The following is a 63,419-nucleotide window of genomic DNA, read 5'->3' as shown; positions in this document are numbered from 1 at the left end:
AAGCCAGATATCTGCTGCTTACAAGAATCTCATCTTACCTTAAAAGACAAATATAGAGTCAAAGTGAAGGGATGGTCATCTATACGGCAGGCAAATGGAAAGCAGAAAAAAGCAGACGTTGCAATCCTATTCTCAGATACAATTAGGCTTTAAACCAACTAAAATAAGGAAAGATAAGGATGGACACTTCATATTTGTTAAAGGTAATACTCAATATGATGAAATTTCAATTATTAATATTTATGCACCCAACCACAACGCACCTCAATTTATAAGAAAAACTCTAACAGACATGAGCAACTTGATTTCCTCCAGTTCCATAGTAGTTGCAGATTTTAACACCCCTTTAGCAGTGCTGGATAGATCCTCCAAAAAGAAGCTAAGCAAAGAAATTTTAGATTTAAATGTAATCATTCAACATCTGGCTATAACAGACATCTACAAAACCTTTCATGCCAACAAAACTGAATACACATTCTTCTAATCAGTCCACCAAGCATATTCCAAATCAACCACATCATAGGCCACATATCTAACCTCAGCAAATTTCAAAAAATAGAAATTATTCCTTGCATCTTCTCAGACCATCATGAAATAAAAGTTAAACTCAATAACAATAGGAATCTGCATACCCATACAAAAACATGCAAGCTAAATAACCTTATACTGAAGGATAGATGGGTTATAGATGAGATTAAGGAAATCACCAAATTTTTGGAACAAAACAACAATCAAGACATGAACTATCAGAACCTCTGTGATACTGCAAAGGCAGTCCTAAGAGGGAAATTTATAGCACTGAAAGCCTTTCTCAAGAAAACAGAAAGAGAGGAAGTCAATAACTTAATGGGACATCTCAAGCAACTGGAGAAGGAAGAACATTCCAACCCCAAACACAGCAGAAGAAAAGAAATAACCAAAATCAGAGCAGAATTAAATGAAATTGAAAACAAAAGAATTATACAACAGATCAATAAATCCAAAAGTTGGTTTTATGAAAAGATCAATAAAATAGATAAACTTTTGGCCAACCTAACAAGGAAAAAAAGAGTAAAATCTCTAATTTCATCAATCAGAAATGGTAATGATGAAATAACAACAGACCCCTCAGAAATTCAAAAAATCCTTAATGAATATTATAAGAAACATTACTCTCAGAAATATGAAAATCTGAAGGAAATCGACCAATACTTGGAAGTACTCCATCTACCAAGACTTAGCCAGAACGAAGTGGAAATTTTGAACAGGCCTATATCAAGTTCTGAAATAGCATCAACTATACAAAATCTCCCTAAAAAGAAAAGCCCAGGACCAGATGGCTTTACTTCAGAATTCTACCATACCTTTAAAGAAGAACTAGTACCTATATTACTAAACCTCTTCCAAAACATAGAAAAAGAATGAATACTACCTAACACATTCTATGAAGCAAACATCACCTTGATCCCTAAACCAGGGAAAGACCCAACAAGAAAAGAAAATTATAGACCAATATCACTAATGAATACCAATGCAAAAATACTCAGCAAGATCCTAACAAATAGAATCCAACAACAAATCAAAAAAAATTATACACCATGACCAAGGGGGATTTATCCCAGGGTCTCAAGGCTAGTTCAATGTACATAAATCTATAAATGTAATTCAGCACATAAACAAACTAAAAAATAAAGACCATATGATTCTTTCAAATGATGCAGAAAAAGCTTTTGATAATATCCAGCATCCCTTCATAATCAGAACACTTAAGAAAATTGGTATAGAAAAGACATTTCTTAAACTAATAGAGACCATCTACAGCAAACCCACAGCCAGTATCGTATTGAATGGAGTTAAATTGAAATCATTTCCACTTAGATCAGGAACCAGGCAAGGTTGCCTATTGTCTCCATTGCTCTTTAACATTGTAAAGGAAGTTTTAGCCATTGCAATTAGGGAAGAAAAGGCGATCAAGGGTATCCACATAGGGTCAGAAGAGATCAAACTTTCACTCTTCGCAGATGATATGATTGTATATCTGGAAAACACTAGGAATTCTACTACAAAACTTTTAGAAGTGATCAAGGAATACAGCAATGTCTTAGGCTACAAAATCAAACACCTATAAATCAGTAGCCTTTATATATACCAGCAACAGCCAAGCAGAAAGAACAGTCAAGGACTCTATTCCTTTCACAGTAGTGCCAAAGAAGATGAAATATTTGGGAGTATACCTAACAAAGGATGTGAAAGATCTCTAGAAAGAAAACTATGAAACTTTAAGAAAAGAAGATGTTGTTAACAAATGGAAAAACATACCATGCTCATGGCTGGGAAGAATCAACATTATTAAAATGTCTATACTACCCAAAGCAACATATAATTTTAATGCAATTCCTATTAAAGCTTCATTGTCATATTTTAAAGATCTTGAAAAAATAATACTTCATTTTATATGGAATCAGAAAAAACCTTGAATAGCCAAAACGTTACTCAGAAATAAAAACAAAGCAGGAGGAATCACGCTACCAGACCTGAGAGTGTACCATAAATCGATAGTGATCAAAACAGCATGGTATTGGCACAAAAGCAGAGAAGTAGATGTCTGGAACACAATAGAGAACCAAGAGATGAATCCAGCTACTTACCATTATTTGATCCTTGACGAGCCAATTAAAAACATTCAGTGGGGAAAAGATTCCCTATTTAACAAATGGTGCTGGGTGAACTGGCTGGCAACCTGCAGAAGACTAAAACTGGACACACTTTTCACCATTAACTAAGATAGACTCTCGCTGGATAAAAGATTTAAACTTAAGACATGAAACTATAAAAATACTTGAAGAAAGTGCAGGGAAAACTCTTGAAGGAATCAGCCTGGGTGAATATTTTATGAGGAGGATTCCCCAGGCAATTGAAGCAGTATCAAAAATACATTACTGGGACCTGATCAAACTAAAAAGCTTCCGCACAGCCAAGAACATAGTAAGTAAAGCAAGCAGACAGCCCTCAGAATGGGAGAAAATATTTGCAGGGTATACCGCCGATAAAGGTTTAATAACCAGAATCCACAGAGAACTCAAATGTATTAGCAAGAAAAGAACAAGTGATCCCATCTCAGGCTGGGCAAAGGGCTTGAAGAGAAACTTATCTAAAGAAGACAGATGCACAATCTACAAACACATGAAAAAAAGCTCATCATCCATAATCATCAGAAATGCAAATCAAAACTACTCTGAGATATCACCTAACCCCAGTAAGAGTAGCCCACATAACAAAATCCCAAAACCAGAGATTTTGTTTTGGAGAAAAAGGCACACCTCTACACTGCTGGTGAGAATGCACACTAATATGTTCCTTCTGGAAGGATTTTTGGAGAATACTTAGAGATCTAAAAATAGACCTGCCATTTGATCCTATAATCCTTTACTAGGTATATACCCAGAAGACCAAAATCACAATATAATAAAGACATCTGTACCAGAATGTTTATTGTAGCCCAATTCATAATTGCTAAGTCATGGAAGAAGCCCAAGTGCCCATCGACCCATGAATGGACTAGCAAATTGTGGTACATATATACCATGGAATATTTTGCAGCCTTAAAGAAAGATGGAGACTTTGCCTCTTTCATGTTTACATGGATGGAGCTGGAACATATTCTTCTTAGCAAAGTATCTCAAGAATGGAAGAAAAAGTATCCAATGTACTCAGCTCTACTATGAGGCTAATTTATAGCTTTCATATGAAGGCTATAACCCAACTATAGCACAGAATATGGGGAAAGGGCCAAGGGAGGGGAAGGGAGGGGGGAGGTTGTGGTGGAGGTATGACAATGGGTGGGGCCACACCTACGGTTCATCTTAGAATGGGTACAGGTGAAACTTACTAAATGCAGAATACAAACGTCTACATACAATAACTAAGAAAATGCATAAATAAAAAAATAAAAAAAATAAAGAAAATGCCATGAAGGCTATGTTGAACATTTTGATGAGAATATTTCAGATTGTATATGAAACCAGCACATTGTACCCCTTTGATTGCACTAATGTACCCAGCTATGATTCAACAATAACAGAAAAAAAAATTCATTTTGGATCTTGTGTCTGATATTGCAGGGAACTTGACAATGCCAGGGAATTGCCCTTTCCACAGAAATAGTGTGATAATGAATGGCTATTTGATTTCCCAGATGATTTGGAACAATTTGTTTGAATTCTCCAAAGGGACTATTTATTCTTTGCCCATCCAAACCTGTGGAAATCCGTATAGCTTGAAATGCTGGAACCTTACAAACAGAAGAAACAAGTAATCACCAGTCACAGCTGGGGTAGAGAAATTCATTTTGCTTGAATCCTCAGTAATTGTGCTGGCCCGCAAACAGCTGCTAGAAAGTCTAGCATCTCCTGTATAATACTTTGTACAGCAGAGAAAAAAAGTGATGCCCTTCGAAGATGGCCTTGGACTACGGGCTTGGTTAAAGTATGTATTATATTTCACACTGGTTGGCAATTTTATTTCACTTGTCCTCACAAAAGCTTGTTATTTCATATGATCAAGGAGCATTTTAAGATCTGCATCGGCAACACCCCTACCCCAGGCAAGGGCAAGGAGAGTAAGAAGAGGGAAGAAATCTTGGTTTCTCAGAAGGGTACAGCCAACTGGAACCCTCCCAGATGGCTGCTAATTAACTGTTTCTCCTGTTCCCCACTTCACCTCAAGAAGATCAGTAAATATTTTTAAATATATTTTTTTTCCCTTCTTCCTCTGATCTTAAGTTGAAAATTTTGGAATGATTTCAGTTACCATCCTTTCACTCCAATCCTCAGTTTTTCTGAGACAATTTAATATTGTCATATTAAATTATAATAATTTATTATATTATCATATATTAATAATTATATAGTATTATATTAATATAATTATATTATATTATAATATAATATATACTAATATATAACTAATATATAATTAGTATATATAAAAATATATAATTATATATTATATATAATTATATTAATTATGTGTATAATTATATATTACATATAAATATATTATTATTATATTTACTTAATATTATCATATTAAATTATTCATGAAGAATGCTGTTTTATTTCTAGAGTCCATATTTGCAGTTATAGTAATAGATTTAATGACAATCTATCCTTATTCATTTAGGTGGATAGATAAGAAAAGGATATAGATGTAAAGATAGTAAGTTCCATTGTTCACCCTGTTTCTTCTCATCTTCTTACCCTATCTTAATGTCTGTTTGGGTTCATTTGTAGTTTGTTTGGAGTATTTCCTTGAGAAAATCCCTCATTTGGGAACACTTAGGTGCATAATTCCTAAATTTTTACATACCTCAAATTTCTTTCTTTACCATGTGAGATGGGGTACCTTGGCTGGGTATAAAATTGAGGCTTGCAGTTTTTACCTCTCAGAAGTCCACAGATTCAATTCTACTAGCTTCTATTGTTACATATAACAAGTCCACTGCTACTCAGACTCCTTTTCCTTGGGAAGTATTTTGGGCGGGTTTGACTAAAAATTTCATGATTTTTCTTTCTTTTTTGAACTCAGGAATTTTATTGAGATTTGCCTGGATAAGAGTCTTTTCTCATCAATGAAGTCTGGAAATCAGTATTCCCTTCCAGTCTACAGCCTCTAGTATCAATTCAACTTTTCTTTTATTATTATTTTAAAGTGTTGCCTCTCCTCCTTCTGAAGGAGAACTTTTTTCAGGCTTATTCCCCAAGGCTCTTATCCTCTCTATTTACATACCTTTCTTCCTCTGGTCATTGGGATGCTTTGGGAACTTGCTCTTCCAGGGAACCAGTAACCAGTTTGGATCTTCACAGTACATTTCTCTTCTATGTGTCTTTGGAATCACCTAATTTGTAAGTTATATTTTTTAATTTCAAAAATTATTTTCTGTATTGCCAATGACTCCCCTTATTTTATCTTCTTTTCTGTGCTAAATTGTCATTTATCTTCTCCAGCAGCCTCATTTCTGTGGGCATACATTCTATTCATTAAAACTTAAGATCCTGTCTTTGCTAAAGATGGTAGGTGGGATTTGTTTTCGTTGGATGTTTAGTGGGAGTACCCAGGTAAGACTGTCTAAATATCCTAAAGACAGCAGTTCTAGTCCAGGCACGTTTGTCAGGATAGATGGTGATTTTCCCCAGGGTCTCCTTTTAGCTCTAAAGTCTGCATGCTCCCAGTATCCACCACTGTCAATCTCAAGTTCCCTGAAACTAGTCTCCAGGCTATCATCAGCCTCTGGGAGAGAAAGTCCTATGCTGGTTCTCTCTGCTAAAATCCAGCTAACCCTAAGACATTGCTTCTATGCAGCTTCCTAGAGACCTCAGCAGCTATTTGTCTGCAGAGACCCACATGGGTTGGATTTGGAGTAAAAGAGAAAAGAGGGCTTCTTTCAGGTGGCTACATTCCCCAAATGCTTCTGCCTTCTAGGAGAGGAGTATTTTTCTATGCATTCTTTAATAAAATAAATTGTTTTGAGTTTTTCAAATACAGTAGAACCTCAGTGAATTGACCACCCAAGGGACTGTAACAAACTGGTCAACATACAGAGGTGATCAACATAAGGAACTAGGCCTACTGTACTGATATGTACATGGGGTGCATGTCTGGTCTATGAAAATTAGGCCGACTTAAGGACTTAAGGAGACTGTTGATGTAGGAAGGTGGTCAACTATGGAGGTTCTACTATAGTTCTTCAATATATATCCAAATACTCACGCTGCTTTTCTTTTCTGACCTATTAATGGAATTAATTAAGTCATCATCTTTGCCAATATAGAAAAATATCACAACCAAGTCATTTTATCAGTTAGGATGCTTTCACCTAAAAATAATAAAAAGCCCAAATCAAAGAAATTTGAACAATAAAGAAATGTATTGATGTATTTAACTAGAACACAAAGAGTTTTATGATTGACTGATCCAGGGCTCAACAGGCTCTTCTGCCCACAATATCGGCTTTTTTCTGAGGTAGATATCCCTGTGGTCACAATGTGGCTTTTGGTGGCAGCTGGTTCTATATCCTTCCTCACTATCTAGCAGAAGAAAGTCAACTCAGGAATCTCTCCAGTAAAAGCAAAAGGGAAATTTCCTAAGGGACTCTGAAAGTGTCTCTTTGCATTCCATATGACTGGACTGTGTCCATACCAGATCCTAAACCAGTCATTGTTGAGGAAGTGAGAGTTGTTCTTAGACCAGCTAATCTTCCTCTGGAGTTGGGGGTAGGATAAATTTCCCGAGGCAAGTTGGGAAGAGGTGCATACCTGAATGAAATTGAGTTCTGTTCAGAAAGGAGAAGGACAAATGGATATTGGGTGGCATGTAACAATGTAAACCACAGCCATGGGGTGTTATTACTTTAATATAATGCTAGATTTATTTTGCTGACATCTTACTTTGAATTTTGCATCACTGGTATATGGTTTTCCTCTTGATGGCCATTTATCATAAGAATGAAAATTAGAGACCCCCCCATCTTCCCTTCTCTCATTCCCTGCTCTCTGCTCTTTTCTCTCTCCTTCTCATCTCTTCTCCCCACTTTCTTCCCTTTCTCTAATATAAAATAAACTTATATTTCATTTCTAAAAAAAAAATGAAAATTAGAAGTTTTCTACCAGAGACTTAAAGGTATGCAGCCATGCTTCCTCCAAACTGCTGTATGTGGGTCTGATGGTCTCTTCACTGGTGCATTGCTCCTGCCAGCTATTAATCACCAAAGGATTTGAACAACTTGTCAACAACTTTGCTGAATTTGAGAAAGCTACACTGATAATCATCCGTTCAATTCTACCAATATCTAATTTTTTCATGCTTCTGGTCTTTGATCAGTTTATTTTTAATACGAAGTTATATCTTTATTCTTTCTTAAAATAAAATGCTCAATCAGGCAGTATAAGAAATAATAGAGATCTCATGTTCCCTTTACCCAGCTTCCCTTAGTGGCAACATCTTGCAAACTATAATACAATAACATAACCAGGATACTGACATCGACACTATCCTACTCAGGATATAGAGTATTTCCATCAGCACAAGGTTCACACGTATTGCCCTTTTAAATTTTTGTTTTATTTTTAACAGTTAAAACCGATATAAGATAAAATTTACCATCTCAGTAGTGTTAAGCATACAACTCAGTAGGGTTATGTATAATCATCTTGTTGTACAACCATCTTTACTTTCAAGTACCGCTTCCTGCTCCAATCCTTGGTAAGTACATAGCATCTATGCTTCAAGGTGGTGGGTGTGTGTGTCACAAACAATTTTTAAGATGGGGTGCAGAACACACATGCAGGGAAACAAAATTACAAATTTGATGGTGTATTTCCCAAAAAACAAGTTATGGAATGAGTAGACAATTCTGCCAGCTCATTCCTGCTTCCTTTTATCTCCTTTGATTCCTTTTTCTTCTATTTCTTGTTTGTTCTGTTTTTTTTCTGTCTTCCCTAAATCTTTTGGAAACCAAGATTTGCAAAATTTATTGCTCCTGATGAAATTCCAAGGTGAATTTTCTATAATAATTAATCACATTTCTCTATTATGTTTTTCCTCCACCTGCCACGAAAATTTACTAAAATCACGAGAACTTTCCTTGGTGGCTTCATCCTTCATAATTGTTGTTTTGCTTTGGTCTGTGTCCAGCAGGTGGCGCCAAAGGATAGTTAATAGAAATCAATACTTCCCTTGGTAGTGAATAGACCCAAATTGGTGGTGTTTTAAGGCATTTCAAGTCTTTCTACTTGATTGCACAATAGCCAAAATTTTGAATAGTCTATACATCAAATATTTTAGCTCCTGGCTCACTATTACATGCTCTAGCATTTATCTTGTATTAATTCTTGGTAATTTCAATATCCAGGTATGCTATTTTCCCCAAGTCCTTCCTTACCTCTCAGTTCCTTAACTTCTGTTCCTCTAAGGATCTTCTCTAAAGTGCCACACTGTGCTGATCTCACATTAAGTTCACGGTTACTAATATCAAGTGGTCTCTTAACGAGGCCCAGCAGGTTCCCTGATCTATACATTCAATTCTACCCCAGGTGACTCTGAAAAGACCAGGTTTTTCCTCTGTACAAACTAGAAGACCTCGCTCTGCTTAGACCAACCAGACCTCAAAATGATGATCTTGCTTCAAAGTTCACTGAGAAAATAGAAGCAATCCAAAGAGTATTTTCTCAACACACGCCACCACCACCACCATACTCAAGGCATCCACCCACTTACCTGCTATCATTCCCATAGTTGGAACTTTCCTTCCTGGATCCTCACCCAGACATATCCACACCCCTGACTAAAGCCCATTCCTTTTTAGCTACTCCAGGACATTAGTCCTGTGAGTCCCCCCATCCTCTACATCAACAATTTTCCTGATCTATTGGAAATAAGCTCTTACTCTTGAATGGCGGAGCTTCCCTGACTACTGGGTTTCCTTCTCATTCATACTTTCCCCTTTAGGTACCATCCCATCGCTTTCCTTCCTTTTACAGCCAAGTGTATTGAAAGAGTTGTCTCCTATGCCCACTATGCCAACTTCTCTCCTGCTTGTTCTCCCTTTAACCCACTCTAGTGGTGGCTTCACCCTCACTATTCCACTGAAACTATTCTTGTTGAGGTCGATGCTTGCTAAATCAACTAGACAATTCTCAATTCTTATCATCATCAATCAATAGCATTTGACATGGGTGATTGTTCCCTCTTCCTCAAAACACTCTCTTCACTTCACTCCTGTTGGCCATGCTCCCTGGGCTCCCTCCCATTCCAGTGGCTACTCCTTTGGAGTTTCATCCATGATGACTACACACTGGGGCACATAGAACATTTTACTGTGGATGTCAGATGTCTGCTCTTCTCTGTAATATGTACTCATCTTTGGTGACCACATCCAGTCTGATGGATAAAATACCATTTATATGCAGATGAATCCCCAAGTTTTATTTTCAACACAAACATCCTAAGTCCAGGCTCTACTCGGATGTCTCATCAGCATCCCAGCTTAGTATGCCCCAAATACAGCTCTCCCTGCTTCTCTAGAAGCCTTCCCATCTCGGCAAACAGCACCTACACCCTCTCCATAGACAAGCCAAAAGCTTAGAAGTTGTCCTTGACGTCTCTCTTGCTGTCATATTTTCTACCCAGTCTTTGAGTAGATCCCATCAGCAGCACGTTCTTTTCAAAATACAGTAGAACTTCTGTAAGTTGACCACCCCAGGGACTGTAACAAACTGGTCAACATACAGAGGCAGTCAAGATAAGGAACTAGGCCTACTGTACTGATACTTACATGTGGTACATGTCTGGTCTATGAAAATTAGATCAACTTAAACAGGTGGTCACTGTAGGGAGTTGGTCATCTATGGAGGTTCTCCTGTACATCAGAGTCTGGTGACTCCTTGCCACCTAAGCACTGTAATTCTCATCCAAGCCACAACTGTGTCTCACTGGATTATGGCATACCCTTCTAATTCATTTTCCTGCACCACTAGTATCTCCCTTCAGTCTATGCTGAAGACAGACAGTATCTGGGGCAATCCTTTTATGAAATCATGCCATTCCTATCACTTTTCTAATTAACATCACAAAGATTTTCTGTCTGACACCAAGTTAAAGCCAGAATCATTATACATGACCAGAATCCAAGTCCATACATGGACAGCCCCCCTCAAGTTTTCTTGGACTTCATCTTCAACTGCTCTCCCACACACTCACTCACTCCAGCACATCCTGGCTTGCTATTACATTCTTCAACACTTCTCTTGTGCTAATTCTCTGTGACTGTAGTACTAGTTCTAACACATGGCAGGTGTGGGTCTCACCCATAGCTTGTGTCCCTCTTGTTTGCTCTGCCCGGATAGCCGCTCTGGTCACTCTTCCACCTCCCGCAGACCAGTGATCTCTTTTCTGATTACCTGGTTAGAAACCATAGCCTTGTCATTCCCACCATTCTCTAGCCTTCTTCTTGCTTTATTTTTCTCCATAGTGATTTATATTGGGTTACTGACCCTCTCGCCCAACTGGAGTGAAGATCTGTGTGGGCAGCGGCTTGTGTTGTTTTGTTATCTGCTGTATCCTTAGGGCCCAGTAGAGTGCCTGGCACATGCCTGACCCTCAATACAAACTTACTGAGTAAATGAATAAATGAATTATTTCTCTGCATTGAATCAGCAGTTGACTCCCACAGTCTTTCACTCCTGACTTACAGTGCTTTGCCCTTTTGAACTATATATAGGCAGAGGTAGAGCTCCAAGTCCTGGGTCCATGTTTTATTGAAGGGAAGTTTAAAACTCTCAGAACAAACAGACTCACACACTTATGTAAATCATTCACCAAAATAAGCTCTGCCAACAATTTCCTCTTCTCGAGCCAGCTTTTATCTGAATGTACAAGACTTAATGGCATAAATTCTACAAGGTTGAACACGATGGTATGTTTTATAAAATACCAGCCAGGGACAGAAAACCACCCTTCCCCTCTGAATCATTTATAAATTTAGGGTTTCCCCAGCCTAGCCAATATCTTAGCAACGTAAGAGTAGATGGTTGTAATTTTTTTTAACCATGCAAAATTTCTCCTGTGACCATTTAAGCTTCTTTAAGCCCTAAGATATTTGTGTTTATCTTAGTAAACAAGAAGGAATTTGGGTCTCCATATTGCAAATTACAGCCTATCCTTTATTTCAACTGTGAAGAGTTTTATTGGGTCATTTACCTGGCTTTTTGTCAGGTAACATAATTTGTAGTTTATTTGCTCAGAAGAGTGGGACCACACTCAAACTCTCTTTTGTACTAATTGGATTTACAATGCTAAGCCCTTTGGGGAGAACACTGGGGAATGAGGGGGAAAATGGTAATAATTCTTATGCAAAGAGTACAGTAGTCTAAGAAAACTCTTTCTGTAAATCTTTATCTCTTCCATAGTGCCCAGCCTTGAAATCAGTTTCCGGGTCTTGCTAAAGTGATGTGCCCAACCACCATCTAAAGGATGATTCTGCCTTTTCACTCTAAGTGTACTTATGTTCTATAAAAAAAGTCAACCAATTTTTTGGTTATGAAGTTTGCTATGAACTGTCCACTCTTTCATGCAATAAATGTGTATTCTGCACGTGTCCTGAACCGGACACTGTGCTAGGTCTGAGGGATGCAGAGAACACAAGGACAAAATGAATAAAACTTAGCTTTATTCCTGGGGGCTCAGGGTATATCAAGGGAAGAGAGACAGATCCAAACAAGTCATCAGAATGCATCAAGACATGTTCTAAATTAGACTGCAGAGGAAAGAAGAGAGAAAGGTTCTGTGAAGGTTTCATGGAGAAAGTGACATTTAAGCAGGATCTTGACTGATGCGTGGGAGTCTGCCCAATATAGAAACAGGAGGAAAAGACTCTGGGGAGAAAATTGTACATGCAAAGGCTGAAGGTGTGAAAGAACACGGCTCGGCGGCAGAGCAGGGAGACGGCTGTGCGCTCGCAGGGATCCACGCGGTGGATGGCCATGCTGCTGGCGAGACTCAAGTGCCTGCTGCGCCCTGCTCAGCGGGGGGCGTCGTGCTATAAACATTAAAGGATTTCAGGCAAAGGACAAATGCACCGATCTGTCTGGGGATAATCTGTCTAGTACAGAGCTTCTCAAAATGTGGCTCCAGACCAGCGGCAGCAGCTGCACCTGGGAGCTCGATCAAAATCCAAATGCCGGGCCCCCCCCCACACACACACACTTCAGAATCCACATTCTAGGCATGGAGCCTGGAAATCTGTGCTATAACAAAGCACCCAGGTGATTGTGATACGCACTCGGGTTTGAGGAGTGCTGCCCTAGCCACAGACTAGATGAGGAAGTGGGCAAAGGCAGATGGAAGCGCTGTGGAGTGGCCCAGGCAGCTCAGCCCTGGAGTCGGGGGAAGCCAGGGCATGAGTCCGGGCAGGGCCGGATGGGTTCAGGTAACCTTTCTGAGACCTTGTGTTTGGCAAGAGACAAGCGAAGAACATCTGGAGTACTGGTTCTGAACTCTTATTGATTACCAAAATTAATTCAGTGGCTTTAAAAAATATAACTTCTGGGCCCCACTCTCAATTTAACAAACAGAATCAGCATATCTGTTTTGGTCTCCTCTTCCTCTGCTGTTGGTACATCTTCTTTGACTCTTGTGGGGTTTGTTCATAGAGTCTTCCCTCTTGTTAAAGTTGCTCACCTCGTGGCTGTTTGGGGGACGTCTGCCGACTCCCACTGCCTTCTTTCTAGAGAGGTGTAGCCTTATAGCCGTAAAGCTGGGACAGGCTGTCACCTACACAGGGGCCTGTGGCTCTTCATTCTGGCCACTCATCCGATCCTTTGGAGAGTTTTTTAAAAAATACTGATGTTCAGGCTGAATTACAATTCTTGGGAATGAGGTATTACTAAAATGCTCCCTTGGGGAGTCTAATGTGTAGCTAGCACTGAAGAGTGGACCCCGTTTACTCCCTTCATGTCAGTGAGAAGAAGAACTCAGAACAGAGATCCCAGGATCAAGGAGGAAGGCGTGTCATGTAACTTGGGTCCAATAAGATCACAGTCAACTGTTATTGAAATGGCTAAGAGTGGAGAGGGATGAGTCCCAAGAAAAAGTCATTAAATTCAGTAACAGGGGTGGTACTGTTGGACTGCCAGGCACAAATGGCAGAACAAAGCCAGCTCATAGATTCTCTCCCTGTTAGCTAACACAACCAGCACAATACTGTAAACAAACGCAAATGCCAAAAGGAAACAATAAAAATTTACCAGTTGCAATTAAACAAGAAAAAAGAGACAACTTCATGGTGTACACTTTGAAAAAGAGGCCCCAAGGGAAGAACAAAAAGATTCTGGAGAGGTGCAATATGGTCTGGCTTCTGCCCGCTTTCTCCCCCCAGAAATGTCACTGAGCAAAGCAGCCCAGTAACAAAATCTTGAGCCTTCCCATTAATAATGCCTTCTGATTTGCAGAGAAGCGGAGCCAGGGCCTGGATTGGCATCCTTGGGAAAAATTGTGGGAAAGCCTTCTAGATTAGAAGCCCTTCTCACCCCAGGGCCCTTGGAAGATGCTACCCTCCTAGTCATCTACCCTGCTGAGCCGGGGTCATGAGCCGAATCTCATGGGAGCTGCATGTACCCCTGGCTGAATGGAGTGGGCCCGTCATATGTGACACAATCTCAGGGAACTTTCAGAAGTCAGCCTGGCTCTGCCTCCACCCTATTCACATCAGCAATGTGCATATCATTGTGGACTAAAAGCAACACCTAGTCTTAAAACTGGAAAGGCACATTAAACTAACTGGTCCCAAAAATAAAACGCAGAGCATGTCAAGTAGCATGCATTACCCTATGTGAGAGCAATTAGACATCGGGGCAGAACCACCCATTTAGGAGTAATTTCTGTCCTCTCTACAGGGATTCTCTGGCTAAGAACAAAGCTAAGCTGAAAGAAAATTAAAGGTGAAAAGAAGAGGGCATGAAGGAAGTGGCCAAAGACCAAGTCTGGAAGAAAACGTGACCAAGAAATAGATTTCCTAGGAGTGCTTCATGCGATAGAAAAACTTTATGTTTAAAAATAACTTGTTTTTAATTCCAGAAGATTCTAATACTCTTAGAGAAAATAGTTTTAGAAGCGTGGTGAGGCAGAAACCAGATCACAATGAGTAAACATGGGGCTTTATTAGGATAATGAGAACTAAGGAAAAACAGTAGTTTGAGGGTTTATCTGAGAAAAGAGGGATTGTTATTATTTTTGTTATTTTTTATTATGAGATGGAATCATTCAGCATGTTTATAGGCCCAAGAAAACAAGTAATGAAAAATAGAGTCTTACTTCTATTGTTCTTTAAAAAGAAGGAAATTCAGTCACATGCTACCACCTGGATAAAGCTTGAAGACGTGCTGAGTGACATCCACCCATATGAGGTGCCTACAGTAGTCGGAATGCCATTAAACAGACAGCAGAATGGTGTTTCCCAGGGGGTGATGGGAGGAGGAAACGGGGAGTTGTTCAGGGGGTACAAAGTTTCAGTTTTGCAAGACAGAAAAAGTCCTAGAGATCTACATGAATGTACTGAACACTATTGTACAATTACGGTCAAGTGCAATATCAGAAGCAAAGTATAAGACAACATGAAAAAAGTTAAAAAAAAATACAGCCATTATATCCTCTGGATGGAATATTACACAGCAATTATGAAAACTGATAGAAACGAAGATTGTGTTACCCACAGAAATGTTTATGCTCTGATGCTAAATAAATTAAGAGGCGATGCTGTTTGTATATGATGATATCCAGGGTGCCCATAAAGTTCATGTGCCATTTAAAATAGTAGTCAATTTTAAATGGCACATGAACTTTATAGCCACCATATTGGGTTTATTAAAAGACCACCTGGGATATTCAATTCCAGAAAATTCTTCACCTGGAAGGATTAAATGTTTAAGATGGTTTTATGTTGTATGTTTTGGTTTTTTTTTAACCACAGTTTAAATAAATAATGGAAAGTATTAAGGTCTGAATGGTAACCTTTTATCTCTTCACTCTCTTCACTCAATTTCCATCCTCTCTGATGGAAAGGAACACCACTGGAGCCAGGCTGACTTTACTGTACCCTTCAGGCCACAACATAGAAAATAACTTGGACTAAATCATTTTTTAAAATAATAGTTTAATAATTTTGAATAATAAGTTATTAATAGACAACAAGTTCCCTATGACAACTTAATGCATGTACTTATCTCCATCAGTATTAATTAACTGGGTGTGGACTGCAGTGGCCTAGCTTAGGGCACTATCTGAAGGTCCCAGCTGGGATGCTTAGCCACAGAATGAACCACGACCTCTGTATTGAATAAAAGCTTTGCTTTCTCAAATATAACCTCCTGCTGAATTATAATAAAAATTCTTTATTTTTATTATATTAATTCTTTACTGCCCTAAAGTCCCAGTATCTGTACAAGTTCTGGAATGCTCACACATGAATTTTCAAGATAATTCCTATTCACTTGGTAGCAATTCCCTTTCTGTACATCCACTTTCCTGTTTGGTCATTGGTAGCCTTGCTCAAGCTGGAGATTCTGGTCTGTCTGTAATGAGCTTTACCCTCAACCTGCTATTTGAGGTGGTTGGCAAAGCTCTTTTAAGAACATCCAGCAAGCTCAAGTTGAAGGGATGGGACCCCAGGAATAGATCACCTGGAAGATGTATTGAATGGCTTCCTCATTTCTCCCCTGTGCAATATACAGAGAGAACTGTCATTGGATTTAATGGCCTCTTCCTCTCATTGATATCTGGCTCTTATAAAGGAGTGTAAGATAGGTAGTTAAATAATTAAAAAGCATTCGTACCCATAGCAACCTCTGATTGAAAAAGACCAACAGCTATTTCCAGAGATAGACAGATTAGATGAAAGAGCTGAAGCTCTTATAGGACAACCAGCATAGAAAGCAAATGTGTGTGTGTATCAGAGCAGTAATTCTTCCAGGAGAAGGATATATATATACCATATATATTATTGATACCATACCATTTTATATACATAATAGTTTACAAACAGCACTATGTCTTAATTTGCTTAGTACTAGAGCATAAACATTTCTATGGATAATTCAATCTTCATTTCTATCAGTTTTCATAATCACTTCACAACATTCCTCCCAGTGGATATAATTTGTATTTTTTAACTTTTCTCACATTGTGTAATACTTTGCTTCTGATATTGCACCATGAGAGATAACTATGATGAATATCTTTCCAACATTGTGAATTGTTTCCTTAGAACAGACTCTCGGAAAGAGATTTACAGAGTTGAAGAATAACACCACTCTGTAGTCTTTGATACAGGTTGCCCAGTGGATTCAGGCAATTGAAGATCAGTTTCACTCTATCACTATTAACCCTCAATATTATTAAAAGAATTTTTATTATAATTCAGCAGGAGGAAATGTTAATTTGCACTGATACAATTATTACTAAAATCAAACATTTTAGTAAATTTTAGTAAATGTTTGATTTTAGTGATCAAACTGGGTGAGAACTGGACATCAGTATTTCTGACAGCTTGTTGGAAGATTCCAGTGTGCAGCCTCAGTGGAGACCACTGCTTTAAACCCTTATTCCCAAGGAGCATGGTGCTAGGTACTCAGGGCTCATAGCCTCACAATGGTGAGAATGAAAGGTTTGGATAGAAAAGGACACTCCGAGATTTTTTAAAAGGAGTCCTTGTAAGCATACACATGTGTACTTTCATTAACTGTAACTTGACCAACCAGGGCGATCAACTTAATGGAATTTTTCTTTACTCAGTTTTTGTCATTAGGAGGTAACTTGTGTAAAAACAGAGACTTGTTTAAAAAAAAACACAGGTAACAAAGACTAGCATATGTGAAGATCTCAAAACTTTCAGCCACTACCTTACTACCACTAACCTACAGGGTTGATTCTCCACATAGGGAGCTGAATTTTTTTTTTTTTGAAGGATGACCTTGAAACACTTTCTTCAGATTCTGACTTGCCTAAGAAATGATTACTATGTTCACTCCGCTATGTCTACTAAGGCAAAAAAATATATATATGCATATGTACATTAGAAAAACCATTTAGAAACTAGACATAAAAAAGTTTCCACTTCTCTTAACAAGGAGTCAAGCTCATGGCACTGTCTACTCACGAGGCTTCTGTAGCAATATTTACCTATTCACTAGGTGGTGCTCTGGACAAATTCATAAATTTTTGGTTTTGCCACAATAAATGGCCTTACAATATCTCTTTAGACACACTCAAGTCCCATTCTGTGACAGACATGACTATTCATTCAAGAGCTCAATCAAAAGCAGCCAGAAACAGTTTTCTCACCTCTCAACTAATGAGAAATAAACTTAGTCCTTCTCAAACAGTATTGATAGCTATAGATCCAAATATTTGTATCTGAAATTAAAAAAAAAAAACCTACCTTTGTATTTTGTTGAAATCTACTGCATTTTCCTCCAATTATCAAGACAATTATAGGCTTTAAAATGCCTTCGCAGGCTTTGTCTTACAGACATTTAGTCCTTGCATTTTCTATTAAAGCCAATTATGAAATATAGCTCCAATTGTCTATATATAAACATCCAGACACACATTAGGCCTCAAAGAATTGGATTTATTTTTATGGGTTAAAGCATCTGAATGTTATCTGAGACAGGATTAAATGGAAAGTGTTCCTGACTCTTCTCAACAGAAGTAGGGTCATCACTGGCCCTGGGCCTGGTGGCTGAGTTCTCAGCTAGAGTAATATACAGTATTCAGCAAAAGACAGGTTGAGTTCAGAGGAGTCATTCAGGGTGGAGCTGCTGCCCATAGCGGGTTATGCAAATTCTCAGGAAGCTAGGTCAGAATTTCCACAGGCAGCTGGTCACGGCCGTGCCTTCGACGTCCCTGGAAAGGGCAGGATTCGTGACCATCCATGAGGCCTAAATGCCAAATCATGCTCAGTGTTCATCCTCACCTAATTGTGGGCCCTGACTCAAGGATTTACTCAAGGATTTTTCTTTCTGGAATTTACATGGACATAGGCTATTAGAATAATTTTGAGTTCTTCTGTTGTAAAAAACAAGCTCGATAGCCAAGAACCAGAAGAGGGCAAAGACACATTTGTTTCCATCTAGCACTAGGGAAAATGTCACCTCCGAAAAACTGGATATTAATGAGCAGGAAAAACGACAGTAACACTTCATCCTTTCATTGGCACTGCCTAGAGTTTGGCTGGCCTCTGGTCCTGCCTCAGCAAACAGAATGCACTTGACCTTCAGAGTCGTTTCTTGGGTGAGGCAGTTGGTGCTGGAGTGTTTACGTGGCACTATTTCTGATTGCAGTCAATTCTCTTTTCTGTCACCCACTAAGGGCCACGCCAGCCATGGACAGGGCTAGCCAGCTTCCTAACTCCAAAGAGCTGTGCCCTCCACCTATGCTGGTGTTTTTACGCACGCACATTTTCCTCTCTCTAGGATAGTTTCTTCAAAGAAAATATGATGCTTAGAACACACACACACACATATGTATAGAAGATAAGAGAAGGGAGCAAACTTCTCACCTTAATCTGGGGACAGAAGACAGGTGGACCCTTTCTGTGTGACGAGTGCACTCCCCACATGAAGCCGCCAACCGAAAAGGAGCCCCCATTCCTGTAACAGCAATGGAGAGAAGGGAAGCTGTGGAGTAAATGGCTTTAACTTTACTGCTTCTGTGTGGGTGTGGCTCTTCCTTATCCTAGGGGATTGAAAGGGGCTAAGAGAGTGTGGTTGGGCCCCAAGTAATCATGTGCCAAGCACGTTATATAGACAATCTCCTTTAATACTCCAAACAACTCTTGTGTGATACTACGTAGTGCCATCTCAATTTTACAAAGGAGAAAATTAAAACTCTAAAACATCCAGAGTTGTGTTGAGCATCACGCAGTAAGTAGCCAAGACTCCATGTGAATCTAGGCCTGTCTGCCTCCCAGTCTCACGCACTGCCTTGGGTCCCAGGGAGAGAGCTAGGTTTATCTGCTCCATCTTCCTGCCTTGTCTTCGTCTTTTAAGAGGGGCAAATAAATAGTCTCGAATGAAGTTTTGGTGACCCCAGGGAATGGGGAAGGAGAAGGGAAGGGAAGGATGTTGCTCTGTTAAAGGATGATTGACAGCTCAACAAAGCTGGGCCTGATGGTACAAATGTTGGTAGCTTTTCCATTGCAACCAACATTTGTTTTCTCAAAGGCAGATGACACATAATACCAATGCTCACTCTTATTTTTTAAAATATGAGAACATAGTTCAGGGCTACTTTTACCAACTCCTCCCCTCCCCAAAACCTTAGCTGTAATTCCTCCATGAGTGAAAAGTACAACAGAACAGAGTTTTTCATGCTTGATACAGTATTACAGCATTTATTAGATGTATATGGATTGCCCATAGCACTAAATATCCTTTACACAATAGCACTGAACAAAATATATAACCCGTTTTAATAGACATGCAACAGAAGACTTTTTTGCTGAGGTCAGTATTTCCATTCATTCCAGAAGGGCTTCGAAGGAAGGAAACACCACATTCATTGATTTTCTCTGAAAGAGACATGCACACAGTAAAATCATCGAAATTTGCCTTACACAAAAGAGAAGACAACTTCATCAGATTCAAAGATCTCAACATAATTTGATGAACTGTTCGAAGGAAACAACTTCTCCAGATGTGTGAGGGCATCAGATCCACAAGGGAGTGGTTGGTTGAGGTAAGGCAGTCACAGCACTTCCTGGCATTTTATTTTCCCTTAGGACCTCAGGACTAGAGCGAGTCAATCCAGTTCTAGTTATGGAAAGATGTAAAATTTCGGCCAGTCTATAGTGATCCTGGGAGAGAAATGCAGAAACAGAGATTTGCCTTCTGACAGTCAGGTCTATGATGACAGTTTTTCCTTGAATGGAGTTGCATTCCTGCATTCCTGCCTTGCTTGCTGTTTGGTTGTTTGTTCAGCCCTTTTTTTAATTATATAAGAAACTCTAGTATCCTATTAAATCCCTTCATGTGCTTAAGCTAATTTGAGTTGATCTTTTATCACATTCAGAGAAAGAAAAAAACAACTCATGATTAATGCACCATCAGACTGAAAATATATGAACTATTTGTCTCAAGGAATTTCAGGGCTATGTCAGAATTTTTAGTTCTTGATATAAGGAGGCCAACTTCTTTGATAGAGCTGCCAAATGATCCCTACCTTAAAAGAGCTCTGCCAGATCTGAGGGAGATGAAAGCAGTCAGAGGAGAGCCCTGTTGTGCATCAGACATTTACATAAAAGGAAAGCACCCCGCACATCTGCATAGGAGCAGGCTGCCTGGCTGGTGGGAAATGCTAATAAGAACCCCATTCTCTGCTCCTCAGCTTGCTGGGCTGCCCATAAAGGAGCTGCCTTGATGTGCCTGTGTGATTCAAGCCTTTGAATATAGGGATGGAATCTTCAAAATAGGACTCAGTAGAGAGGTTGGATGTCATCCAATTGCATACAAGTCACATCAGTGATTAACAATAACTCCTAGACAAGTTGAGAATGTCATTCATTTGAGTGAACACCACTAGTAATTTCCTTCCTGGGCAGAAACTTCAAACACGAGGCTACCACATTGAAAACACTCTACAGCATAATCCTGAGGAAGCCTTCCTGGACTCCTCAGAATCAGGTTCCTCTGATCCCTGGAGCCCAGGATTTCAAGGTTCCGGGCAGCTGGGACAGCACCACTGCACTCCAGCCTGGGCAAGAAAGCAAGATCCTGTCTGTAAAAAAAAAAAAGTAAAACTAAACAACAACAATGATAATAATAATAAATGAATGAGGTCCTTCCCTAGGCAGATGTGAAGGGGCAGGGGCAGGGGAGGAGCAAAGAGGGGTACATGTTCCTCAGTTACAGACGGTTTGAGAATGGGCCAGAGCTTGTCTCCCTGGGCCAATACCTGCAGCTGTCATCCCTGACTCCTTGGGCCTGAAATTTTACAAGAAGAAGCCACGTCCCCCCGGCAAGAGAGGAGGAGAAAGGACCCATTCCAGAGAAAACAATGAACTTTGCAGCTTGTTCATCTCCTGCTCAGCACCACTTTTGCTATGCTTATGGAGTAGGTTGAGTGGTGTCCAAGCTCACGTCCAACTAGAACCTCAGAAGTGGCCTTGTTTGGAAATAGGGTCTTTGCAGATGTCAATGTCAAGAATCGTGACATTAAATCATCCTAGTTTTAGGGTGGGCCTTAAATCTAATGACTGGGGTGTCCTTATAACAAGAGGAAGGGACACAGAGAGACACAGGCAGGGAAGAAGGTCACGAGAAGAGGGCGGTAGAGATAAGAGTGATGCTGTCACTGGGCGTGGAATGCTAGGAGCCATCAGGAGCTAGGAAAAGCCAGGAAGGGGTCTTCCCTCAGCATTTAGAGGAAGCACGGGCCTGCCAACATCTTACTTTCAGACTTTTGGTCTCAAGAACTGTGTGAGAATAAATGCCTATTGTTTTGAGCCCTCAAGTTTGTGGTCGTGTGTTACAGCAGACTGTTTCGAATGAAACACTTCCAGTTTCCCTGTCAACTGAGCTGGTAGCTACTGTTCTCAGCAGCCACAAGAAAGCCAGACCAAAGAGTCTGCTTGTACCAGGCCTTTAGGGAGGCCTTGCTGTCCGGGGTCCCTTGATGGGTACAGCTTCAATGACACAACCACAGGGTGAACACTTAAGAGTGGTTAGTAATTACGGACACTAGGGTGGTCTCTCTTCCTCTGGATCCTTTAGCCCTTCCCAGCCTATGTTCTACCCCATGTGCTGGTTGCCCATGTTGGGAGGGGTCGCAGTGACATCCTTGGTGCTCCTGTGCTCTGAACGTCAGTGCTGTGCATCCTAGGAAAGCTGTGTGAGGCCTTCAGCAGATTCACTGAGGGGCTCTTACAGGGGAAACTCCCCCTGCCAATGGGACTGCTGTTCATGGCATTCAGTACTGTTACCATCTGAACATAGCCTTGGCCTTTGGCCTGTCTTCCTATGGACTCATTCATCACCTAGACAGGGAGAGGAAAGAAGGAAGAGGCAGAGCAACAGAAAACCCCATCCTGTCACAGGCAGGTGTGATCACCCAGCCTGTGTCATACATGAGGCATCTGAAGTTGAGTGAGGTTAGCCAAGGGACCAGCTTCAAACCCAAATCCATTTTTATCCATTGTGACTCTCCAAAGAGCTTGGCCCTAGGCGTCTGCTTCCTTAGCTATCTCCTAGTGTCCAGGGAAGTATCACAGCCTCAGTGGTGCCTTTGTTAGGACCCCTCAAAGAATCAGAGTTAATTTTGGAAGTGGGGTGAGCTCCAAGGAGCTGGGAACTCATCAGGGCTGCTGTCTCCCACAGAGCTTTGTGCTCCCACCCACATCACTCAGTCTCGATCATTTATAACTCAGACTGCATAGGTTTGTAGCCTACATTTCCCAGTTCACACTGGCCTAGAGGGAAAAAGAGGCCACGTTAACAGGAATAAAGAATGTTTCCCACCTCTGTAGTCCCTTCCATCCCGGGCCTCCTCCTCCCTCCTCCCACCTCCAGCCTCCATCCCAGGGTGTTTCCCCAGTGCTTACACCTCTCTACTGGCCCCGCTTGCAAGAAAGATGAAGCGACTGAGCTTCTTACTGCTGCCGCTGCGCCTGCTGAAGCTGGCATTGGCCCTGCTCTGTAGTCCCTGCCTCTGGTCAATACCCCCAAAGCCATCGCACTGTGGGCACCTCTGATGGGGGAGAATCTCCTTCCAGCATTACACAGGGACCTTCAGATACACCAGTTATTTGGTTTGATACCTGAAGATGTTTATTTCTTGAGCACATGGACATAAGCCATATGTCTATGTTCCTTCTTCCCCTTCGTTTCTTTCTGATGGATGAAAAAGGAATCAGTGGCCAGAACTGGAGCAACCACCTTAGATGATAAGGTGGCCTTGGGAAAGAAGGCCATAGGCTGCTGATTAACAAGCTAGAATGACCATTTGCTGACTATACCAACTGGTCTGCTTGCCTCCAGACTTCTACATGAGTCAGAAACAAACTTCTATCTCCTTTGACCTACTGTTGTTTTGGGGTTTCTGTACCTCGTAATTGAATGTAATCCTACTAATATCCTCTAGCTTTTTCTATGCTTAATCTCTCAGTTAAGTGTGCATAGTTGCAAGAAAGAAACACGGGCTAGTGGGCATTTGAGTGATAAGACATTTAATTGCCCCCCTTGATAAGAAGTCTTGAGGTAGAGAGTGTCAGAATTGGTTCCATGGTATGACAACCATAGTAGGTGCAAGGTACCAGGTCCCCATCTCTGGAGTTTTCCCGAACTACCTCTTCTGGTCACAATCTGGCTGCAGCAGCACACTCTCATATAACAGCACCCAGAGCAGGAAGGAACTCTGTATAGTACCTGTAAGAAAATCTTCCTTAGAGGCCCTCACACAGGTTTGCCTTACACCTCACTGCCCACCCCGACTGTGGTCACTGCCAGTAGGGTGCAGGATTGCTAAGACTGGTCTTGCCTATGGAAATGTATTCTCTCAGCTGGGAAGAACAATTGTCATTTAAATAAAAGCATTTTTCTCAGCAAACTAGAAGGGAGAACGGCTGGGGGTGCAGGGAAGGGCGGGCAACCAGCCATGTTTGCTCCACTGATCCAAGAGCTCTCCCTGCAGGGATGAAGGTATTTTGGTCCTTGATTTGATTTCATTCTACAGTTGGGTTGGCATTGTTCTGAAACTCTAAAACTAATTTCATGCCCTCAGGGATTGTAGCTTTTCTACATAGAACAGACTGATTATTTAGGACTAAAGGAGAACCAAGTGGAAACACTATTTAGCCAACCTAACAATTAGAAAACATTATGATTTTATCTTTCATGCTTTCAGCTCACATCAGCCTCAGAGGGAAGAAAGCGGTATTTATTTTAAGAAGCACCAACCTAAGTGGCTTCTAAGCCATTCTCTACCGTTCTGCTTCCCTGGACTGTTGGTTCTATTCCTGAATCCTGTGTCTGTTGCTCCATGGAGCTCCTTCCTCGGGCGGTTCCTTCCCTCTCCTCCAGTGTGGCCCTGCCCCTTCTCGTCCGTTATTGTTCTTTTTCTCCTTATTTCTTTGGTATCTCTTGCCCCTTCCCTCTCCCCACTGCCTTTCCACTGCTCCTAATATTTGAAGTACCCTTGGTAGAATCTAGTTATTTCACTAGATTTGTTCTCATGTTTACTATTCTTACCTTTAAAAGTAGGTGAGTTAATGTTTTGTGCACTGTCTTCATAGACAAAGCTTCTACAAAATTAAATGAAACTAAATAAATGACACACATGCAAACGACCTTCCCCCCCCCCGTCACGTGACTGATTAATTACTTCCAGTGTTTTGTCATATGATGGGAAGGACTAGCAAAAAGCAATATCCTTTCAGGCTCTCCTCTTTGATTTGATCTAATTAATTCAGCCAAGCTCTGGCAGACAGTGCAAAGCCATATGGGCTGTCATGAAGCCCAGCAAATATTCATGTAGCTGGAACCTTTCAGGTACTTGGCTATCAATGCAGAGATCTGGCTTGGACCCAGCACTGAGTAGGAGAAATTGGCATGGGAGTGGGGGTAGGGTGCTGTAGACTGAATTCCCTTCCTCCAAAATCCATACATTGAAGCTTTAACCCTCAAAGTGACTATATTTAGAAATGAGGCTTTAAGGGGGTAATTTAGGTTAAAGGAGGTCATAAAGATGAGGCTGTAATTCAGTAAGACTACCGGTACCAGTCCATGGCCTGTTAAGAACCTAGGAACCAGGCCATAAAAGGTGTAAAGGTGGTGCCTGGTGACAAGGCCACCTGGTGATAAGACCACTCAGTGACGAGGCTGCAGAAGAGATGTTCAGGCCAGGTTTATTTATGTATTCATTTATTTATTGAGACAGAGTCTCACTTTGTCACCTTCAATAGAGTGCTATGGTATCATAGTTCACAGTAACCTCAAACTCTTGAGCTCAAGTGATCCTCTTGCTTCAGCCTCCCAAGGAGCTGGGTCTACAGGCACCCGCCACAAAACCTGTCTATTTTTGGAGATGGAGTCTCACTGTTGCTCAGGCTGGTCTTGAACTCCTAAACTCAGGTGATCCACCCACAGGCCAGGTTTATTGAAAGGGGAGGGTGACCAACATGGACAGTGCAAAGATGGCACCTGCTTTGGGGGGAGGGATGAGAATGTTGGGCAGGGCTTGGGGTGGGAGGAAGCAGTGAAAAGTCCCAGATTGATGGGGTGGGGGAGAGTGGAGGGGCTTGAGATTGCAGGGGGGGATTAAGAGGTGGAGGTGCAGTAGGAACTTGAGAAATCCCTAGAGGAGGGAAGATGGAGAGAAAGACCAGAGAAGATATAGGGAAAGGTATTGGAGCAATGATCTGTATAGGGAGAGATAAAAATAGAGGGAGGGATAAGAACAGAGGCAGAGAAAGGCCTGAAGATAGAGGATTTGGGTATATCTGCCATTTTTTTTTTTTTTTTGGAGGAAAGTATTTAAGTTCTTTAAGATATTGAAATTAAAGTTCCCATTTTCTAATTTGTATTGAGGTTGAAGGAGACGCCTCTAGGGTGTCACTGTTGAGGGGTGTGAAAGGGCCAGCTCCCATGCTCAGATGTCCTACCTGGCCCTCTCTTTATGAGAATCTGATGATCTGAGGTGGAGCTGAGGTGGTGATGCTAGCTGGGGAGCTGCTGCAAATACAGATATCATCAGCAGAGAGGTTTGACTGCACAGAGACCACAATAAATCAATTGCTTGCGTCTTTGATTGAGTCTTCATATCAAAATTCTATCAGCAAGTGGCAAGTGACAATTGAGCTGGATCTGATGGCAGGCTTTATAGCAGCAACACACTTTGATGTCAATGTACCCATCACCCCCAGATGGGTCCGTCTAGTTGCAGGAGAACAAGCTTAGGGTTCCCACTGATTCTGCTTTATGGCAAGTTGTATAATTATTTCGTTACATATTTCAATGTAAGAATAACTGCAATAAAGTACACTAATGCAGTGTACTTGAATTATCTAGGAGCTTGGTCTGTGGAAAAGTTGTCTTCCATGAAACCAGTTCCCTGGTGCCAAAAAAGGTTGGGGACAACTGGTTTAAGCCACCCAGTGTGTGGAAACTTGTATGGCAGCTCAAACAGGCTGATACAGCTGGCATAGTGTCAGAGCCACATGATCAGGAGACAAGACTAAAACAACTGAAACAATTTCCACCCAGCCTGCTCTCAGCTCCTATTGAAGTTCCACCTGCTAAGTGACTCAGTTTGTTCATCCACGAATTGATAAACTCTGGCTTCTAGGGGGTAGAGATGGTGAAAGAAGGAAACTTAGCTGAAATGAATGACATCTCTTTCACATCTGTGGTGATTTCTCTACCAGAGTGGGAAGTCATAGGACAAGGTGCCCCAGACTCTGTGTCTGACAAGGGCCTGATTCCTAATTCATAAATGGCCTTCACCTCAGTGAGTCCTCACATGGCAGAGGGCAAGGGAGCTCTCTGGATCCTCTTTTATAAGGACACTAATCCCATTCATGAGGGCCCCACCCTCAAGACCAAATCACCTACCAAAGGCCATTATATTAGGGAATTAGGATTTCAACATATGAATTTTATGGGGATGGCAGGGATACAAACATTCAGTCTATAGCATTCTCCTCAACTACCATTTAGTTACCCAGTGGTATAGGTCATATGGAAACATCAGGATAAATGCTTAATTATTTCCCTTTGTTTACTAGTTTTTACATTAATGAGTTGGTTCACCAGCATTCTCCACAGGTAACCAATTGTCAATAATTTGAGTCACTTCTTTTTTCCTTTGTATTACAATGAATTTGTGAATTATAACATACTTTATGTGTTTCAATCCAACTTATTAAGAATAAGTTGTTATCCTTAATAATGTTAAAATTGTTCAACTTTAGCCAGAGCAGCCTATTCAGGTTGACTCATGAATCCTTTTGACATGGCTGAGTTATCTTTAATCTCTTCCTTTCATCTTTGCTCTCTGATTCAGAAAGGTATTTCAGGCTCTTCCTATACATTTCCTAACCCAGGCCTGGAATCAGTCATTTCTTCAAGTAACTATTTCTTTTTAGTGGGAAATGGTATTACATAATCACAGTCTGGCTGCTGGGGATATACATTGCTATGAGCTTAATCATTATTGTCTCAGTATTTTCACAGAACTAAAAGACTGAGTTTTTTAAAAGATAAAATAGAGGTAGAGCTTGGTGGCTCAAACCTATAATCCTCATACTCTGGGAGGCTGAGGTAAGAGGATTGCTTAGGAAGGAGGATCACTTGATCTCAGGGGTTCAAGACCAACCTGAGCAAGAGCGAGACCCCGTATCTAAAAATAGCCGGGTATAGTGGCAGGTGCCTGTGTCCCAGCTACTCCGGAGCTTGAGGCAGGAGGACCACTTGAACCCAGGAGTTTGAGCTTGCTGTGAGCTAGACTGATGCCATGGCACTCTAGCCTGAGCAACAAGAGTGAAACCATCTCAAAAAAAAAAAAAAAAGTGAATAGTTTACAAGGAGAGGAGAAAATTGGTAAACCAAAGTCCTTAGTAAGACAGGGATGGGATCTAGTGCACAAGTGGAGGAATTAAATAGCAAGCAGCATGGATAAATTTATTGTGGTTTTTTAAATTTATTTATTTTTGAGACAGAATCTCACTCTGTCACCCTGGTAGAGTGCCATGGCATCATCTTAGGTCATAGCAATTTCAAACTCTTGGGCTCAAGCCATCTTCTTGCTTCAGCCTCCCAAGTAGCTTTGGACTACAGGTGCCTATCACAATGCCTGGCTAGTTTTTCTATTTTTATTTAATTTTTTTGAATTTATTTTTATTTTTATTAATTAATTAATTTATTTATTTATTGAGACAGGGTCTTGCTTTTTTGCCCTTGGTAGAGTGCTGTTGCATCATAGCTCACAGCAACCTCAAACTCTTGGGCTCAAGCGATTCTCTTGCCTCAGCCTCCCAAGTAGCTGGGACCACAGGCACCTGCCACAACGCCTGGCTAACATGTATTATGTTAACAGGCAGGAGGATATGGTGGCAAAAGAGGGTTCTTATATGGGAGCAGGTTGTGTTGTAGTTCTGATTGTTTCAAGTTTCTTGGCAAAGAAATAAGGGCATCAACTTCAGATCTAGACTTGCCGGGGTGTCCAGCCTTTTCTCTTTTCTGCTATATTTTGGAAATATAAGAGTTGTCCTAGGCCATTGTTTATTGCAGCTCAATTTACAATCACTAAAATGTGGAAACAGCCTAAATGCCCACCAACCCAGGAATGGATTAACAAGCTGTGGTATATGTATACCATGGAATACTATTCAGCCATTAAAAAAAATGGAGACTTTACATCCTTCGTATTAACCTGGATGGAGTGGAAGACATTATTCTTAGTAAAGCATCACAAGAATGGAGAAGCATGAATCCTATGTACTCAATTTTGATATAAGGACAATTAATGACAATTAAGGTTATGGGGGGGGGAGCAGAAAGAGGGATGGAGGGAGGGGGGTGGGGCCTTGGTGTGTGTCACACTTTATGGGGGCAAACATGATTGCAAGAGGGACTTTATCTAACAATTGCAATCAGTGTAACTGGCTTATTGTACCCTCAATGAATCCCCAACAATAAAAAAAAATAATAATAATAAAAAAAAGAAGAGTTGTCCTAGGCCACACGGTAAATACACAAACAGTAATGAAAGCTGATTAGCATACACACTTTTCACGATATCCAACACCACAGATAAGCAAAACAATCCTCAAATAATCTGCAAGCAGTCACAGGTTGCACACCCCTCATAAAGTTTCAAACATTTTAGAATAAAGTAGTTTATGTTGTCCTCTTTTTTATTCATAAAATAACTATGCCATGTGGAAACTCATTTTCATTTCTGTGATTGGTGATTTTTACTTTATTTTTCTGTTCTTTTTCGTTCATGCGTTGCACTTTATTTCCTGTCTTTTTAGGGAGCTTATTTCGCTGCTTTCTAACTTCTTGTGACTGATGCTTAGCTCATTAATTTGTACCCACTCTTCTTATCTAATTTTAATTTTTTTTATTTGAAAATTAATCCCAGCAATTATGCTCTTGGGCATTCATCCCAAACAAATTCAGACTGTGTTCATGTAAAAACCTGTACATGGATGTTTATAGCAATTTTCTTTGTAATACAGGGAGTTCCCAGGTTACAAACAAGATAGATTTGGGAGGTTCGATCCTAAGTTGAATTTGTATGTAAATAACCTGTAATAGCCTCCACTGATAAGTGCAAGTCACATATCAGTTGGATGTTTGCAACCCGGGGACTTGCTGTAATAGCCTCTGTTTGTATGTGTGAATTGTATCTAATTTTTTTTTTTTTTTTTGTAGAGACAGAGTCTCACTTTATCGCCTCGGTAGAGTGCCATGGCATCACAGCTCACAGCAACCTCCAGCTCCTGGGCTTAGGTGATTCTCTTGCCTCAGCCTCCTGAGTGGTGCCCGCCACAAAACGCCCGGCTATTTTTTTGTTGCAGTTCGGCCAGGGCCGGTTTTGAACCTGCCACCCTCGGTATATGGGGCCGGTGGCCTACTCACTGAGCCACAGGTGTGGCCCCTGTATCTAATATATTTTTAAGGTTTAAATTTTTCTTTGTGAATTGTGTTAGCTGTGTTCCAGTAGCAACAAAATATGTGTTAGTTTTCCGTTCAAAATATTATCTAATTTCTAATCCGGTTTCTTCTTTGACCCATGTGCTGTGTTGAGGTATTTTTTAATTTCTAAAAATATGGGCTTTCCTATTTATGTTTATTATTGATTTTTATCTTACTTACTTTGCAACTGAACCAAACTCTGTAAAATCTCATTCTTCAAAATATGTTAGGGCTACCATATGACTTTGCATCTGGTCCTTTGCCATAAATGTTCTGTGTGTGTGCTAGGAAAAAATGTTACTGGGTGCAGTTTTTATCTACGTTAAATGCTTATTAATTAATTTTTTTTTTTGAGACAGAGTCTCATTTGTCACCCTTGGTAGAGAGAGTGCCGTGGTGTCATAGCTCACAACAACCTCAAACTCTTGGGCTCAAGCTATTCTCTTGCCTCAGCCTCCCAAGTAGCTGGGACTACAGGTGCCCACCACAATGCCCTGCTATTTTTAGAGATGGGCTCTCACTCTTGCTCAGACTGGTCTTGAACTTGTGAGCTCAGGGCAATTCACCTGCCTCGGCCTCCCGGAGTGCTAGGATTACAGGCGTGAGCCACTGCACCCAGCCTAATTGCTTATTAATCGTGTTTTTAAAAGCTTCTATAGTCTGTTGAATTCTGATATGCTGAATTTATCAGTTCCTCAGAGCTCTGTTAAAACCTTCTGCAATGGCTGTTATCTGTCTGTTTTGTCTCCGTACATTTCAAACTGGTGATCTCTGCTTTCTGTATTTTGAGATTAGATGATTAAGTTATATCTTTTAAAATTATTGCCTTTTAATTTGAACATTCGGTTCAGTTATATTTGACGTAATTAGTTGTACATTTTGATTTATATCAACCATATATTATAATTTTATGCTTTATATTTGCTCAATCCATTCTATATTTCTTTTTTTTAAATCCTGACAGACCTACTTAACAAAGGCTAAAGTTGATCCTTCTGAGCAAAAAACAAAACAAAAACCTCAGGAAACTTCGACCACCTTTAGCTCCATTTATCTTGTTTCCAACTTACATGTTATTGTGAGCGTATATTAAATCTACTTTCTTTTTCAATCCCTTAAGATACTGCTTTCTTGTTTTATGTGTTCTTTGTTTCATGTCACAGCTCAGATTTTCCTTCTGATATTACTTTCCATCTACAGGAAGTCCACCCTCTATAATTTCCATTAGTGGGCAACTGCTTGTGGCAAATTTTCCCAGTTTTACTCATCTAAAAATATATTTACGGCGGGGTACAGTAGCTCATGCCTGTAATCCTAGCACTCTGGGAGGCTGAGGCAGGTGGATTGCTTGAGCTCAGGGGTTTGAGACCAGCCTGAGCAAGAGTGAGACCCCATCTCTACTAAAAATAGAAAAAAACTAGCCAGGCATTGTGGCAGATGCCTGTAGTCCCAGCTACTTAGGAGGCTGAGGCAAGAGGATCTCTCAAGCCGAAGAGTTTAAGGTTGCTGTGAGCTATGATGCCACGACACTCTACCCAGGGAGACAGAGTGAGACTCTATCTAAAAATAATAATAATAATAAATATATATATATATATTCATGTTGTCCTCATTCTTAACAGATATTTTCATCAGGTATAGAATTCTAGGCTGAGGGGTTTTTTTTTGTTTGATTTAATGCATTGAAGATATCATTTTACTAACCTCTGGCTCTGACTTCTCCTTTACTATTGAAAAGCCTATTGTCAGGAATGCTGGTCCTTAAGGTGGATGGATGGAACATTAATAGCTCCATGGAATCCACACAGCTCCTGGTATTTCCCCACATGAAGAGAGATTGTCCCAGGCATCAGGGTTGAGCCCATCTCCCAGTCAACTAATTTAAATAGTCAAATAACTGAGCCCAAGTAAAACCAGCAAAAGAATCTTTCAGCCAATCTATAGAATTATAAAAAATAATAACGATGAATTATTGTTGTGTTAAGCCACTAAGTTTGGGGGTGTCTAGTTATGCACCCCCAAACTTAGTGGCTTATCATATGCAGCAGGAAGCCAACTGATACTTTCAGCATGCTGTGTCACGATCTTAGTAACAGATCACTTAAACAGAAACTGGTACCTAGAAATAGAGTATTGCCTTAATAAAAACCTCAATGTAAAAACAAACAAAAAACCCAAACTCCGTCTAAGTGTACAGCATTGGCTTTGGAGCAGGTGGAGGTTAAAAACCTGAAGCCTAGAGGTATGACAAACAAACCTTGAGCGGAGCCTAGAAAGGCAGAGAGGACTTTTTTACTTTAGCTATTAAGTAGACATTGTTTTGTGTAGTGAAACAATTGCACATTAGTACAACCACTCTGCTATAACAAAATACCCTAACCATGTGTCTTACGAAAAGAACATAAATGTTTTCTTAATAGTTCTGGAGGCTGGGGAGTCCAAGATCCAAGTGCCAGCAGATTCAGAGTCTGGTGAGGGCCTGCTTTGTGGTTCATAGGTGTTCATCTTCTCGCTGAGTCTCCACATGGCCAAGAGGTTAGGGGGCTCTCTGTAGCTTTTTTTATGCGGGTGCTAATGACCTCATGACCTAATCACCTCCCCAAATCTTCTACCTCTACTACCATCATTTTGGGAGTTGGAATTCTAACATCTATTTGGGGGAACATGAACATTCAACGTATCAAATTGGCAATACTGTAGTCTGCAATAACTGAAGAGGAAAAATGTACCTCACTTAGATGCACTTACAGCTGTGGCTAAGATGTCAACACAACATGCTGGAAGTATCAGTTGGCTTCCTGCAGCTGCATATGATGAGACATCTGGTATACATCAGCCATCCCCAATCTTTTTGGCACCAGGTACCAGTTTCATAGAAGACAATTTTTCCATGGACCCTGGGTGGGGGTTTAGGGATGATTCAAGGGTGTTACTTTTATTGTGCACCTCATTGCTATTATTATTACATTGTAATACATAAAATAATTATACAATTCACCATAGTGCAGAATCAGTCGGAGCCCTGAGTTTGTTTTCCTGCAACTAGATGGTGCCATCTGTATTTGCAGCTCTCCCCAGAGCTAGCATCACCACCTCAGCTCCCCCTCAGATCAGCAGGCCTTAGATTCTCATATGGAGCATGTAACCTAGATCCCTCCCAGGCACAGTTTACAGTAGGATTTGTGCTCCTATGAGGATCTAACACCACCTCCGATCTGACAGGAGGCAAAGTTCAGGCAGTGATCTGAGCAATGGATAAATGTAGATGAAGCTTCACTCACTGGCCTACTGCTCACCTCCTACTATGCGTCCCAGTTCCTAAGTACTACGCACCGGTCTGTGGCTCATGGGCTGGGGACTGCAGGTATGTATGAAAAGAGAAATTAACTTGAAGGAACTCTCCAGTTTGCAAGCAGAATTTAGAGCAAGGGCCCAGAGGGTGATACTGGGTGAACTGAAGAGAGTAATGCTGTGATAGTGTGATATAAGAAGAAATATACATTTGGTCTCTGCCTGTGGTTCCTTGCACACAACTCCTAAAATTCTTGTAATCTCCAAAGTAATGAAAGTGTCTTTTGCATGCTAATGAGACGGCTGGTGGCTCCCGTAGGTAGCCTTAGAACAGGAGCTGGTCACCAGAAAGACTAAGATAGGATGAGAGGGTTGGGAATTTCAGCATCCCAACCTCCTGGGAGAGGAGAGGGGCTGAAGGCTGTGTTAATCACCAATGGCTAATGATTCATCAGTCATGCCTTTGTAATGAAGCCTTCGCAAAACCCCAAAAGGGCAGGGTTCATATGTACTTCCAGATAGCTGAACATTTAGAGGTTCCCTGAGGGTTTCATGCCCGGAGAGGGCATGGAAGCTTCTCACATTTTCCCACATGCCCTGCCCTATAATCACTTCCATCTGGCTATTCATATGCATCCTTTAAAATAAATAGGCAGATGCAAGTAAAGTGTTTCTTTGAATTCTGTGAGCCATTCTAGCAAATTAACTGAAGCTGAGAAAGGGGTCATGGGCGCCCTGATTTGTAGCTGCTCCATTAGAGGCACAGGTGTGATTGCCATCTTAACTGAGGGCAGTCTTGGGGAGTGAGCCCTTACCCCAGGCGTCCTCAAACTGCGGCCCGCGGGCCACATGAAATGGTGTGAATTGTATTTGTTCACGTTTTGTTTTTTACTTCAAAATAAGATATGTGCAGTGTGCATAGGAATTTGTTCATAGTTTTGTTTTTTTTTTTAAGTCCGGCCCTCCAGCAGTCTGAAGAACAGTGAATTGGCCCCCTGTTTAAAAAGTTTGAGGACGCCTGCCTTCACCTGTGGGAGCTGATGCTACCACTAGGTAGACAGTGTCAGAATATTAAATGATAAGACACCCTGTTGGTGTCCACCAGAGAGTTTCTTAGAATGTAGGGAAAAAGCCTCACACACCTGATATCAGAAGTGCTGTGTTACATATCATGGAGCCCAAAATGAATGAAATAATGCCTTTTGCAGCAACTTGAATGGAACTGGAGAACATTATTCTAAATAAAGTATCTTAGGAAGGGAAAAACAAATACAACATGTTCTCACTAATAAGTGGGAGGTAATGAGTTGTATACATGGTCACATATAGTGGTGGAAAAGACATTGGAAACAAGAAGGGTGGAGGTTGGCAGGGGCTGAGGAAGAAAAACCTACCTATCAGGAGGTTGGCAGGGGCTGAGGAAGAAAACCTGTACACTACTCTGATGACAGGCACACCAAATTCCCTGAGTTCAGCATTATTCAAGTCCTCCATGTAACAAAAATGCTTGTACCTCTTTAATTTTTGAAAACATAAACAAATAAAAAAGAAAATGATCCTAATAAAATCTGATATAGTCCTATGTTTTATGTGCATCTGCATAGGAAATATTGAAAAGATCATCTATACTGATCATCCCGTTGCTTCAAATCTCTAAATGCAAATAAAGAAGAATAGGAGGCAATCATGTAAATAGTATTTTATTTAAAAGAAAATGTCCAGGGGCGGCGCCTGTGGCTCAAAGGAGTAGGGCGCAGGCCCCAAATACCGGAGATGGTGGGTTCAAACCCAGTCCCGGCCAAAAACTGCAAATAAATAAATCAATAAATAAAAATAAAATAAAATAAAATGTCCAGTGATAGTTATAAGTACAGCTGCCTACTTAATCATATTCACTATACCTGCAGTTGAGAATAATTCTGCCTTATAGTAGTTACCTTAGGTTTTATGTCATAACAAATTACAAATGTAATAAAATGTGGTGTATGCATACGATGGCATTCACTCACCTATAGAAGGAAAATGGTGATCTAGTGTCTTTTGTGACAACCTGGATGTATCTGGAGACCATTTTTCTAAGTGAAACTTCACAGGACTGGAGAACCAAACACATGTACTCAATACCCGGCTGAATCTGATTGATCAAGGCTTAAGTGCACATACGGAAGTAAATCTCAGTGAAAATCAAGCCGGGAGGGGGGCAGGAGGGAGTGGGTAAACTCACAGCCAATTGGATCTGATGCACACTGTCGGGGTGGGGCACACTGATGACCTTAACTCAATTTCTGAAGAAAAAAATTATATAAACAAAATACCTGTACCCCTTAATATTCTGAAATTTTAAAAAAGACAAAAAATGGGGTTTCTTCACAAGGCAACAACTGCCTTCCAGGACATAGATGCCTGTATAGCCTGTCCTTACATCATACTTGTTGGTGCCCCACTGGCCAACCCCAGAGTCAACATGGGAGAGGACTAACTAAGGCATTAATATCAGGAAACATGACTGATCAGGAGCCACTGATGTAGCAATCAACCAGTCTGCCCTTGGTCACCATAATTCAATTCCTACCCCTCCATGGAAAATAGTCTCATCCAATAACTGTGGCAGACTCACTGTTAGGATGCATATGAGAGGCTTTGAGTACCTCTCAGGTGTTAACTCCTCTTGATTTTGAAACCTGTGAACTAAAAAGTTATCTTCCCCTTACACACCAAGCATACAATGATGAGTGAAAATTTATTCTCACTAAAAAATTTCTCACTACCGGTCACTGGTCCATAGCAACATTATGTTTCCCTCCCGCAAAAGCAGGGAGTATTTCTCGAACAGGACTTGGTTTTGCTTTCTAGGAGGTGATCCCTAGAGTATTTTCAAACTATAGGAAAAAATGAAACTGTTTTTCCTAGTCTCACACAACTCATCTTATGAACAGAGAAATCAAGCCCTTTCAGGCATCCCAGTTAAACCCAGTCCCTAGATTACCCATTAGGGGATGCAAAATACAGTTGAATGAGTTAGTCCACAAAGGATCAGCAGTGTTAAGAGGGACTTTACCTAACAAATGCCATCAGTGTTAAAAAAAAAAAAAAAAAAGGTGGCGCCTGTGGGTCAAAGGAGTAGAGCGCCAGCCCCATATGCCGGAGGTGGTGGGTTCAAACTGAGCCCTGGCCAAAAACTGCAAAAAAAAGGGGATCAGCAGTGTTTTATATGAATTGGCGTATACTAGGTACTTCATATAAATGGAATCATATAATATTTGTCCCTCTGTGACTGGGTTTTCTTTCTTTCTTTCCTTCCTTCCTTCCTTCCTTCCTTCCTTATTTCTTTTTCAGATTAATGGGAGGGTACAAACATCTAGGTCACAGTATTAGCATTTGTTAGGTAGACTTCCTCTTGTAGTTGTGTCCCATACCCCAAAGATGTGCCAATACCCTTACATTGTTCCCAGTAAGTGGCAGCACACCAATCTCCTCTCCTTTACCCCTCTCCCTCCCTTTTTGTCCACCCGCCCAGCAACTTGAATTGAGTCTTTCTCCTATGTGGGCCTGCATTAGATTATCTACTGGCTTCATATTAATATCAAGTACTTGGACACTTGCTTCTCCATTCTTGCGATACCTTACTAGGGAGAATGTGTTTCAACTCTCTCCTTGGCTTACAGGTGCCCAGCCACCTGTTGCCTCTTCACAGGGGCATCATTCATGCACCTGTGCCCAGGTGTCTCCTTATGCATCCTTCTCACCTCTTCTTATATGGACGCCAGTCAGATCAGATTAGAACAGGCCCTAATGGCCTCATTTTAATGTAATCACTTCTTTGAAAGTCTATTTCCAGGTTGAGTCACATTCTGAGGTACTAGGGGGTTAGAGCTTCAACCCCCTATGAATTTAGAGGGGACAATTCATTTCATAACAGAGGAAGAGGCTCCTATTAGACTCTCCACTTTAGGGGGAATCTGCTTTGGTACCTGTCCCCTAAGCATCAGGAAACTTTGAAAACCTAAGCCTACATTTACCTGGCTCAGCAAACACCTTCAGGGTACAAGAGGGTTTGGTGCTGAGCATTCCATTTAGCTCTTTTGGTTCCCATTTCCATTTGGATTTCAACCTATTAATTTGTTATTATCTTGTCATCTTTTCTGAATTTGGATAACCTAAGCTTGCATGCTACCCTGTTTCCCCGAAAATAAGACCTACTTGCAGGAAAGATAAGATGTCCCCTGAAAATAAGACCTAGCACATCTTTGGGAGCAGACCTTAAAATAAGACACTGTCTTATTTTCGGGGAAACAGGGTACCAGTCTCATAGATCATATCTACTGAACTTTATATGGTAAATATGTAAGCATTTTGTCAATTTCATAAAAAGTATTTTCTCATTATTTTTATGTTTTCATTCTATTTCACTGTTCAATATACAGAGATGATTAAAAATAGCAGGGCTTTTCACAATGAGTACAGAACTGGTCACAAAGTGGGAGTTAATTATTGATTTAATAAATAAATAACTGAATATTCTTCATTGGCATGTGATCAAACAGGCTACTCTTTTCCATTGCGAATGTTCCTATTTCCAGGCTCCAAAATTAAGAGGGTTATTCCTATCTTCCCCATAATTAAGTTTGTGAACTTGCCACCATGTGCTTATGTTGGCAGCACTGTACAAACAGCTCAGTCAGGTTTCATGACCTTGGTATATCAACATCTCACAGCTGTGTTCATGTCAATGGGCGCTGGTGTCTTGCTGTGTGGCACTCATTGTTGCTGTTGCACTTTTTTGTGTGCTGTCATGAGAATGTCAGAGCTTGAATTAGAGCAATGAACAAACATTCAATTTCTTGTTAAACCTGGCAAGAATGGAAATCAGGGACACGTTGGTTCAAGTTTATGGGGATAATGCCATGAAGAAAACAGCAGCATACAAATGGATTAAACATTTTTTGGAGGGAAGAGAAAGTATTACTGATGAAGAGACGTCGGGGCAGCCAATAACAAGCAGAACTGATGAAAATATTGCAAAAATTCATAAACATCAATACAGAAACAGGAAAATCTTAACTGAAAGTGTTGGTATGGGTAAAGTGGGTGCAAAAATGGTCCCAAAAGTGGCTCGGTGCCTGTAGCTCAGCAGCTAAGGCACCAGCCATGTACACTGGAGCTGGCAGGTTCGAATCCAGCCTGGGCCTGCCAAACAACAATGACAACTATAACCAAAAAAATATCTGGGCATTGTGGCAGGCGCCTGTAGTCTCAGCTACTTCGGAGGTTGAGGCAAGGGAATCGTGTAAGCCCAAGAGTTTGAGATTGCTGTGAGCTGTGACGCCCCGGCAGTCTACCCAGGGCGACAGCCTGAGATTGTCTCCAAACAAACAGACAAAAAAAAAAATCATCCCAAAAGCAGATGAACAAAAGCAGAGAGTTGAAGTTTTCCAAGATCTTTGAGAGGCAAATTGATGTTTGGGCCCCGTTATCTCTGGTGATGAAACATGACTGTTCCAACACAATCCTGAAAGAAAGCATCGACGTGCACAATGGCAGTCAGCCAATTCTCCACGACTCTAAAAGTTCCGTCAGTCCAAATCCAGAGTCAAAACAATGTTGCTAACCTTTTTTTATATCAGAGGGATTATTCATTATGAATTTGTACCAACTAGACAAACAGTTAACCAAGTTTACAATTTGGAAGTGTTGAAAGGCTTCATGAGGGTGCGCCTGTGGCTTAGTGAGTAGGGTGCCAGCCCCATATACCAAGGGTGGCAGGTTCAAACCCAGCCCTGGCCAAACTGCAACAAAAATAGCCAGGAATTGTAGCCTGTAGTCCCAGCTACTTTGGAGGCTGAGGCAAGAGAATCACCTAAGCCCAAGAGCTGGAGGTTGCTGTGAGCTGTAACGCCAAGGCACTCTACCGAGGGTAACAAAGTGAAACTTTCTCTTAAAAAAAAAAATGCTTCATAAAAAAGTTAGACAGAAATGACCTGAACTTTTCATTAATAATTCATAGCTCTTGCATCACCACAATGAACCACTCTCACAGACTGTCTGTGGGGTATTTTTTAGCCAATAAACAAATTACTGTATTGGAACACCCTCCCTACTCACTCATTGACTTTTTTCTTTACCCAAAGATATGGCAAATAAAGGATAAAGGAAATATTGAAGGGAAGACATTTTGATGACATTCAGGACATCAAGGGTAATACCATGACCATTGTGAAGGCCATTCCAGAAAATGAATTCCAAATTGTTGGAAGGATGGACTAGGCACTGGCATCAGTGCATAGATTCCCAGGGGAGGACTTTGAAGGTGACCATAGTGATATTCAGCAATGAGGTATGTAGCACTTTTTCTAAGGATAAGTTTGTGAATTTAAATGTAAGATATACTCTGGAGAAAACAGTCAATGTTTCTAAAATACATGGTAGTACAAATACAGGTAAAATTAATATAGGCCCTGATTTTATTTAGCCAACCTAATTAATAACTATCCTCCAATGATACTCTATGGCTAAAGACCTCATTAAATATGATTAACACATTGGATTATGTTTTTCTGCACTCCTAAATTATGTTAACAGTATTGGGAGATATGCCTGTAAACCCACACACACATACTTGCTTATTAAGAATGTTTTTCTGAACCATTTCCAAGGATTTGGACCTTGGAAACATCAAACCAGTCTTAGGATATAACTTAACAAAGAAATTCATTTTTCAGAGCCCTCTCTCATCAGCCTTCCCCTCAATTTCCCTAAACCCTTTCACCCTTCCCCTTTGCAATGCCTAAGCACCCAGGGAACAGTAAATCTTCCTCTTCCTGACAGTCACTAGTACTCACAGGATGAGGTCTCTCACTTCCAAAAGTCCCAGGAGCAAGTTCCTGGTATGGTGAGGTATCCTATTTATACCAGTGACCTTCCCCGCTTGCAGAACTTGAACAGCTGCACAATATATATAACGGAATGGAAAGTAACATGATACATGTTTCAAAGAGAAAATCAGGAAAGGGATATGTATCCGACGACGTTCCTTCCAGTTCTAAAAGGTTCCGCTTCTTTGAGTCTATATCATAAAAATAACAAAGGGGCCCGTACGGAGCATGACAGAAGAAGCTGTTTTAGGGAACATAACTGCCACTTGAACCAAAGGCTGAAAGAAAAAAGGAAATATTTTAGGAAAAAAATGGTTATTGACAAGATTCTTAATGGGTGATAAAATTATGCTCCTTTTAATCTGAAACAGCCCATTTTAAGAGGCACCAGTCATTCCACTAAATATATTTTCAAGTCATGATACATTTGTTTACTGGGACCCTTGAGATCTAGAATCATGTTTTTACGACTTTGCGTCTCCAGGACCTATCTAATGCAGTACCTCACACATAATAGTCATTCAAATCACATGCTGTTGGTGAACCCCGACAATCTCAAGGCACCCAGGATATGTGTGCACACGCACACATGCGCATACACCACTAAGTACAAGGACTCATTAGCTTTCATGGAGTGTCCCACCCTGCCTGGGGGACTGAGATTTTTAAGGAGATATTATAGGTCATTCCTAGACGAGGTTTTGTGACGGGACACTGACATTTAAAGTATGAAATTATTTAAAACCATAATTTAAAAGTCAAATTAAGTCAGCTCCCTTCTTCAACAGATCTTCCCTGTCTGTCCATGGAGCTCCAGCTGAAAAACTAAGGTTAAAAAGCAGGGGCCCCATCAGCCAAGGACCCCCATCTTCCTACTCATCCCATCTTTTCCATTATGCACCTCCATTAAACTGGAAGCAAGAATTGTGCTGTTTGCTTAGATTGCTTCAATTATGTCGTGCTCGATGGGGCTCTGGGAGACGCAGGCCCACTCGTTCATTATCCTTGTCTCTGAAACACACTCCCTCTTTCTAACAGTATAGCGGGAAAACAGCAGTGTTGTTTTGCAGTTATTAAGCTGTCAAGGCTGCTCAGTAGACAGCACAAAGAGCATACAAACACAAGAATATGTTCACATAATTTGGAAATAGGCTTATTTTTCTTTTAATATAGGAAGAACATGAGGATTTATTCCTTTCTATCATACCCCACTCAATTTTACCCACTAACAATTTTCTGCAATATAAAGTCAGCTTTAGTTCTTAATTTTTTTTTTCTCAGAGAAAATGGATACTGAATGGGAAAATGGAAAAGTCACTTTATCAAGATGAAGTGAAATCCTGTTCCCAGGATTCAAAGGGATCCAGATGGCAATATGGGGAAGGAACAGAGATATGCTTGTCTCTAAACCACGAGGCTGCATTCTAGATGGTCTGAGGTCTCTTCCCGCTCTAGAATATAAGATCCTGAGATTTGACTGAAGAAAGGTTGTAAGGAGGAAAAACAAATGAGTGAAAAGTTTGGAGCTACCTCAGAGATGACTGGCCTATTCCATCTAACTCAGGGTATGAGGCTGCCAGGAGGAATTAGGACCTAAAGCTGGAGATAGTTCACCAGAGTGCTGCCTGGGAAAGGAACTGCAAGGATGAACTCTACTCTGGAAGCCAGGAAGAGGTGCAGAGTCAAGCAAAGACCGAGTGCCGACTCATCAGAAATTGCGAAGTAGATATGGAGGAACTCTACAAGAACAGACTGGCAATCCCAGAGCTGTCCATTTTTAGAGATCCAAACAAAACAGGGAAAGTTGAATCAGGGAAGTTGACCGGAACTTAGGTAGGTCCCTCCAAAATGAACTTTGCTTATAGAACTTAGTTCAAAGCAGACCTTCTGGCTTCAGGAATAGGAAAAGGCTATTGTTAAAAGTAGACATAAGGGGGCGGCACCTGTGGCTCAAAGGAATAGGGCTCCGGCCCATATATTGGAGGTGGTGAGTTCGAACCCAGCCCTGGCCAAAAACAAACAAACAAAAAAAAAAGTAGACATAAGGGGTGAGGAAAAAGTCACCCTGGTCAAGGTTGTGGCAGCAGCGACAACCATCACGGATGTGGTGGGGCCCCCAAAACAAGTGTGGGAGTGAGGCCAGCATTGCAATAGCAATAGAAAATATCAGAATAAGACCCAAGAAGTCCTATGTCCTCATCTTCCTGACTTGGAAGCTCTGTGCAGAATGATGGCTGTTTTAGTACTTCCAGTGGAATTTGTCCTTTTTAGCTTCCAAATTCAACACAGAAAATTTGTTGAACTAGAAAGCAGAATTCTGGGCGGCGCCTGTGGCTCAGTGAGTAGGGCGCCGGCTCCATATGCCAAGGGTGGCGAGTTCAAACCCAGCCCCGGCCAAACTGTAACTAAAAAATAGCTGGGTGTTGTGGCGGGCGCCTGTAGTCCCAGCTACTCGGGAGGCTGAGGCAAGAGAATTGCTTAAGCCCAAGAGTTAGAGGTTGCTGTGAGCCGTGCGACGCCATGGCCCTCTACCGAGGGCGGTACAGTAAGACTCTGTCTCTACAAAAAAAAAAGAAAGCAGAATTCATATGCACAGCAGAAAAGTTGAAAAAGCAGAGCAAAAATCCAACAACAATTGACCACAATGTGAAGAAACTTCAGCATCAGTTAAAAGATGTGAAGCCTATACCTGACTTTGTTGAGAAGCTCAGACAAAGGAAGAAACTGAAAATGTAATTAACACATTTAAAGAAGGGCAAAGGGCTGGCATGGTGGCTCATGACTGTAATCCTAGCACCCTGGGAGGCCGAAGCAGGTGGATTGCTTGAGCTCAGGAATTAGAGACCAGCCTGAGCAAGAATGAGACCTGTCTCTACTAAAAATAGAAAAACTAGCCAGGCATTGTAGCAGGCACCTGTAGTCCCAGCTACTGAGGAGGCTGAGGCAAGAGGTTCACTTAAACCCAAAAGATTGAGGTTGCTGGGCGGCACCTGTGGCTCAAAGGAGTAGGTCACCAGCCCCATATACCAGAGGTGGTGGGTTCAAACCCAGTCCCGGCCAAAAACTGCAAAAAAAAAAAAAAAAAAAAGATTGAGGTTGCTGTGAGCTCTGAGGATGCCAGGGCATTCTACCCTGGGTGACAGAGTGAGACTTGTCACAGCAACAACAGAAGAACAAAGGTTGATATATAAAGAGCTAATTAAAGCAGAAAAACAACTAATAATGAGCTGCGTGCCATATCAAGAAAAATTGACTTAAGGGCTTTGGGTAATTCAGAAACAGTAAAAGCTTTCAGAGCAATCCCAAGCAATGTTCTCGTAGACAAAGTAACACCAAGCACTCGCCCAGAAGAAATACTACATTTTCAAAAATTCCTTCAGCAAACAGGAGGGCGACAAGGGGACTAGGATGATTATGATCACCAGAACTTTGTAAAGTTGAGAAATAAACATAGAGAGAAGCCACCAGGTATGGAAGGAGTTCTAGAACACCCTTCTGGAAGAACACTGTATACCATATGAGATATGGTATCAAAAATTTCTAACTCTAGAAGAAAAAACAAGTCGATTCAGAATTGGAAAACAAAGGGCAGTGCCTGTAGCTCAATGAGTAGGGCACCGGCCTCATATACAGAGGTTGGAGGGTTCGAACCCAGCCCCGGCCAAACTACAACAGAATTGGAAAACTAAAAATCAGCAAAAAGGGAGAAAATTTTCAAGTTAAAGGAAAAGACAGACAATATACCTATGACTTTTCATAGTAAACAAGAAAATAATCAAAAGCAAAATGAGGAACAAAGAAAGAAACAGAAATTGGCAATTGAAACTTGGAAAAAAAACAGAAAAGTATAGAAATGTTGATGAAATAGGTTTCTCAGTTAAAAGAAGAGAAACAGAAAAAAAAATCAGAAAGAGCACTAATGCCAATTTAAACGAAAATTATTATTAGAAAGTTATACCCAGCAGAAGAAGGAACAGAATAAATTTCTGAGGCCTGAAAAGGAGCTAAGGGAAGAGGCAGAAAAATAGAAAACTGCTGCTGCTGAAATTTCCAGGTTTTGAGAAACAAATTTACATAAACTTGAATTGAAAATTTTATATAGACAGGCAAAGGAAGATGAAAAGGCAGAAAAACAAAGAAGACTGGCCAAATTAAAAGAAAAGCCTGAAAACAATGTTAGTAGAAACCCCTCTGGGCTTTACAAACCAACCAAAGGTTGGAAAGGACAAACCAGAAAAATAGGACCAACAGGCTCTGGGCTACTTCTACATATCCCATGTAGGGCTATTCCAACCTGGAGACAAGGAATGTAGAGAAGAATATGAGATAATGAAGTAGCTATTTAGTTGATGAAAATGTTAGCATGTTCAGTTATACCAGGAGAAAGTGACCAGCCATCTTCTTTAAATAGCACTAGCCAAGCCTGATTGATTACTGTGCTGTGATTGAATTGAGAGGTATTAAGTTTCCTGAGGCTTTGTCACTAGTATTTCCTGTTCCTACTAAGAGGGCACAGAATATATATGTCAGTTGACCTGTTTTTTTATGTAAAAGTTATTTAAACTGATTGTAATTTAAATTACAAACATTCCATTTAAATACTCAAAACATGTCTTTTCTTTTTTTTTTTCTTTGAGACAGAGCATCAAGCTATTGTCCTGGGTAGAATGCTGTAGCATCACAGCTCACAGCAACCTCTAACTCATGGACTTAAGCAATTCTCTTGCTTCAGCCTCCCAAGTAGCTGGGACTACAGGTCCCCACCACAATGGCTGGCTATTTTTTGGTTGTAATTGTCATTATTGTTTGGCGGGCCGGACTGGATTTGAACCCAACAAATCTGGTGTATGTGGCTGGTGCCTTAGCCACTTGAGCTACAAGCGCCAAGCCTAAATAATCAAAACATTTCCAAGATATTTTGGTTTTGTTGTGGCATAATGAAAAAACAATTGGGACAATCATAGAATGACATTTTTTAAATCAAAATTTCCTTACTTTTATAACTTGGAGGTAGGGTATCTTGACTAGCAAAAATGTAAACTGGTTTTTTTAGAGTTGTGAAGTGGTAGTAGTTTTTTTAAGTTTAACAAATTAGCGTTTTGTCAGTTATTATTGTATAATAAATATTTTGTATTTTTTTTTTTTTGGCCGGGGCTGGGTTTGAACCCGCCACCTCTGGCATATGGGACCGGCGCCCTACTCCTTGAGCCACAGGTGCCGCCCTATTTTGTATTTTTTTTAATTTTTTTTTTTTTTTTATTGTTGGGGATTCATTGAGGGTACAATAAGCCAGGTTACACTGATTGCAATTGTTAGGTAAAGTCCCTCTTGCAATCATGCCTTGCCCCCATAAAGTGTGACACACACCAAGGCCCCGCCCACCTCCCTCCTTCCCTCTTTCTGTTCCCCCCCCATAACAGTAATTGTCATTAATTGTCCTCATATCAAAATTGAGTACATAGGATTCATACTTCTCCATTCTTGTGATGCTTTACTAAGAATAATGTCTTCCACGTCCATCCAGGTTAATACGAAGGATGTAAAGTCTCCATTTTTTTTAATGGCTCAATAGTATTCCATGGTATACATATACCACAGCTTGTTAATCCGCTCCTGGGTTGGTGGGCATTTAGGCTGTTTCCACATTTTGGCGATTGTAAATTGAGCTGCAATAAACAGTCTAGTACAAGTGTCCTTATGATAAAAGGATTTCTTTCCTTCTGGGTAGATGCCCAGTAATGGGATTGCAGGATCAAATGGGAGGTCTAGCTTGAGTGCTTTGAGGTTTCTCCATACTTCCTTCCAGAAAGGTTGTACTAGTTTGCAGTCCCACCAGCAGTGTAAAAGTGTTCCCTTCTCTCCACATCCACACCAGCATCTGCAGTTTTGAGATTTTGTGAGGTGGGCCATTCTCACTGGGGTTAGATGATATCTCAGGGTTGTTTTGATTTGCATTTCTCTAATATATAGAGATGATGAACATTTTTTCATGTGTTTGTTAGCCATTCGTCTGTCGTCTTTAGAGAAAGTTCTATTCATGTCTCTTGCCCATTGATATAAGGGATTGTTGGCTTTTTTCATGTGGATTAATTTGAGTTCTCTATAGATCCTAGTTATCAAGCTTTTGTCTGATGGAAAATATGCAAATATCCTTTCCCATTGTGTAGGTTGTCTCTTTGCTTTGGTTATTGTCTCCTTAGCTGTACAGAAGCTTTTCAGTTTAATGAAGTCCCATTTGTTTATTTTTGTTGTTGTTGCAATTGCCATGGCAGTCTTCTTCATGAAGTCTTTCCCCAGGCCAATATCTTCCAGTGTTTTTTCTATGCTTTCTTGGAGGATTTTTATGGTTTCATGCCTTAAATTTAAGTCCTTTATCCATCTTGAATCAATTTTTGTGAGTGGGGAAAGGTGTGGGTCCAGTTTCAGTCTTTTACATGTAGACATCCAGTTCTCCCAACACCATTTATTGAATAGGGAGTCTTTCCCCTAAGGTATGTTCTTGTTTGGTTTATCAAAGATTAGGTGGTTGTAAAACGTTAGTTTCATTTCTTGGTTTTCAATTCGATTCCAAGTGTCTATGTCTCTGTTTTTGTGCCAGTACCATGCTGTCTTGACCACTATGGCTTTGCAGTACAGACTAAAATCTGGTATGCTGATGCCCCCAGCTTTATTTTTGCTACAGAGAACTGCCTTAGCTATACGGGTTTTTTTCCGGTTCCATACAAAACGCAGAATCATTTTTTCCAAATCTTGAAAGTACGATGTTGGTATTTTGATAGGAATGGCATTGAATAGGTAGATTGCTTTGGGAAGTATAGACATTTTAACAATGTTGATTCTTCCCATCCATGAGCATGGTATGTTCTTCCATTTGTTAATATCCTCTGCTATTTCCTTTCTGAGGATTTCATAGTTTTCTTTATAGATGTCCTTCACCTCCTTCGTTAGGTATATTCCTAGGTATTTCATTTTCTTTGAGACTATGGTGAAGGGAGTTTTGTCCTTAATTAGCTTCTCATCTTGACTGTTATTGGTGTACACAAAGGCTACTGACTTGTGGACACTGATTTTATATCCTGAAACATTACTGTATTTTTTGATGACTTCTAGGAGTCTTGTGGTTGAGTCTTTGGGGTTCTCTAAGTATAAGATCATGTTGTCAGCAAAGAGGGAGAGTTTGACCTCCTCTGCTCCCATTTGGATTCCCTTTATTTCCTTGTCTTGCCTAATTGTATTGGCTAGAACTTCCAGCACTATGTTGAATAGTAAAGGTGACAGAGGACAACCTTGTCTGGTTCCAGTTCTAAGAGGAAAAGCTTTCAGTTTTACTCCATTCAGTAAAATATTGACTGTGGGTTTGTCATAGATAGCTTCAATCAGTTTTAGAAATGTGCCACCTATGCCTATACTCTTCAGTGTTCTAATTTGAAAAGGATGCTGGATTTTATCAAATGCTTTTTCTGCATCTATTGAGAGGATCATGTGATCTTTATTTTTGCCTCTGTTAATATGGTGGATAACGTTTATAGACTTGCGTATGTTAAACCAGCCTTGCATCCCTGGGATGAAGCCTACTTGATCATGATGAATGACTTTTTTGATGATAAGCTGTAATCTATTGGCTAGGATTTTGTTGAGAATTTTTGCGTCTATGTTCATGAGTGAGATTGGTCTGAAATTCTCCTTTTTGTTTGGGTCTTTTCCTGGTTTTGGTATCAGGGTGATGTTTGCTTCATAGAATGTGTTGGGGGAAGATTCCTTCTTCCTCAATTTTTTGGAATAATTTCTGCAGTACAGGAATAAGCTCTTCCCTGAAGGTTTGATAGAATTCTGGAGTGAAGCCATCTGGACCAGGGCATTTTTTGGTTGGAAGCTTTTTTATTGTTTCTTTGATCTCAGTGCTTGAAATTGGTCTGTTCAGGAGCTCTATTTCTTCCTGGCTGAGTCTAGGGAGAGGGTGTGATTGCAAATATTGATCCATTTCTTTCACATTGTCAAATTTCTGGGCATAGAGTTTCTGGTAGTATTCAGAGATGATCTCTTGTATCTCTGTGGGATCAGTTGTTATTTCCCCTTTATCATTTCTGATTGAGGTTACAAGAGATTTTACTTTTCTATTCCTCGTTAGTCTGCCCAATGGTTTATCTATTTTATTTATTTTTTCAAAAAACCAACTCCTTGTTTCATTAATTTTCTGAATGATTCTTTTGTTTTCAATTTCATTGATCTCTGATTTGATTTTGGATATTTCTTTTCTTCTACTGAGTTTAGGGTTAGATTGTTCTTCTTTATTCAATTCCATAAGATATCTTGTGAGATTGTTGATGTGCTCTCTTTCTGTTTTTTGAATGTAGGCATCTAAAGCAATGAATTTTCCTCTCAAAACTGCTTTTGCAGTATCCCACAGGTTTTGGTAGCTTGTGTCTTCATTGTTGTTATGCCCAAGGAAGTTCATGATTTCCTCTTTTATTTCTTCCTTCACCCATCTGTTATTCAACAGAAGATTGTTTAGTTTCCATGCCTTTAGGTGGGGTCGAGCATTTTTGTTGGAGTTGAGTTCCACCTTTACTGCCTTATGGTCTGAGAAGATACAAGGTAAAATTTCAATTCTTTTGATTCTGTTGATATTTGTTTTGTGTCCCAGGATATGGTCAATTTTGGAGAATGTTCCATGGGGTGATGAGAAGAATGTATATTCTTTATCTTTGGGATGGAGTGTTCTATATGCGTCTATCAAGCACAGTTGTTCTAGGGTCTCATTTAAGTCTCTTATATCCTTGTTTAATTTCTGTTTAGATGATCTGTCCAGCTCTGTAAGAGGAGTGTTAAGGTCCTCTGTTATTATGGTATTATCAGATATCATATTGCTCAGGCTGAGTAAGGTCTGTTTCAAGAATCTGGGAGCATTTAAATTGGGTGCATAGATATTTAGAATTGAAATGTCTTCTTGTTGTATTTTTCCCTTGACCAATATAAAGTGACCATCTTTGTCTTTTTTGACTTTAGTTGCTTTAAATCCACATGTATCTGAAAATAAGATTGCAACTTCTCTTTTCTTCTGAATTCCATTTGCCTGAAAAATTGTCTTCCAACCCTTGACTCGGAGCTTTAGTTTGTCTTTTGAAGCCAGGTGTGTTTCTTGCAGACAGCAAATGGATGGCTTGTGTTTTTTAATCCAGCCAGCCAATCTATGTCTCTTCAGTGGGGAATTGAAGCCATTAACATTTATTGAGATAATTGATAAGTGTGGTAGTATTCTATTCATCTTATTTTGTGAGAGTCCATTGCTTAGTTTTATCTTTTGCATCAGTGTGGAGGTTAGGTTCTGTCCTTTAATTTCTGAGTTCTTACTTTGCTGCTGATCCATTGTGGTGGTCAGTGTGCAGAACAGGTTGAAGTATTTCCTGTAGAGTTGGTCTTGTTGTGGCGAATTTTCTCAATGTTTGTATATCCGTAAATGATTTGATTTCTCTGTCAATTTTGAAGCTTAGCTTAGCAGGGTACAGAATTCTGGGCTGGAAATTGTTCTGTTTAAGTAGATTAAAGGTAGATGACCATTGTCTTCCTGCTTGGAAAGTTTCATTAGAGAAGTCTGTGGTCACTCTGATGGATTTTCCCCTGTACGTCAACTGGCGCTTACTCCTGGCAGCTTGCAGAATCTTTTCTTTTGTCTTGACTTTGGACAGGTTCATCACAATGTGTCTTGGAGAAGCTCGGTTAGAGTTGAGGCAACCTGGGGTTCCATATCCCTCTGAAAGCAGTGTGTCAGAATCTTTGATGTTTGGGAAATTTTCTTTTATAATATTCTCTAGTATGGCTTCCATTCCTCTGGGGCATTCTTCTTCCCCTTCTGGAATTCCTATAACTCGTATGTTGGAACACTTTATAAAGTCCCATAATTCTGACAGTGACCGTTCTGCTTTCTCTCTCTTCTTTTCTGCCTCTTTTACTATCTGAGTTATCTCAGATAGAATACTTTGTATTCTACCTCCGAAATTCTTTCTTCTGCATGGTCTAACCTGTTGCTGATACTTTCCATTGCATCTTTAAGTTCCCTAATTGACTGTTTCAGTTCCTTCAGCTCTGCTATATCCTTTTTATATTCTTCATATCATTCATCTCTTATTTGATTCTGCTTTTGGATTTCCTTTTGGATATTTTCCACTTTGTTAGGAGTTTCCTTCATTGTTTCCATCATTTCTTTCATTGTTTTCATCATGTGTATTCTAAATTCCCTTTCTGTCATTCCTAACATTTCTTCATAGGTGCAATCCTCTGCAGTAGCTACCTCATGGTCCCTTGGCAGGGTTGTTCTGGACTGGTTCTTCATGTTGCCTGGAGTTTTCTGCTGATTCTTCCTCATGAGTGATTTCTTTTATCTGTTTCCTTGCCCTAATTTTCCTTTCACTTCCTCTTGCTCTTTAAGTTCTCGTGCCTGTGGAAGTTGCGGGTGGGTTTTGACTGATTGAACACATGCAACCATTTGTCAGTTTTCCACTGTTTTAGTCCTCCTCTTGGGGTCCAGAAGTCTCTCGCTGACTCTCTGTATCCTCACAGGGGTGATGATAGGCAGATCCCACCAGTCAGAGATTCCTGGAGTCCTATCTCCCCGGACTCACGGTGCCCAGATGCAAGGAAGCTGTTACTCGGCCGCCATCTTGCTCTCCTTTTGTATTTGTTTTTTAAAAAAACAAATGTAGACATAAGAAAAGCTGGGGATGGACTATGATGACCACAAATCTGACACTTATTCTATCAAAAGATAGGATCTAATCCCCCACTCTTGAATCTTGGCAGGTTTTTTAATTGATTTGATTCAACTTAATTTGAAAGAAATGATGTTATGCTAGTTTTTTGGCTTGGGTCTTAACCAACTGGCAGCTTCTGCTTTCTGCGTCTTGGCACATTCACTCATGGAAACTAGCTGCCATTCTGTGAGGAAGCCCAAGCAGTCTTTTAAAGAAGCCTACACGTATAAGAAACAAGACCCTTGTCCTTGTTGACTTTCAGCCAACAGCTAGCACTGACTCCCTGTCATGTAGCTAAGACATCTTAGAAGTGGGTCGTGCAGCCCCAGTTTAGCTACCCTAGGTGATGACAGAGGGAGCAAGAGCCCAGGTGTCCCTTCTGAGTCTTGCCTGAATTACAGTTATAGATTTGTGAGCAAAATTATTTTTTTAAACAATTGACTCTTGAGGTGATTGCTTATGCAGCACTAGATGACCAGAATATTCATGATACCATTATCTTTATTTTAATGTATCTATGAAAACTCCCATAATAAGAAAAAAAAGTTTTAAATGAGTACATAATGACAGCAGCATGGTGTAACTCAGCATTTGAGCCCTAGGAGGGACATGATTCTCAAAGGGTGATCTGGGAACCATTTGCATCAGCATTCACCTGTGGTGTTTGTAAAATAGATCACCATATGTAACCTCAGACCTAATGAGTCAGAATCTCTCAGAAGGAAGAAGAATCTGTATTTTTCACAGGTACTGCCAAGGGACTGATACACTTATAGTCTGAGAAACACTGGGCTTGAGCCATAATTCTCAACCTTGGCTTCACATTGTTATCAGCCAGGGAATTGTACAAAATATTATTGCCTGGGTCCCAACCACAGAGTTTCAGGTTTAAAAGTCAGAAGTGCACCGGGGCCCTAGGATTTTTTCAAAGATCTTCAGATGATTCCAGTGTGCACCCAGGTTTGAGAACTACTGAGCCAGAGGGTTAGGATGTGAAATCTGCAAAAGTATATATGCAGGAGAGGGCTACAGAGACTGAAACCAGGCAGAGCCTGCTGGAAAGGGCCCCGCTTGAGAGAGTAATGAGATTTTTTGTGAGTCTATGTGATAAAGACTAACTACATCACAAAGGGTGGAAAACATGAAAGGAAACGAAGGTACCAAAATACGAACTCAAGTTTTCCTTCATGATTGAGTAGAAAATAGATGTTTTTCTACTAAAGGGAATTCTGATTTTTCATTTTCTTTTCAAAATTATTTCTACCTCCACTTGACCTTTTTCATTTCCCTCTTGCTATTTCAAAGGCACTCCTGAGAATAACTTCATATTTGGGAGACTGAGTTCAATGGGTGTGGCCAGTTATTAATGTCTGTGGGATAGTTGCTAAGTACCAGGAGTATGTACTTTGTTTCCGAGGGATTGCATGGCCAGCAAATATGATAGGGCACGATTATTTATGTTTGTTTGTTTGTTTGTTTGAGACAGGGTCTCACTCTGTTACCCAGGCTGGAGTGCAGTGGCACTCCATAACATCCTAGCTCACATCAACCTGAAAGTCATGATCTCAAGCCATTCTCCTGCCTCAGTCCCCCAAGATTATTGGCATGCACCACCATACCTAGCTAACTATTTTTATTTTTTGTAAAGATGGAGTTTCACTCATACTTAGACTGGTCTCAAACTCCTGGCTTCAAGCAATCATCACATCTCAACCTTCCAGAGTGCTAGGATTACAGGCATGAGCCACCATACCCTCCTGGCCTCTGACCCAAATTATTGATGCATGACTATTTAGAGCTTTGCCATCCTCCCCACTGCTAAAGGTAATTTTCTATTTGTCCATTTGATTTTAACACATTCTTCCCCTCTCCTCCAAACAGAAGAGAATTTGGAAGAATGAACTGGAATTTGGGAGGAGAGAAGAGACACCAGATAACCGCACTGGCCGCTTGCTGAGTTTTGTCCGTGTGTGAGTAAAACAGTAAAAAGGGGTACAACTAAGGAATGTTGTGGATTATAAAAGGAATTTCTTTTGAGATTTTCTAAGAAACAAAAAATAAGAGGATTGAGTTGCTTTCTAAGTACTTTTACTCATTCCTTGAATGGATCAGCCGCCCTGAGACCAGTCACTGATACATGAACTTTGTGTAAATATGAACCTAGTTTGGAAGTTGCAATGCTACCCCAGGGACTTTCTGTTCTCCTTGCAAATTAGACACATGGTTCATGAGCTAACAACATTTTCCTTTTTCACCACTTATATATACAAATTATATATTTTTTTCCTTTTTCACCATTTACGTATATTTTTATTAATAAACTTCCAAGAATTACCATATATTTAATTAGTTAATTTTTTAGCACCACAAGAGGAAAAAAATGAGTTCTTGTTATTCTATTCCAGACAGAATCTCAAATCTAAAATATTTTATGGCTAGCCATATGAAAGAAGCAAGAACAAAATTTTTCCTGGTCAGTAATAACACCACCACTTATCTATACTGTTTAAACTCAAGTAGGAGGAACTAATTCTCGTTTGCATCAAAATAATTGGACAGGATGTTAGTGGGAAATGGTCCAGGGTTCTGAGTAGTTCCTTGTGGACAGAGATGGTTAATGTGTACCAAATACTAGGGGACTCCCCTGCATTTTTTTTTTTTTTATCTCTTTGCAGTTTGGTTGTGGCCACATGACTAGAACTGGAGAATGAACTTCAAGTAGAAGGAATGTTTTTGTTGCTCACTTTTAAGTCTATGTATTTCAATGCCAATGTGTTTCCTCTATTCTTCTCCTCCCTTTTCTGCAGTGACCTGGGAAGCTATGGAATGCAGATGGCATCTCTTATAAATTGTAAGCTGAAGTCACTGTTTAGACAAGAGCTGCCAAGGGGAGCCTGCCTTAAGCTATGCTAAGAGTGAGAAGTATGCTTTTCTTAGGCTAAGCCACTGAGAATTTGAGGTTTATTTGTTACTGAAGCAAAACCTCACTTTATCCTGACTAATTCTGTCCTTGGGGAAATTAAGAAGAGACTGTGTTATCCTTCTTAGTGGAAAAATATGTAGAGGAAATGGCTACTACTCAGAAATCAAATCAAGAATGCTACCTTCCCATTTGGTGGGAGCTGCAAGGATAGATTGGATATAAACACTGTGAGGCAAGATAACTTTGCATCTATTTGCCCAGATTCTCTGAAGTCCCCACTGATTTCCGGACTCACACCTTTTGCCACAAACTTTTCAGTCAACTTTATTTACCTGGGGTGGAGCTCCATGCAGAATTCTGTGTTGAATTTGAGTACTGGGTGGCTGTGGGGACATCCACAACTCTATCAGTTAAGGACAAAGATTAGCCACAGGCTTCATCTGCTTAATGATTTCAGCACTCCCTTCTCCTTTATCCAGTTGATGTTAAAGACAGTCTATAGCAGTAAGCTGCCTAGGAGATGGCCCCAGTCCTCAAAGATCATTTGGTCAAGGCTGGATGATTGAAAGAAAAACTGACTTCTTGACTTTAGGCCCTCAGAACTTGAAAATGGTGCTATGTAGCTTTAGACAAAAGGATACTTATTTTCATTTTTATGTAAATAATAGCTCTTAGCAAATTAAACTGGATTGAGATTTCAAAAATCAGCCTTTTTTTACTTAAAACTAAAAACGTTCTTTAAAGATCCAACAAGATCATATTTTTAAAGCCCCACTTGGATAACAAATATGAAAGTTCATTATGAACCCTTTGTTTTTGGTTCTATCCATAGACATGTTCTCTTGATTGGTTTTAGAGAAACAGAGACTAGTCATCATATTTCAAAGACTATTTAACCCCAATAAAAATTTAGAATTATTCTCATGTAGGCAGACAGATGCCTCGTGGGTGCCTTTGTCCTTAACTAATAGAGCTGTAGACGTCCCCACAGTCTATCTCTGTTTGAATAATATGCAATCTGGTTATTCTGTGATTTTTATTTTTTTCAAGCACCAAAACCCCAGCATTTAGCCCATGGGTTTCTTTATTACCATCTAGGGAGCCCTGGCAGACTGGAGCCATTTTTCCCTCTGACAGACCTTTAAATGATTCTTCATGCTTTTGTCACATAATTAAAATTAGATTACTTCAATTCCCTGCTGGCTGGCCTGAGTGGGGGCCCTTGTAAAGCCTCCAGCTGGCCCAGGGGCCTTTGAAAAGAGGAATATGGTCCAAACACTCTCAGCCGCTGCCTTGCCCCACCCCCAGCCTGGAAGCCATTGTGCTCTTTGCCAGTTAAACAGGATTTACCCAGAGTTTGTCAATGGCTGCTTATTTTCTGAGAGCTGGATTTTCCATTCTAAAGAACGTGAAGTCAGAGATTGGTATTTTTTTTTTTTTTCAAAGAAGCAGGAGCTGTTCTGGTCCCCAATTTCTCAGCACCCACTGAGCTCACCTTTAGTGGTTTTCCTGGTGGGTCAGCTGAAATGGATGACCAGACAGAGCATCTGAGTGCACATATTGTATATGTTTACTTCCAAATAATTATTTAGTTTCTCAGCCAAGGTGGAAATCAAAATCCCTTCTCTCCTCCCTGGGCCCTTTTCCTTTAAACCTCCCAAACCTTCTGCCCATAAGACACTTCCTGGATGGGTTGCTACTGGCAGCCTAGGGCGTACACTGAACAGTGAAAGCTGCCATCACTGTAGACAGCACAGAACACCTCCTCCTGGCAACACACCTCCTCCAGAAGGATTTTCAACATCTGCCTCTTCTCTCACCTCCTTAATTTCATAAATAAATAAATAAATGCAGAATACAGAGAATTCCTTCTGTCAAGGAATCTCAGCTCTCTTTGCTAAAGAAGAGTTCTCAGTCACTCTTGGCATTTTCTCTCTCGCCAAACGCCTTCTTCCTGATCTTTCCCTGGGTCATTTCAGTTCATCTTCCCTCTGCGTGCTTTTCACCCTTCCATTTTCTATTATATAGCACAGTGGAAAAAGTGATGTGAGCTAGACTCCGCGTTCACCACCCAGTGCTATAACCCTGAGCAAATGACTTAACCTCTCTGAATTTTATTTCCTTATCCTAAAATTAGGAATAATAATATCCACCTTAACCGACTAGAGGGAAGATTGGGGATAACACAATTACTGTCAGGCTTATGGTAAGTACTTTGGCCTGGCTTCTCAGAAGAGCAGAGAAATTACACTCTTATGCTTAGTTATTAAACACTGCTTTCCCTCCTTCTGTAGAAGGCAGTTAATTTTTGTAACTTATTTATAACCAAATCCTTCACAATATGGTGGATTTCTTTTAAGTCCTTAAAAAAGGGGAGGCATGCTCATAATTTCTGTTAGCACACCTTGGCTGTTGTAAGGGGTGTGTGTGTGTGCACATGTATGTACCTAACACTATTTGCAATGTGCCAAGCACTGTGATCTATGATAAGTACATTGCATGGACTCTGTTCTGTGGAGTAGCTCTCTTAAATCCCTATTTTACAAGAGGAAATCAAAGCTTAGGGATTGGCCCAGAATTCCATAAGAGCTGTGCCGCTACCGCGATCGGCTCCCCGTGGACCTCCATAAGACCAGCAACCACAACCGGTGCTCACCCAGACCTCCGTAAGAGCTGCACCACCCAGACCTCTGTAAGAACTGTGCCGCGACCATAATTGGTGCCCTCCCGGACATCGGTAAGAGCTGCGCTGTGACCCCCAACCCACGCCCCGTGCCCACCAGGCCTCTGCACACCCTGACCAGGAACTGAGGGAGCCGGGCAACCCTGCGTCCTCCCTCCTGTACCCTCCCTACCTCCACACCAGCCCACTCGTCTGGCCAGGGACTCTGGTAGCCACGTGCCCTCCGTAGCCCTCCCTGCCTCTGCACGGAGCCCTTCTCCTGGCCAGAGACTGCTAGAGCCTTGGGCTCTCTGTGCCAAACACACTGGGCACCAGGCACTCCCAAAACCATGTGCACCACACCCTGCCCTGTTGCTGCATCACTCTGGAGCTGCTTCCACAACCAGAACTCCCTGGCTGCCGCAGTTCCAGAGGAACTACACAAGGTCAGCCCCTACAAAGATCCAGAAACAATAGAGTGATCCTGCTGGGGTCTAATCTTGGAGGGACACCTCCCAAACTCTGAGGACAGCCAGAGGCAACGGTGAAAAAACAATCATGAGGTGAAATCAACATAAAAACTCTGGCAATATGAATAATCAGAGTAGATCAACTCCCCCAAGGAATCAATGGGGCAGACACAGCACAAGATCTCATGCACAAACAAATAGCTGACATGTCAGAAATCGAATTCAGAATCTGGATAGCAAATAAGATCGAATTAGAATTGCAAGCAGTAACCCAAAAGATATCTCAAGAATTCAAAGACCAAATGACCAAAGATTTCGACACATTGAGACAAGAAGTTGCATCCCTCAAAGATCTGAAGAACACAGTAGAATCCCTCAGTAACAAAATGAAGCAAGCAGAAGAAAGGATTTCTGACATTGAAGACAGAGCTTTTGTATGCTCCCAAACTCTCAAAGAGGAAGAGAAATGGAGGGCAAAAACAGATCACTCTCTCAGAGAGCTCTGGGATAATTTGAAGAAAACAAATATTCGTCTTTTAGGGATGACTGAAAGCAATAAAGTGTCTTCACAAGGCAGAGTGTCTTCTCCATGAGATTATGAAGGATAACTTTCCAGACATGCCAAGAGATACTGAAATTCAGATAGCAGACAGTTTCAGAACTCCAGCACGACTCAATCCAAATAAGACATTCCCCAGACACATCATAATCAATTTCACTAAAGTTAATATGAAGGAGAAAATTCTTAAAGCTGCCAGATGAAAGAAAACCATTACCTACAAGGGGAAGAATATTAGAATAACAGCAGATCTCTCTGCTGAAACATTTCAATCTAGAAGAGGATGGTCATCGACTTTTAATCTCCTAAAACAAAATAACTTTCAACCCAGGATTCTGTACCGAGCTAAACTGCGTATCATTTATAATGGCGAAATTAAATACTTTAACGACATTCGCATGTTGAAGAAATTTGCCATAACTAAACCAGCTCTTCGGGATATTCTCAGACCTATACTTCATAAAGATCAGTGTAACCCTCCACCACAAAAGTAAACCCACCCAGAAAATTTTGATCAAATTCCAACTTCCACAGTCGCAAAAGGGTTATAAATGTCCACTGGACCCTCAAAAGGCTTATCAATATTCTCAATTAATGTGAATGGTTTAAACTGTCCTCTAAAGAGGCACAGGTTGGCTGACTGGATACAAAAACTCAAGCCAGATATCTGCTGCCTACAAGAATCTCATTTTACATTAAAAGACAAATATAGACTGAAGGTGAAAGGATGGTCATCTAAACACCAGGCAAATGGAAAGCAGAAAAAAGCAGGCATTGCAATCCTATTCGCAGATGCAATAGGTTTAAACCAACCCAAATAAGGAAGGATAAGGAGGGACACTTCATATTTGTCAAAGGTAATACTCAATATGATGAGATTTCAATTATTAATATTTATGCACCCAACCAGAATGCACCTCAATTTATAAGAGAAACTCTAACAGACATGAGCAACTTGATTTCCTCCAGTTCTGTAGTTGCAGATTTTAATACTCCTTTAGCAGTGCTGGATAGATCCTCCAAAAAGAAGCTAAGCAAAGAAATTTTAGATTTAAACTTAACCATTCAACATCTGGACTAAATAGAAATCTACAGAACATTTTATCCCAACACAACTGAATACACATTCTACTCATCAGCCCACAGAACATACTCCAAAATCGACCACATCCTAGGCCACAAATCTAACCTCAGCAAATTAAAAAAAATAGAAATTATTTCTTGCATCTTCTCAGACCATCATGGAATAAAAGTTGAACTCAATAGCAACAGGAATCTGCATGCCTATACAAAAACATAGAAGCTAAAAAACCTTATGCTGAAGGATAAATGGGTTATAGACGAGATTAAGAAGGAAATCACCAAATTTTTGGAACAAAACAACAATGAACACACGAATTATCAGAACCTCTAGGATACTGCAAAGGCAGTCCTAAGAGGGAAATTTATAGCACTGAAAGCCTTCCTCAAGAAAACGGAAAGAGAGGAAGTTAATAACTTAATGGGACATCTCAAGCAACTGGAGAAGAAAGAACATTCCAACCACAAACCCAGCAGAAGAAAAGAAATAACCAAAATCAGAGCAGAATTAAATGAAATTGAAAACAAAAGAACTATACAATAGATCAATAAATCCAAAAGTTGGTTTTTTGAAAAGATCAATGAAATAGATAAACCTTTGGCCAACCTAACCAGGAAAAAAAGAGTAAAATCTCTAATTTCATCAGAAATGGTAACGATGAAATAACAAGAGACCCCTCAGAAATTCAAAAAATCCTTAACGAATACTACAAGAAACTCTACTCTCAGAAATATGAAAATCTGAAAGAAACCAACCAATACCTGGAAGTACGCCACCTACCAAGACTTAGCCAGAATGAAGTGGAAATGTTGAACAGGCCTATATCAAGTTCTGAAATAGCATCAACCGCACAAAATCTCCCTAAAAATAAAAGCCCAGGACCAGATGGCTTTACATCAGAATTCTACCAAACCTTTAAAGAAGAACTAGTACCTATATTACTAAACCTCTTCCAAAATATAGGGGAAAAAAAGGAATATTACCCAACACATTCTATGAAGCAAACATCACCTTGATGCCCAAACCAGGGAAAGACCCAACAGAAAAAGAAAATTATAGACCAATATCACTAACAAATATTGATGCAAAAATACTCAATAAGATCCTAACAAACAGAATCCAATAACACATCAAAAAAATTATACACCATGACCAAGTGGGATTTATCCCGGGGTCTCAAGGCTGGCTCAAAATATGTAAATCTATAAGTATAATTCAGCACATAAACAAACTAAAAAATAAAGACCATATGACTCTCAATTGATGTAGAAAAAGCTTTTGATAATATCCAGCATCCCTTCATAATCAGAACACTTAAGAAAATTGGTATAAAAGGGACATTTCTTTTTTTTTTTTTTGGTTTTTGGCCAGGGCTGGGTTTGATCTCACCACCTCTGGCATATGGGACCGGCACCCTACACCTTGAGCCACAGGGGCTGCCCCAGAAGGGACATTTCTTAAACTAATAGAGACCATCTACAGCAAAGCTGCAGCCAATATCGTACTGAATGGAGTTAAATTGAAATCATTTCCACTTAGATCAGGAACCAGGCAAGGTTGCCCATTGTCTCCATTGCTCTTTAACATTGTAATAGAAGTTTTAGCCATTGCAATTAGGGAAAAAAAGGCGATCAAGGGTATCCATGTAGGGTCAGAAGAGATCAAACTTTTGCTCTTCGCAGATGATATGATCGTATATCTGGAAAACACTAGGGATTCTGCTACAAAACTTTTAGAGTGATCAAGGAATACAGCAATGTCTCAGGCTACAAAATCAACACCCATAAATCTGTAGCCTTTATATATACGCCAACAATAACCAAGCCGAACAGTCAAGGACTCTATTCCTTTCAAAGTAGTGCCAAAGAAGATGAAATATTTGGGAGTATGCCTAACAAAGGATGTGAAAGATCTCTACAAAGAGAACTATGAAACTTTAATAAAAGAAATAGCTGAAGATGTTAACAAATGGAAAAACATACCATGCTCATGGCTGGGAAGAATCAGCATTGTTAAAATGTCTATACCACCCAAAGCAATATATAATTTTAACACAATTCCTATTAAAGCTCCATTGTCATATTTTAAAGATCTTGAAAAAAGAATACCTTGTTTTACATGGAATCAGAAAAAACCTCGAATAGCCAGACATTACTCAGAAATAAGAACAAAGCAGGAGGAATCACACTACCAGACCTGAGACTGTAGAATAAATCAATAGTGATCAAAACAGCATGGTACTGGCACAAAAACAGAGAAGCAGATGTCTGGAACAGAATAGAGAACCAAGAGATGAATCCAGCTACTTACCATTATATGATCTTTGACAAGCCAATTAAAACATTCAGTGGGGAAAAGATTCCCTATTTGACAAATGGTGCTGGGTGAACTGGCTGGCGATCTGTAAAGGACTGAAACAGGACCCACACCTTCCACCATTAACTAAGATAGACTCTCACTGGATAAAAGATTTAAACTTAAGATATGAAACTATAAAAATACTTGAAGAAAGTGCAGGGAAAACTCTTTAAGGAATCAGCCTGGGTGAATATTTTATGAGGAGGACTCCCCAAGCAATTGAAGCAGTATCAAAAATACATTACTGGGACCTGATCAAACTAAAAAGCTTCTGCACAGCCAAGAACATAGTAAGTAAAGCAAGCAGACAGCCCTCAGAATGGGAGAAAGTATTTGCAGGTTATACCTCCAATAAAGGTTTAATAACCAGAATCCACAGAGAACTCAAACGTATTAGCAAGAAAAGAACACGTGATCCCATCTCAGGGTGGGCATGGGACTTGAAGAGAAATTTCTCTAAAGAAGACAGACGCAAGATCTACAAACACATGAAAAAAGCTCATCATCCTTAATCATCAGAGAAATGCAAATCAAAACCACTTTGAGATATCACCTAACCCCAGTAAGAGTAGCCCACATAACAAAATCCCAAAACCAGAGATGTTGATGTGGATGCGGAGGAAAGGGCACATTTCTACACTGCTGGTGGGAATGCACACTAATATGTTCCTTCTGGAAGGATTTTTGGAGAATACTTAGGGACCTAAAAATAGGTCATTCGATCCCATAATTCCTTTATTAGATTTATACCCAGAAGACCAAAAATCACAATATAACAAAGACATCTGTATCAGAATGTTTATTGCAGCCCAATTCACAATTGCTTAGTCATGGAAGAAGCCCAAGTGCCCATCGACCCATGAATGGACTTGCGAATTGTGGTACATGTACACCATGGAATATTATGCAGTCTTAAAGAAAGATGGAGACTTTACCTTTTTCATGTTTACATGGATGGAGCTGGAACATATTCTTCTTAGCAAAGTATCTCAGGAATGGAAGAAAAAGTATCCAATGTACTCAGCCCTACTATGAAGCTAATTTATATCTTTCATATGAAGGCTATAACCCAACTATAGCACAAGAATATGGGGAAAGAGCCAAGGAAGGGTAAGGGAGGGGGGAGGTTATGGTGGAGGGACAGTAATGGATGTGGCCACACCTATGGTGCATCTTAGAATGGATACAGGCTAAACTTACTAAATGCAGAATACAAATATCTATATACAATAACTAAGAAATGCCATGAAGGATACGTGGAACAGTTTGATGAGAATATTTCAGATTGTATATGAAACCAGCACATTGTACCCCTTAATTGCACTAATGTACACAGCTATGATTTAACAATAATAATAATAATAATAAAAGCTTAGGGATCAAAACTTGCTTGAAGCCATACAGTTAACAACTGGCAAAACTAAAATTTGAGTCCGAGAGGTCTGGCTCTGGAGCCTGCACTGTTTCTTAGGGATGCAGCGAGGTCAGTCCTAAGGACTAAGAGAATTTTCAGGAAAAAAGAATGCAAAATTCTCAGGAACCTTTAGACATCTTTTATGGTCCTCTCTACCTCTCTGGATCCTCGAGCTTAACCAGAGGTAATGATATCTTCTAGGGGACATTTGGTCATGTCTAGATAGAAACATTTTTGGTCATCACAGGGTGGGAGGCTGGGTGCTACTGGTATCTGGTAGGTAAAAGCCAGGGACACTACTAAGCATCCTCTCCTGCACAGGACAGCTCCCTCCACCCTCTCACCTCCACCAAAGAATGATCTAGTCTAAAGTATCGATAGAGCTGAGGTTGAGAAACCTGAGTCTACACCTATGAACTATCTTTAATTCCTTCCAACAAAAGGGTGGAGGGTAGGGATGAATAAAAAAATCCATGCAAAGTATTTGTTTTTCCTATGCTACCTTCTGGCATAAAGCTTGAAGGTTAATGCCAAAGCAACCTGATTTACACAATGACATCTATTGGAGATTAGGATCATTCAAGAGCAATAAATGCTGAGATTTGATTTAAAACATTTAGAGAGGGTGGCACCTGTAGCTCAGTGGGTAGGGCCACATATACCAAGGCTGGTGGGTTCAAACCCTGCTGGGACCAGCTAAAACAACAATGACAACTGCAACAACAACAAAAAAATAGCCTGCAGTCTCAGCTACTTGGGAGGCTGAGGCAAGAGAATTGATTACATCCAAGAGTTTGAGGTTGCTGTGAACTGTGACACC

At 40.4% G+C, this 63,419-nt stretch overlaps 1 long non-coding RNA gene and 1 pseudogene across 1 annotated transcript; one reads left to right on the top strand and one right to left on the bottom strand.

Annotated features, from left to right (window-relative positions):
* Positions 1 to 23,753: 23,753 nt before the first annotated feature.
* Positions 23,754 to 40,412, bottom strand: LOC128594908 (uncharacterized). The gene is made up of 3 exons (XR_008382652.1): positions 40,352 to 40,412; positions 32,970 to 33,118; positions 23,754 to 23,948 (listed from the first exon to the last, which is right to left on the bottom strand). It is a non-coding gene; the product is annotated as an uncharacterized LOC128594908 (long non-coding RNA).
* A 937-nt stretch (positions 40,413 to 41,349) lies between these two features.
* Positions 41,350 to 44,709, top strand: LOC128594732 (coiled-coil domain-containing protein 112-like; annotated as a pseudogene).
* The last annotated feature ends 18,710 nt before the right edge of the window (positions 44,710 to 63,419 follow it).

The sequence above is a fragment of the Nycticebus coucang genome, chromosome 9 (genome assembly GCF_027406575.1).
Source record: "Nycticebus coucang isolate mNycCou1 chromosome 9, mNycCou1.pri, whole genome shotgun sequence".
Lineage (NCBI taxonomy): Eukaryota > Metazoa > Chordata > Mammalia > Primates > Lorisidae > Nycticebus > Nycticebus coucang.
Note: the sequence above shows the minus strand (reverse complement) of the source record. Positions and strands in the feature narration are given on the sequence as shown.